The sequence below is a fragment of the Nicotiana tomentosiformis genome, chromosome 5, assembly GCF_000390325.3.
Source record: "Nicotiana tomentosiformis chromosome 5, ASM39032v3, whole genome shotgun sequence".
Taxonomy (NCBI): domain Eukaryota; kingdom Viridiplantae; phylum Streptophyta; class Magnoliopsida; order Solanales; family Solanaceae; genus Nicotiana; species Nicotiana tomentosiformis.
Window position 1 is genome coordinate 77,496,251 of NC_090816.1, and position 72,089 is coordinate 77,568,339.

The 72,089-nt window shown below is 39.2% G+C and overlaps 2 protein-coding genes across 2 annotated transcripts; one reads left to right on the forward strand and one right to left on the reverse strand.

The window, feature by feature from the left end:
* The first annotated feature begins 35,365 nt into the window (after positions 1-35,365).
* LOC104100206 (peptide-N4-(N-acetyl-beta-glucosaminyl)asparagine amidase A-like) lies at positions 35,366-37,126 on the forward strand. Its single transcript, XM_009607383.2, has one exon. The coding sequence runs from the start codon at positions 35,366-35,368 to the stop codon at positions 37,124-37,126; it is 1,761 nt and encodes a 586-aa protein (XP_009605678.2).
* Positions 37,127-40,699: 3,573 nt separating this feature from the next.
* LOC104115257 (eukaryotic translation initiation factor 2 subunit alpha homolog) lies at positions 40,700-51,364 on the reverse strand. Its single transcript, XM_070175015.1, has 7 exons — positions 50,838-51,364; positions 47,172-47,228; positions 46,998-47,084; positions 46,772-46,918; positions 46,456-46,560; positions 44,959-45,057; positions 40,700-41,141 (listed from the first exon to the last, which is right to left on the reverse strand). The coding sequence occupies exons 1-7, from the start codon at positions 51,219-51,221 to the stop codon at positions 40,989-40,991; spliced, it is 1,032 nt and encodes a 343-aa protein (XP_070031116.1). The 5' UTR covers positions 51,222-51,364; the 3' UTR covers positions 40,700-40,988.
* Between the last annotated feature and the right edge of the window lie 20,725 nt (positions 51,365-72,089).

Here is a 72,089-nt window from a genome sequence, read left to right on the forward strand (position 1 = left end):
CCGTGGATCCACAATATGAGAGTTGTACCTTCGACCCTACACCAGGTTCTTAAATTCCCAACATCGAAGGGAGTCAAAACAGTGTACGGAGAACAACCGGTCGCGAGAGAAATATTTGCCATCGAAGAAGCAATTCTGATATCCTCACCTTCATCAACAAAGGGGTCGGACTCAAAAGGGGAACGAGATGCCAAATAGCAATCACAGACGTCAGCTTCAACCCAACCAGAAAATCAGAAGATCGACGAAGATGATGATCAAAGGATCCCTCGATCCTTCGTGGTTCCCGATGATTCCGACGCTACCCAATCAACGATTGAAGAATTAGAGCAAGTCATACTAATTGAGCATTTGCCCGAACGAAAGGTATACCTAGGAACGGGATTAACCCCCGAACTCAGGAAAAGGCTTATTCAGTTTTTTATCGATAACATAGATTTTTTTGCTTGGTCTCATTTAGATATAACAGGGATCCCACCGGATATAACGACGCATCGGCTAAGCCTGGACCCTAGGTTCAAACCGGTGAAGCAAAAGAGAAGACCCCAGTCCAAGGTAAAGCACGCATTCATAAAAGATGAGGTAACTAAACTTCTTAAAATAGGGTCCATTCGGGAGGTGAAATATCCCGAATTGTTAGCCAATGTAGTTGTAGTCCCTAAAAAAGGGAACAAACTTAGAATGTATGTAGATTATAAGGATTTAAACAAAACGTGCCCCAAAGATTCTTTTTCGCTGCCCAACATCGATCGCATGATTGATGCCACGGCGGCCACGAGGTCCTTACTTTTCTCGATGCCTATTCCGGGTATAATCAAATCTAAATGAACCCGGAAGACCAGGAAAAGACTTCATTTGTCACCAAGTATGGAACATATTGTTATAATGTGATACCCTTCGGGTGAAACAATACAGGTAGCTACTTACCAACGCCTAGTAAATAAAATGTTCGAGGAACAAATAGGTAAATCAATAGAAGTTTATATTGATGACATGCTAGTTAAGTCATTGTGCGCAGAGGAACATTTGGCTCATTTGCAGGAAACATTCGAGATTTTAAGGAAATACAACATGAAGCTCAACCCCGAGAAATTTGCTTTCGGGGTCGATCCGGACAAGTTCCTCGGCTTCATGGTATCGAATTGGGGGATCGAGATCAACCCCGATAAAATCAAGGCTATCGAAGACATCGCCATCGTGGACAGCGTAAAAGCTGTGCAGAGGCTAACGGGACAGATTGCTGCTTTAGGCCGATTCATTTCAAGGTCGTCAGATTGAAGTCACAGATTTTTCTCTCCACTCAAAAAGAAGAACGATTTCGCCTGGAGCCCGGAATGCCAACAGGCATTAGAGGAGTTAAAGTGATATCTATCAAGCCCACCACTGCTTCATACACTAAAAGCAGATGAGAAACTTTGCTTGTACTTAGCAGTATCGGAAATCGCTGTAAATAGTGTCCTAGTTCGAGAAGAGCAAGGTACGCAATTTCCCATTTATTATGTGAGTCGAACCTTAGGGGAAGCAGAAACTAGATATCCACACTTAGAAAATTGGCACTTTTACTGATAAGCGCCTCTAGAAAGTTAAGACCATACTTTCAATGTCACCCCATATGCGTATTAACCATTTACCCACTTCATAATATTTTGCACAAGCCCGAACTATCAGGCCGATTGGCCAAATGGGTCGTTGAACTCAGTGGGTACGATATCAAATATCAACCCCGGACGGCCATCAAGTCTCAAATTTTAGCGGACTTCGTGGCCGATTTCATGCCAACCCTCGTACCCGAAGTCGAAAAGGAACTCTTGTTGAAATTGGGTACATCATCGGGGGTATGGACCCTTTTCACAGACGGGGCTTCGAATGTGAAAGGATCCGGGCTAGGAATCATCTTAAAGCGGCCTACGGGTAGCACTATTAGGCAATCTATCAAAACTACTAGGTTGACTAACAATGAGGTCGAGTATGAGGCCATGATTGTAGGTCTCGAGCTAGCTAAAAGCTTGGGAGTAGAAGTCGTTGAAGCCAAGTGTGACTCTTTACTGGTGGTAAATCAAGTAAATAAAACCTTCGAAGTTCGAGAGGATAGAATGCAAAGGTATTTGGACAAACTACAGGTAACTTTGCACCGTTTCAAAGAGTGGACTTTACAGCATGTACCTCGAGAACAAAAAAGTGAGGCCGATCCACTTGCAAATTTGGGATCATCGGTCGAGGAAGATGAGATAAGCTCGGGGACTGTCGTTCAACTCTCGAGATCTGTGATCGAGGAAGGTCATGCCGAGATAAATTCTACAAGCTTAACCTGGTATTGGAGGAATAAGTATATTGAATACTTGGAGAACGGAAAGCTCCCATCGGACCCTAAATATTCGAGGGCCCTACAAACCAAAGCTGCTCGACTCACATTGACTGCAGATGGAACATTATACCAAAGGACATTCGATGGACCATTGGCAGTATGCTTAGGTCCAGGAGACACCGACTACATCCTACGTGAGATTCACGAGGGTAGTTGTGGAAATAATTCTGGTGCAGATTCATTAGTCCAAAAAATAATCAGAGCAGGATATTATTGTATCGATATGGACAAAGATGCAAAGGAGTTTGTTCGAAAATGTGACAAATGTCAAAGGTTTGCACCGATGATCTATCAGCCCGGAGAGCAACTTCACTCAGTCCTATCCCTATGACCATTCATGAAATGGGGAATGGATATTATCGGCCCTCTGCCATCGGCCCCAGGTAAAGCTAAGTTTATTTTATTTATGACTGACTATTTCTCTAAATGGGTTGAAGCATAGGCGTTCGAAAAAATAAGGGAGAAAGAGGTTATAGACTTCATCTGGGAACATATCGTGTGTCGATTTGGGATACCCACCGAAATAGTGTGTGACAATGGTAAATAATTTATCGGCAGCAAAGTGACGAAATTCCTCGAAGACCACAAAATAAAAAGGATATTATCAACACCATATCACCCTAGTAGGAATGGACAGGCCGAATCAACAAACAAGACTATCATTCAAAACCTAAATCTAGTACGGGGGCAACCCCGTTCTCCTTAGTATATGGCTCTGAAACCTTGATCCCAGTCGAAGTCGGGGAACCCAGTGCCAAGTTTCGGTATACAACAGAAGAGTCAAATCAAGAGGCTATGAATACTAGCCTTGAATTATTGGATGAAAAATGAGAATCTGCTCTCGTCCAATTGGCCGCCCAAAAGCAGCGGATCGAAAGATACTATAATCGAAGAACCAATCTTTGCCATTTTAAAATTGGGGACTTAGTGCTAAGGAAAGTGTAACGACCCGGCCGGTCATTTTGAGAATTTAAGTCTCGTTCGACGGCATAAGGCCCTGAGCAGCTTCATATTATGTGTATTGACTTGCGTGCGTGGTTGAATTCAGTTACCGGATAATTCGGAGTGATTTGGGACACTTAGTCCCTAAAACGGAATCTTAAGTCCTAAGATTTTGACCATAGTCGAAACTATATAAAGACGACTCTGGAATGGAGTTACGTCGGTTCTATTAGCTCCATTGAGTGATTTTGGACTTAGGAGCGTGTCCAGACTGTAAATCCGAGGTCTGTAGCTGATTTAGGCTTGAAATAGCGAAAGTCTAATTTTTGGAGATTTGGACCGGAAATGGACTTTTTGATATTAGGTTCGGAATGCAATTCCGAGAGTTGGAACAGCATATTTATGTTATTTGGGACTTTCCTGCAAAATTTAACGTCATTCCGGGTTGGTTAGATTGGTTTCGGCATGAGTTTTAAAAGTTGGAAGTTTTGGAAGTTCATAAGTTCGATTCGTGGTGCGATTTGTATTTTCGGCATTGTCTGATGTGATTTAAGACCTCGAGCGAGTCCTTGTTAGGTTATGGGACTTGTTGGTATGTTTAGACGGGGTCCTGGGGGCCTCGGGTGAGTTTCGGATGGGCTACGGGTCTTTTCCCCATATTTTTTAATTGCTGTTATCTATCATCTGGTTTCCTTCATCGTATTTGCGTCCTTGCATTCGCGTTCGCGTAGTGTTATTTTGGAGGGTGAAATATTTCCTCTTCTCGTTCGTAGTCACCTTCTCGCATTCGCGAAGTTCTGCCACCCCCTTCTTCGCGTTCACATTCCCTATCTCGCGTTCGCGAAGTGCAAACCAAGCCCTGGGCACTGGTGATCATTTTCCTCTTCGCGTTCGCGTGTCCCTTATGAGTTCACGTAGCTATTCCATTACACTCTTTGCGTTCGCGTACTACTTCAAGCGTTCGTGAAGAGCAGTCGTTGGGTCATCATATTTTTCCTCTCTGCGTTCGCGAAGAACAACTGGGCAGCTTTTGTTTCTCTTCTTCGCGAACGCGTCCCTTTCTCCGTGTTCGCGATGCACTAAACCCCTGGGTAGAATATAAAGTCCTCTATTCCGAGGGTTTCCTATTTTCACCATTTTTGGAGTTCTAGAGCTAGGTTTTGAGCGATTCTTTGTGGGTTTTTCAAGCAAATCGATTGGGTAAGTGTTCTTCACCTAGAATTTATTTATTTCCATGATTCTATCTTTATTTTTATCATTTAATTTGTATTTTGAGTTGAGGAAAATGGTGGTTTTTGAAGAGACGAAATGGTATCGGAATTTGATGATTTTTGTATAGTTAGACTCGTGAGTGAATGAGTGTTTGTATTTTGTGATTTTTACCCGATTTCGAGATGAGGGCCCGGGTCGACCTTTTAGGGTGGATTTCGGGATTTTTGTTAAAGTATTGATTTTATTACTTAGATGAGTCTATTATAGTTGTATTCATGATATGCAATTGTGTTTGGCCAGATTTGGGCCATTCGGAGTTGGATAATTGAAAAACAAATGCATTCTTACGGACTGGTTGAGCTTGGTTTGAGGTAAGTATCTTGCCTAACCTTGTGTGGGGGATTTTTCCCTTAGGATTGAGTCTTCTATGTTGATTGTAGTCCATGCACGCAAGGTGATGAGTGCGTGCTCGGACTTATTTGTGAAAAATTGGCCTTTTAGGATTCTTAGGTCATTATATTCACTGAGTAGGAAGTTGTTCTTGATATGATTAAGTTCTTATTTACTAGTTTCACCTTTACATACTTTAATTAGAATTAATTACTTTCAGGATTCACTCTTATTGCCTATTTGACTCTTATTTGACTTAACTGAAGATTTTACCTCCTCTATTGTCATGCTATCTTTTTATAACTGCTTATCTTTATTTGAAATTATTATTATATCATCTTATAATTTGTTCAGTCTTAATTGAGGTTATGATTATCTTTCCGCTACTTATCCTTAATTAAATTGTTAAAAATCCTTGGTAATTCCTCAACCTTAAAAGAAGTTTTAGATATCCTATATCTTAGTCGACTTGTTTTATTTGGAATTATTTGACTCGTGTTAGTTTCCCTGATGTTGAAATGTATATTGTGGGAACGTTGATACACATTAGTTTCCCTTTGTTGAGTTGTTCCCTTTACGCCTAGCATTCTTTATTGTGGTTATTCCTTGTGAATTGGTTCTACCGTTTCTTTGTGAATTAAAGTTCTTGAGTTGATTTACTTGCCGTACATTGTATCATTTGATCAATACAATGTAAATTAAGAACAAAAAGGGATATAGGCTGGTAATGTGGTTGTGAAGTGAATGTCTATAGGCTCAAAAAAGGTTGACTAGGGGTAATTTTTATTTTTGATAAGATTTAAGCTCAAAAATATCAAACAAAGCCTAAAATTATTTTTCAAATCGAGCATCAACTAAAATTTTGCTTCAACTCACATGTTGGGCAAGTTCTAGAATTAGTTACAATGGCATGGACTTACAAAATCTCTAATTTCTATCCAAAACCCCTATTTCTACTTTATGAAATCTTAGTTTGATAGTGGAAATTCATGAAAAGGTAATAGAAATTATATTAAAAAAAAGTTAGAGTTGCTAACTTGGTGTAAAATGAGCTATGTACTGAAATCTCAATCAATGATAGCCTTGCCTTTTGAACAGTTCGGGTCGTTACATTCTCCCCCACTTAAACATATGTTCGTCCTCAAACGTACCAAGAGTTAGAGTTTGTACCTCAGTCCCTTTGAGATGCATGGCGCGCGGAGTTTGAGCAGCTGCGCCAGGGCACTATGTTAGTGTCAGAGTATGCCGTGAGATTTAGTGATTTGGCCAGGCATGCACTTGCTTTGGTCGCCACAGTTAGAAAGCGTGTCCATAGATTCATTGAGGGACTTAGGCATGATATTCGGTTCAGCATGGCTCGGGAGTTAGAGTCAGATATTTTGTTTCAGCAGGTGGTAGGGATCGCTCGCCGAGTAGAGGGCATGTGGGACCAGGAGAGGGAAGACAGCGAGGCTATGAGAGAGAGTACAGGCGAGATCAGGAGAGAGAGGACAGGGAGGTAAGGAGGCCTCGTAGACCGGAGAGATCTACTGGTCCTTATTTTGGAGGTAGGGTACGACGTGGCAGAGGTTTTGTGGGGTAGCCAGTTCAGTTTGCACTTCAGGCTTTGCACAGTATTTCAGGTGCTCATGGGTCTCAGAGTATGCGTACCGCACAGTTCCCACAACCACATCAACAGAGAGGTTGCATCGAGTATGGAGATACCAGTCATAGGGTGAGAGATTGTCCTAGACTCCGGGCAGGTATGTCACAGCGGAGTATTCAGGAGAGTAGAGGGCACCCAAGAGGGGAAGGCCCAGCCCGTTGATGTGTTTCATATAGTCGGCTTGAGGCCACTGCGCCAGATGATGTCATACAGGTATGCTTTTGATTTGTTACAAAGGGGCACTATTCGTATTTTGATTCGATTCTGCTTATCGGGGCAAGTTCCCCTATTTGTTATTCCACCTATGGGTGCATTCATGACTCAGTATTTTGTATATGTGTTTGCCCTGTTGGGAGATTCTATGAGTGATAGCCGTGTCTATCATTGTTTTAATTCATTTTTGAAAGCTACGAGACTAGAAGTGAATACATGTTATCTATTATGGCAGGTTTGAGGTGATTCCTGAGTAATTTGGTTACGATTTGTGATTTGATACTCTACCGGGGTGAGAGTTTAGTAAGTGTTGTGATTTTATTGGCAGAATTGAGTTAGTGGAAGATTTATATTGGTATGATGTGTATTCGACTTGTGATTCAGAGTTGAGGGTAAGACCCTCGCGATTCCATGTTATTTGATATGTTTGAGCCGGGCTGCGTGCCGCGGTGGAGGTTATACCAGGAGGAGATCCTTATGATTTGTTCATGTACTTTGAGTTTTTATTTTTAAATTGATTCGTAGTATGGTACTGTTATAGAATTGTGCCTGTCGAACTTGTTTGATATTTCTCTTATGTGTTTCTCTTTACATATTCAGTCATTTTCGTTATGTGCTTCTTAAGTTTTGGCTTGCGGGGTGTGTGCCTGATGGTGTTAGTTGTGACTTGTTAATTTGGGTGTATAGTTATGAGGTCTTCGTGTTTCTTGCATCATTATCAGTGTTGTAGAGGTTTGAAACGGGTTGCTAACGGATATGGGTCTAATTGCCGGAACTGGTTTTGATTTCGGGCAGCTATTGTGATCAGAAATATTATTATGGGCCTAGGTATGGTGTTTTGTTGTGTGGTCGTACCTTGTGGGTGTAGGAATGAGTTGTTACAGTTGGTTGAGACTGTTATCGGTTATGGATTTAGAATCGGGTCTTTTCAAGATAAATGGAAGGTGAGAATTTTGACTCTAAGGCTTATCTGTGTTGGTAGAAAGGATGAATTATAGTTGGGATGGTGTCGTCAGGCTTATGTAGATTGGGGTGACGTGGAGTCGCCCGCGGGTGTGTGTTGGATATGTACTTTCAGTGATTTGAAGACTTTGAGGCGATTCTTAGCACGTTCAAGGACGAACGTTTGTTTAAGAGGGGAAGGATGTAACGACTCGGCTGGTCGTTTTGAGAATTTAAGTCTCGTTCGGCAGTATAAGGCCCTAAGCAGCTTCATATTATGTGTATTGACTTGCGTGCGTGGTTGAATTCAGTTACCGGATGATTCAGAGTGATTTGGGACACTTAGTCCCTAAAACGGAAGCTTAAGTCTTAGGATTTTGACCGTAGTTGGAACTATGTGAAGACGACTCCAGAATGGAGTTCCGTCGGTTCCATTAGCTCCGTTGGGTGATTTTGGACTTAGGAGCGTGTCTGAACTGTAAATTTGAGGTTTGTAGCTGATTTAGGCTTGAAATGGCGAAAGTCAAATTTTTGGAGATTTGGACCGGAAGTGGACTTTTTGATATCGGGGTCGGAATGCGATTCCTAGAGTTGGAACAACTCCGTTATGTTATTTGAGACTTGCCTGCAAAATTTAACGTCATTCCGGGTTAGTTAGATTGGTTTCGGCATGGGTTTTCAAAGTTGGAAGTGTTGGAAGTTCATAAGTTCGATTCGTGGTGCGATTTGTATTTTCGGAATGTCTTATGAGATTTGAGACCTCGAGCGAGTCTGTGTTAGGTTATGGGACTTGTTGGTATGTTTAGACGGGGTCCTGGGGGCCTCGGGTGAGTTTCGGATGGGCTACGAGTCTTTTTCCCCTATTTTTGAACTGTTGTTATCTGTCATCTGGTTTCCTTCATCGCGTTCGCGTCCTTGCCTTCGCGTTCGCGTAGTGTTATTTTAGAGGGTGAAATATTTCCTCTTCGTGTTCGCAGTCACCCTCTCGCATTCACGAAGTTCTGCCACCCCCTTCTTCGCGTTCGCATTCCCTATCTCGCGTTCGCGAAGTGCAAACCAGGCCCTGGGCACTGGTGATCATTTTCCTCTTCGCATTCGCGTGTCGCTTACGCATTCGTGTAGCTATTCCATTACACTCTTCGCGTTCGCATACTACTTCACGCGTTCGTGAAGAGCAGTCGTTGGGCCATCATATTTTTCCTCTTCGCGGTCGCGAACATGTTGTCGCGTTTGCAAAGAACAACTGGGCAACTTTTGTTTCTCTTCTTCGCGAACGCGTCCCTTTCTCTGCGTTCGCGATGCAGAAAACCCCTGGGCAGAATATAAAGTCCTCTATTCTGAAGGTTTGCCATTTTCACTATTTTTGGAGTTCTAGAGCTCGGTTTTGAGCGATTCCTTGTGGGTTTTTCAAGCAAATCGATTGGGTAAGTGTTCTTCACCTAGAATTTATTTATTTCCATGCTTCTATCTTTATTTTTATAATTTAATTTTTGTTTTGAGTTGAGGAAAATGGTAGTTTTTGAAAAAGAAAATTCAAAATGAAAAATCACGATTTGAGGGACGAAATGGTATCGGAATTTGATGATTTTTGTATGGTTAGACTCATGAGTAAATGAGTGTTCATATTTTGTGACTTTTATCCGATTCCGAGACGTGGTCCCGGGTTGACTTTTTAGGGCTGATTTCGGGATTTTTGTTAAAGTATTGATTTTATTAATTAGATGAGTCTATTATGGTTGTATTCATGATATGCAATTGTGTTTGGCTAGATTTGGGCCATTCGAAGTCGGATTATTAAAAAACAAGGACATTCTTATGGACTGGTTGAGCTTGGTTTGAGGTAAGTATCTTGCCTAACCTTGTGTGGGGGATTTTTCCCTTAGGATTGAGTCTTCTATGTTGATTGTAGTCCATGCACGCGAGGTAACGAGTGCGTGCTCGGACTTATTTGTGAAAAGTTGGCCTTTTAGGATTCTTAGGTCCTTATATTCACTGAGTATGGAGTTGTTCTTGATATGATTAAGTTCCTATTTACTAGTTTCACCTCTACATGCTTTAATTTGAATTAATTGCTTTCAGGATTCACTCTTATTGCCTATTTGACTCTTATTTAACTTAACTGAAGATTTTACCTCCTCTATTGTCATGCTATCTTTTCATAACTGCTTATCTTTATTTAAAATTATTATTATATCATCTTATAATTTGTTCATTCTTAATTGAGGTTATGATTATCTTTCCGCTGCTTATCCTTAATTAAATTATTGAAAATCCTTAGTAATTCCTCAACCTTAAAAGAAGTTTTAGATATCCTATATCTTAGTCGACTTGTTTTATTTGGAATTATTTGACTCGTGTTAGTTTTCCTGTTGTTGAAATGTATATTGTGGGATCGTTGATACACATTAGTTTCCCTTTGTTGAGTTATTCCCTTTACGCCTAGTATTCTTTACTGTTGTTATTCCTTGTGAATTGGTTCTACTGTTTCTTTGTGAATTAAAGTTCTTTGAGTTGATTTACTTGTCGTACTTTGTATCATTATCATTGTTGTTGTTGTACTTGTTGTGGTGATGCACGTGGTTTCTACTGTGCAATTGTTATTATTGTGATGCACGAGGTTTCTGCCGTGCGGTTGTTATTATGGGGTTGCACGAGGTTTCTGCCGTTCTATTGATACCGTTGATATTTGCACATGTGGCGAGACAAGGTGGGAACATTATTATGTACGTGTGGCGAGACAAGGCGGGCATTTATGTTACTATTGCACACGTGGCGAGACAAGGTGGGTTGTATCAGGCATTGATTTGTGATGATTTATGGCCTAGGAGCATTCTTGTTGTTGATATTTGTATAGTGGTATACATACCTGTGTGAGCTTTAACTTGTGAAAGTTGTGAGAAAATATTCTACGTGATGTGCGTTCTTTTTCCTTATGCTTAATTGCTGATATGGACTATGGTAGTACACTTGCACAAGCATACATGTAGTTAAGCACTCTTATCGGATAAGAGGTGTTCTTGATATTGTTGAGCATAGATGCTCACCCTTGTTTACTTGCCTTCTATGTGAGAATGACTCTATTGGCACGTGAGTCGTCAGTGCGGTTATGAGATGTTATGAGGGCACAAGATGCCAAGTGTTAGAGTTCCGGTATTGAGACCCGTAAGTTGTGATTTGTCCGAGGTTCGGTACCTCGTGGAGTTGCTGACTAAAACCTGATGTAAAAGCGGTTGTAGTTGCTGAGCTATTATTTGTCCTTGCTATATTTGTGATTCCGGATTTAGGTTGTGTTCCATTCACCTTTCTGTGTCATTTTCATGATATTCCGCTGATACTTGTTGTTTTCTTCCTTATTGCCATTACTGTACTCTAAACCATATTGCATAGTCCTTATGTAGACATCATACTTCTATTGTTCAGGTACTTATATCTAAACAGTTTATTTGACCAGTGGGTGTCTTGACTGTTCCTCGTCACTACTCCACAGAGGTTAGTCTTGATACTTACTGGACACCGTTGTGGTGTGCTCATGCTACTCTTCTGCACATTGTTTTGTGCAGATCCAGATATTTTTTTGTTAGCTAGCTGTGTGGACTGTTGCTGCGGAGACTCAAGGTAAACCTGCCGCTGCGTTCGCAGGCTTCAGAGTCACCTTCAAGTTTTCATTTTGCACTGTTTATTCTTATTTCTGGACAGCTGTAATTGGAAGTTTTCTAGCAAACACTCTGTAGATCTTATGACTTGTACTACTAGTTTTGGAAATTTTAAGAGATTCTATTTAAATAATGTTGTTGTTTTAATTATTGTTAGGCTTACCTAGTCCCTAAGACTAGGTGCCATCACGATACCCAAACGGAGGGAAAATTGGGTCGTGACAGAAAGTCACCCTCAGCACCTGAAATCCAAATGAAGGTAAACTGGGTCCAAACTGGGAAGGACCGTATCAGGTTCTCGAAAACGTCGGTAAAGGATCCTACATGCTTAGTATTATAAACGGCAAACAACTACCAAGTAATTGGAATGTGTCGCACCTAAAACGATACTACTGCTAAGGTACGACCCTCCCATGTTCATTGATATTTCGAAACTAACCCTTGCAGGAGTTCGATCAGGAACAAGGATGGATTATTCAACAGGAAGCCCTAGGTCTGAAAGCACGCGTTGCACTCTTTTTCCCTTAGACCGATTTTATCCCAAATGGGTTTTTTCGGCAAGGTTTTTAATGAGGCAACCTTTGATCGTGCTAACTTAGAACAATTTAATAGTATCTGAGGCCCCTTTACAATCGACCTCGAATACTGGGGGGCATTACCCCTCAAATATATCAAGTTCGATGCAAGAAAGTTACTTCATAACAACAGGGTTCCGATAGGAAACATTGTAAGAGCCAAATGGTCAAAACGAACCATGCTCATGTAGTTGGCCCGAGCCTTGACATAAAACATGAACACATGTATAATGACTTACAAAGAAAAAATTATTCTTTACCGATATCTTATATCCAAGAAACATTCCTCTATTTCAAGATTTATTATGCAAACAGGCTCAAGGGCCGACCATTACTTCGAGTTCGAGCAAGCACTCTCTCGACTACTAAGCCTATTGGCTACTCTTATTTCGAGTTCGAGCAAACACTCACTCGACCATTAAGCCTACGGGATACATTACTTCGAGTTCGAATCATTCACTCGACTACCAAGCCTACGGGCTACTCTTATTTCGAGTTCGAGCAAACACTCACTCGACCATTATGCCTACGGGCTACATTACTTCGAGTTCGAATCACTCACTCGACTACTAAGCCTACGGGCTACTCTTATTTCGAGTTCGAGCAAACATTCACTCGACCATTAAGCCTACGGTCTATATTACTTCGAGTTCGAATCACTCACTCGACCACTAAGCCTACGGGCTACTCTTATTTCGAGTTCAAGCAAACACTCACTCGACCATTAAGCCTACGGGCTATATTACTTCGAGTTCGAATCACTCACTCGACTACTAAGCCTACGGGATACTCTCATTTCGAGTTCGAGCAAACAGTCACTCGACCATTAAGCCTACATGCTACATTACTTCGAGTTCGAATCACTCACTCGACTACAAAGCCTACGGGCTACTCTTATTTTGAGTTAGAGCAAACACTCACTCGACCATTAAGCCTACTTCGAGTTCGAATCACTCACTCGACTACTAAGCCTATGGGATACTCTTATTTCAAGTTCGAGCAAATACTCATTCGATCATTAAGCCTACGGGCTACATTACTTCGAGTTCGAATCACTCACTCAACCATTAAGCCTGCGGGCTACATTACTTCGAGTTCGAATCACTCACTCGACTACTAAGCCTATGGGCTGCTCTTATTTTGAGTTCGAGCAAACACTCACTCGACCATTAAGCCTATGGGCTACATTACTTCGAGTTTGAATCATTCACTCGACTAATAAACCTACGGGCTACATCATCTCGAGTTTGAGCAATCACTCACTCGATCACTAAGCCTACGGGCTACATTACTTCGAGTTCGAATCACTCGCTCGACTAATAAGCCTACGGGATACGTCACTTCGAGTTCGAGCAAGCACTCGCTCGACTAATAAGCCTATGGGCTACATCATCTAGAGTTTGAGCAATCACTCACTCGACCATTAAACCTACGGGCTACATTACTTAGAGTTCGAACCACTTACTCGACTAATAAGCCTACGGGCTAAATTACTTCAAGTTCAAGCAATCACTCAACTCGACTACTAAAGCCTATGGGCTACCTTATTTCGAGTTTGAGCAAGCACTCACTCGGTTATAAAGGCTACAAGATCCAAATTCGATCAAATTGCCTAAAGCCTTGTAAAAACCTTCATAAGGCATGAATGAAACATAATCTTCTCAAGGCAGAGAATAAAACAGAGGCGAGTCAGGAAAAGAAAAGATCTTTATATATACAAGAATATTTACAATGTCCGAACAGGAAGCTACACAAAAAACCAAAATGAAAACTAAGAGATAAGTTTCTTGGTTATCTACAGGGGCAGTCTCTTCTCCATCGGGCTCCTCCCCGCTCTCGGACCCACTCTTGCTCCCATCATCGCCATTATCATCATCATCACCATCATCATCATCGGAAGCCAAGGCTTCAGGATCGGCTTCAAGCTCTTTAGCTCTTTTTATCTCTTCGGTGAGATCGAAACCTCGAGCATGGATCTCTTCGAGGGTCTCCTTCCGAGATCGGCATTTAGCAAGTTCAGCAACCCAATGTGCTCGAGTATTGGCGGTCTCGGCTGCCTCTCTTGCTTGTACCTGAGCAGCTTCAGCATCTGCCCGATAGATGGCCACTAATGCATCCTCATAGGACTTTGCTTTTTCGGTATCAGATTTGGCCTTGGCAAGTTCGGAGGCCAACCGAGCCTCGATTTCCTCTATTCTTCTCGCTTGAACCAAGCTCTTCTCCTTCATGCCTTGTTGGCTTGCAGTTGATGATAATTGGGCCCGAACAGTTTCCTTTTCTGTAGCAAGACGGTCCATGCCATCTTTCCATCCCATGGTCTCCGCCCTTATTATATCAACTTCCTCACGAAGCTGCCCGATCGTCTCGAGTTTCTGTTGCAGCTCTGGGATCGAAATATTAGCCTCCAATCCTGAATAAAGCCCATGAGTTCTTAATATTATCATTACCTGCTCGGTCAGGTCGATCAGGTCTTGATGAGCCTTGGCCAACTCAGCTCGAAAGCCTTTGATTTCTTCTTCCCTTTGCCCGGAAAGGAGTTTAAGGGCGTTCCTCTACTCCGTAACCCGTCAGAGGTCGGCCTCGAACTGATGCAGCTCAGCTCGAGACCGAGAACATGCTTCTCGATGAACCGCCATGGTCTGCGAAGAAAGAAGAAAAAAAGTTAGAAAAGAATAGCAAACATAAAAGTAATATCAACGAAGAGAGTTAAAGCTTACCCGATTCAGAGCTTGTTGCACTTCGCAGAAAAGGCCCGACATATCACTAAGGCCAGCAGTGTCCTCGACCCCAGTAAACATATCACAGAAGGGGTCCTCCCCTTCATGAGACTGGCTCATCTCGAGGGCCTCAAAGCTTGGGCTTCCCGAATCGCCCCTTCAGAAAAGGCAGGGAGAGTGGGCGAGTCTCCGATTACTATTTCCCCAAGCGACTCGCTTAAGGCGTTCTCCTCAATTCGGAGAGCTTCAGGACCGACCCCTTCCGATATACCCACTGTTTGTTGACTTCGGTGGGAAGCATCCTCAATCTCTAATGATTCGGGGACTCTGCCCAAACCTTCCTCCGATATCTCCTCAGTCCGAGGTGGAGCCTTATAAATCACCATCGATTCAGCTGCCTTTGGGGCATCGGTGGTTTTCTTCATTCAGGCCACCAGCATGGACCCGTCGTTTTATTATTCTTCTTCGTCTTCATCCCTTAGACGCAGAACTGATTCTACGATCAAAGGAATGGTATTCTTCCTCGGCTTACGAGCCATCCTCGTCTTCGGTTTTGGATCTTCGGAAGCGGGGGCCCTTTTTCTCTTATTATCTTTCACCGGCTTTGGAACAAAGGCCGAAGCCTCTTCCTCGACGGACGAGGGCCTCAAAACTGCATCTTTTCCCACACCTACATACACGAAAATTGATTTAAGTATATGGAAAGCATCTCGTTCAAACTACCAAAGATACGAGAAAGGGGCTTACGATAATTTTTGGCCTCTCATCGGCCCTTTGACAAATCACGCCATGAGCGCTCGGCGTAGGTGGAGGCGGAAGCTAGATCTCGTACCCAGTTCTTGAGGTCGGGAACTGCACCGGGCATCCAAGGAACCGCTGCATCACAAAAAGGGGATATCGGTGAGAAAAGAAATGAAGGGGAAAAATAGTAGGAGATAACAGCAGAATTACACTTACGCTTCATGTTCCACTCCTCGAAAAAAGGCAACTTTTCAGTCGGAATCAGGTCTTAAGTCTTTACTCGAACGAACCTGCCCATCCAGCCTCGATCCCTGTCCTCGCCTATGCTCGAGAACAGAACCTTGGTAGCCCGACGCTGAAGTTATATTAACCCGTCTCGAATGAGACGAGGGCAGTACAATCGGATGAGATGGTCGAGGGTGAAAGGCATCCCCTTGATTTTGTTCGCGAAGTAACGGATCCAAATAACGATCCGCCAAAAAAAAAAGGCTGGATCTGGCCTAGGGTTATTTAGTATTGACGGTAGAAATCAATAATAACAGGGTCGAGGGGACCTAACGTGAAGAGGTAAGTATACACACTTAAAAACCCTTTCACGTAAGTGGTGATATCTTCTTCAGAAGACGGGATTACTATTTCTTTGTTCTCCCTATTGCAATCTTTCTTTAGTTGTTCGAGGTGCCTCTCGGTTATCGAACACATATACCTCGATACTGGCTCACATCGGCCGGGAATCGACTAGCCTTTATCGACCTTAAAATCAGAGGTAAGAACACACGCCTCAGGAACGCACTCCTCAGGCCGTGGCTCCACCGGTGTTTTGTCGGCGGCGGGCTGTGAAGAAGAAGCTTTCTCTTTCTGAGGAATGGTTTTTTGTTGTTTTCGTCATTTTTTTATTTAAAGATCAAAAAACGAAGGGGGTAACAAAGATTTGGTGTTTTTGAAGAGAGATTTAGCAGTAGAAAATGCAGAAGGAAAATTTTACAGACTTACAGATAAATTCAGAAGGTGCGAGAAAGAAGTTAGAAAATTTAGAGTTTGGAGATGTAAAAGTGACTAAAAGTGAAAAAAGAGGTTATTTATAGGTAGAGCAATGGCGGTTCAATTTCGATAATGGCCGACCATCGTCTGACACACATTAAATGCCTAGGTAAACTGAACCGACAGGACATCTATCACACACGTCATGATCGGATTCGATGCAAACGTCAGTATATATCTAATCGTACCGTTGAAAAATCATGTCGTTTCTCGCTACATCCTTCCCAAGAAACGATGAAACTATCTGTATACGGTCAAACCCAGTTAGTCCTTCGGACGAACTGGTCGAAATGGTAATGCATTGGATCGAAGATCAGGTTGAGGTCCGAAGTCAGGTCATCAAGCTTCGAGCCCTAGGGACCGATCAATAACGAGCTCGATATCATTATCGAGCTCGAATCCAAATCGAACTATGATGAAGTTATCGAGCTTACGAGGCAGAGACCGACCAACACTGTCCCCGAATCAATACAAGGCTCCGAATCAGAATCGAGCTCGAGTATTGATAGAGAGCTCGAGTCGATATCGAGCTCGAGTCAATATCGAGCTCATAGACAAGAGTCGTTGCAACCGCACTAGAGGAGAGAATCCTGGCAGGAATTATGAAAAAGGTGATTTATCATGGGTCTCTCACTATGTATTTTTAATTATATCTAAAGTAGGATCCCTCCACTATAAAGGGGATGGTTATTATTTCTGTAAAGACCGAGTTTTCTACATACATTGTAACTGAGAAATCATACACTCCTATATTGAAGAGTCATCCTTTTTTAGCTATATAGATTAATTCAAAGTTGAGTGTGGTATATGCTTGAACACAAGCACTCAAAGCAGCCTCTACTTCTGGATCTGTTGCACTTTGCAAGAATGATAAGGCCTTACTAGTTACTGTTTTGGCATACGCTGATCCCCAGTCAATTGTTATTCCCTCAAGATCATGAGCACTTGTTGCTGTTTTAGAACGAGGATCTGATCCCAGAAACCTTAAGCAAAAGTTTGGCTCTTGGATTCCGACACTAAGGGGGATTGGCTTGTGGCAAGCTTTGTAACACATAAGAAAATGAGAAAAATCAGTGTAGATGATGAAACAAACAATAGTTTGGCCATTTTCTTTAGATGTATATATGATCAAGGTGAAGGAGAAAATGTGCTATATATTTTTGCAATAAACCTTTCATGTCTTATTATATTGAAATTCTGAACGAAAATAAAGACTGTCAAAATCTGTCATATTGGTAAAAATCTGAACGAAAAAACTTTCATTGTTTGAGATGCATTTTTGGCAAAGTTGTCCAGATTAATTAAGTTACTACTATAATTATCTATTGGCAAAATCTACACTAGTGATCCAGATTATTTAGGCTACTAATAATTATGTATCGGTAAAATCAATAAAGTATTGTAATCATATTGTAAAATCTACATATATTTGACTGTTGCATCTTCCAATTTTTTTTTCTAAAGATTTTACAATTGCTAAAATGTTTTCTATTGTCAATGATAATGCATCTAAAAAGCAGAAACGGAAAGTTTTGTCGGTGCACCATTTTTCAAAGGGATAATTTCACAGACTTTCTCACGAGGGCTTATTTCTTGTGGATTACGATATTATATTTATCTCCCTTAATTTTATTTTTCTGTATAATAATTCTTTTAACCTAATATTTTTAGTTTTAATAAATCATAATATGATTAATTTGTCCTTTTTAATACAATTTATTTAATTAATTATGCAAACATCTTTTGTCAAAGGATGGTGATGGCCTTTGTAAAGCCATATTTAGCTTGACATCATATCGCATAAGTTGAATCTAATAGTAATGAATTCTCTTTCTTCTTCTGTTTAACTTCTTCATTTAATTCTTTCTCCTTTTCCGCAAAGTAAGCTCCCGTTGGCCGTTTGGCCATAGGTTTTTTTCTAATACATCTTGTTCGACCCAAGATTCATGAAAGGCTCGGCATACCATGAAAAGCCTATTCTCCATAGTTCCACATGTCTTTTCTTAGCCGGAGCTTTGCCCATTTAGTCTGAACTTTGAAAGGCGGACATTCTATCTCTTATATCGCGCATCTGTCTGAATGATGAAGCGGTGGCATCTGACGACCGACCACAAACAATTCTTGATGGGCCAACAATAGCTACCAACCTAACATCTCTTTCTCCCCAAGCAAAGGATCCACTATAAAAAACATACTCAGGTCTAGAAGACCAAGATTTGCACCTTTCAATGCTGCCACTCAATTTTTTGAATTACCGTTTGTGGGGATCATTGATTATTCATGATGAAGCTAACAAACCCTTGAAGTGATTGATATTTCAGAAGAGATTAAACAAATAGTACTACCTTTAAACTTGAGATAAATCTTACAATAATTTCACACTTCATTTTCTCTGCAATTTAAATGTAGCGTGACTCTTTTCTAATTTTCATCCGTGGATCAAACTAATCACAACTATAGCATCTGAAAGACAAATTTAGCATTACAATGTCACTCATGTTTTAGACTAAAGGCAGATAATCAATTAACAGCTTGTTTGGATGGTTGTTACGTGTTGCATTGTATTGTATTGTTACTTTAAATACAATGTTTGTTTTGGTTGTTACTTAAATTTTATTGTATCGTATCGTTAAATCCATCATTATGTAACAATGAAAAATACCACTTTATGAAACGACCGATTTGATGTGGTCGCATCGTTACCTTATTTTTTATCTCTCATCTTGGCCTTCCTTATTATTAAATATTCTTATTTTATCCTTTACCCTATCTTCACATGTTGATGCATGACATCATAATACGATAAAAATAATATAATTTATCCAAACATTGCATACATCAGAACGATACAGTACAATACAACACAATACGATACATTATGAAACGATACATAACAACCATTCAAACAAGCTGTAATTACCTCTCTCATTTCAATTTTTATCTAGGTTATTATTTTGAAAACATAACTAAAAGTATAGGAAGTACAATAGAAATGAAAATGCCTTAAACTCTAATAGTTTGAAAAAAGAAATTGCAAAATTATTTTGAACAATTTGAGAATTTTTATGAGAACAAAAGAACAGTGGATAAGATTTTTGAAATAGTAATGTTTACCCGTAAAATGGTACAGTTAAATTTATAGCGTGGTTTATAAACAAGCGAATCAATTTGATCCCAAAATGATAAATAAATTAAATAAAATGAAAGACTTAGTGTTGAAATCGAGATAAAATAGTAGACAGCTTGGTTCTGGGAGCAAGTGTCACGCCCCGAACCTGGGGGGCAAGACCAGCACCCGGTGCCTCATCTAACTTTGCGTACCAACTTGCGACTAAGGAACTCTGAACATGTGATGTCATACTTTGGCCATGGGCCACATTGCAAGACAACTGCGAATGCTGACTAAATATCAATATAAAGTTGGGCTGACAAGGCCGTCATAACTACTACAGCTGGCAAATCAATCAAAATATACATACAAGGCCTACAAGCCCAATATACTGCACTAACTGACAGGATATGTCTACAAGCCTCTACTGATGGATATAATGTGATCGGAACAGGGCCTCGACCTACTCATAACATATATGCATATATACATATGATGTACATAAAGCTCTAGACCCAGAAACTCCGAAGGGCATGGAGCTTACCGATCAAGATGAACTCGGGTAACACCTAATGAGGAGGTCTACCCGTCTGTCTGTCTGAACCTGCATGCATGAAATGCAGCGCCCCAGAAAAGGGACATCAGTACGAAATAATGTAGCGAGTATGTAAGGCACTATACTAAAAGCTGAAACTGAACTGATAATATAATAACTGAAAGCAACTGGAAGTCAATGATAATCTCAAGATATGCTTACCTGCTGATACTGACTCAACTCTCTCAATATAGTAAGTAAAATATTTGTCCGGCCTTATAAGGCTCGGTATATATATAACTGCTCTGCCGTAGTAGGCTCGCTCATAGGCGCTCGGCCATACTAGGCTCTGTATCTCATCCAACTGGGCTCGCTCATAGGCGCTCGGCCACAGTAGGCTCGGTATATAACTTACCATCTGATCAGAGGTTGCCCAATAGGGGCCTGCCCATCGATTATAGCTCGATGGTAATGAAAATACTGTAATACTGTATATATAGATTCTCTACATTCATGACTGAAAAAAAGAAAATACTCAATTGAATATGAAGTCCCAATAAGGAGAATATTGTAACTTACAAGACTAGAAAAATATACGTAAATTTCGAGATATGAATTTTTCTTTATGCCTCATTATTAAACTCGTGTAATTACGAGATCATGCCAAAATGAAGAAATGGCTTAACCTTAACATACCTGAGTCGATTCTCTTGACAATCCTTTCAACACATGTCAATTTCGAAAACACGTAACGGCGGATCGAAGTAGGAAAAAATTCATATAATATTCTTGAGAAAGATTGTATCGTTCCCTCTTAGAATTGCAAATCTCGTTGCTATTACGCAGTGTAACTTTGTATAAAATATTTTGCCCAAAATCGGTCACTTTGCTTAATTAATTCACGTTTCTTTGTGATCAATTTGAAGTCTTAGAGAGTCTTGGAATGCCAAGCTTCATCCGTAAGCTTTTTGGCAAATTTATGTACTTTACTCTTAGTTATACATAACAATCCTTGTAGGCCATCACTTCCTCTACACATGCCACATGGTATGTAAATGAATAGTCATCATTTGGGCTTTATATGGCTACCACATCATGCTTAGGAATTATCCAAATCATTATTAATTACCAATTTCTTAATTAACTTAATAATTTTCTACTAATCCAATAATTAATCAATTATTCACATAATTAAGAATTATCTCAAATTACATAAAATACAAGTCACTTTTAATACACTTTATACACCTTACTACCATGGCCATGTGGTACATTGTATGGTACTAGTCCATAAATACAGGATATTTTAGCTCGGGCCGTATTTTATCCCAAAATGTCAAATTTCGACGAAATTCATTTGCTTCGATTCGCTTACCCTCTCGCCTTCACGAATTTACTTATCCCTTGTTTGAAATAACATAATACTTATAATCTCAAAATAATCTCATTCCCGAGCTTACGTCGTTTAACTTACGACAAAACTTTAACGTACAAACAAATGCGGAATGTAACATCTCATTTCCGAGCTTATATCAATTTACTTATGGCATACTTCCACGTACAAAAACATGGGATGTAACAGCAAAGCTTTCGAAGGCAGCAATAAAAATATCGTTAGAAGTAAAATAAAGTGTTATTTAGCTTGGAATAATGTGTAGCATAAGTTTGTCAGAATTTTCATCTCTTACAATGGTTATTGAAGCCAATATTTATAGTTATACCTAGGGAACAAGGTCCTAGGATCAAGCCCCTCTTCAATGACAATTATGGGGAGCATTGATGAATATGTAACGGCAGGCTATGAATGTTAAAATTCTCTGTAACGGATTGTGTATTTAATACTGAGGAATATTCTTCATTGAATGTCATCTGGTGGAAAATATTTGTTTGCCCTCGTTAACAATGTTCCCTTCGGGGTCTATTCGATACCAACCGAAGTTGTTGTCCTCGATCTTGGTTTCCACTCGCTTCGTCTTCCGTCTGTCCCCGGTTCTACATGTCACTCTATCATTCGATTATTTAATGTGAACCGATTTTACCCCATATAGATTGTTCCCCTGTTTTTCGGTGGCACATCTTTGTGTCACCGGAAGTTGGTGAAGATTCCTTTCTTGGGAGGGGAGGGGGAATTTTTTGAACCCTTCTCAAAAATTTCTGACGCTTGATTAGACACACGTCTCTTCACATTTAATACCCCAAACACGTGTTACTCCACGATTTAATAATATTTTTATCGGTTCTCGAGGTAATCATGGCCACTATTTTAGCCGCATATTCATTTACTTATACACCTCATTCTTCTTCTTTTACACTTAATAGTTTTACAAACTCACTCAACTTCTTTGCATTTAACTCTTCGCTACTTTCATCTTTCTTTAATCTTCTTCAAAGAACTCTCATCATCTTCTGCCGATCATGGCTTCTATTACTAACCTTTCCAAGAACTCTGGTCTTCTCTTCGGTGGGGCCCCGAAGAAGAGCAAAGACAAAGAAATTGATATTGATGCTGACCCTCCTACGGTGAGCACCATCATCCCTAAACAACTCAACACAGCCAAGGACTTCGAAACGAAGTTCCCTTCTTCAAGTTCTCGTACTTGGGCTGTTGGCATATACTCCTCTTCTATCCGCCCTTCCAGCATTCCTGCTGTGAAGGAAGACTGTGATTGCCATGACCTGAACATCATTGCTCCTGAACTGGTGGAGCGAGTAACCTTCACTAACAAAGGTTTCACGTATATTTACATGTACCCATTCACTTTGGGTGCATTTTATTTGAGCGGGGGACTTGACCCCGTAATTTTTGAGTTGTGCCACAAATACCAGGTTTGTTTGGGAGAGGTGGGCCCTTCGGTGTGGCGAACGGTGGCCTGTCTACGGCGGCTATGCCAGGAGATGAAGGAGGAGCTTACCTTGGCTCGCATGATGAATCTCTACTCCCCCAAGATATTTCTTGGGGGAGTAATAAATTTTAGCAAACGTGGCCACCATGCTTTGCTCACCAGCATGGATTAGGACAAAGACCATGGATAGATGGAGCGGTTTGTCGTTGTTGCCACCGGGGATAACATCCCGACCACAACTCCATCTTCCCTAATTCATGGACTCATACACGTAAGTTCAAAGTCTGTCTTTTTTTTGAAAAATTGTTGTTTCATGTCGTTGTTGATCCTTCTCTTTTCATTATTTCAGCAACTCAGTGGACACCACCAAGGTTTGAAGGCTTGGATCGGTAGGTTCAGAAGATTTAGGATATCACCACGTCTGAGACCCGCTGGTGGAAAGAGCTGGGCCCCAAATATAGATGGAAGGCCGAGAATCATGGTAAGTTGACTCGTGAAACTTATTCTTCTCTCATTTCATTTTTGTGCATAAGAAAATTGGTTAAGCTCTCTTTTTGTTGGATTCAGGTCTCCCGTAGGGCTCTGTTACCATCCCTAAGGAGGATGTTTTGGTTGATCCGACGGAGGCTACGAGGTTGCTGAAGGAGGCTCTCACCCGAATAGGCGCCATCGAATCTGCATCCGGTGCAAGTGCCTCCTCTCGGAGTCCCCGGCCGGAGAACAAGCAACCAAAAATGCGGCGTTCTTCTTCGACCGAGGACAAGAATAAGAAAGTGAAGAAAGCCGCACCCGAGCCAGTCACAACCACTTTGGTTATCGATGATGATAGGAAGACAGTGATGAAGGGGCTTCGGTACAAAGGAGACAACGGCCTTCATCAGCTCAATAGAATGCTCAATCTGAAGAGCTTATAACCCCGATCGAGGATGATGCCCAAGTGCTCTAGGGAGAGTTTGACTTGGTGGAGAATGTCAATTCTCCCTTTCCGGTCCCAGTTGCTGCTCCCGGTACTATGAAGCTGAGTATTGGGCCTCTTCCGTCTTCGGTTGGTGAGAAACAAAAAATCAGCACAGCCTTCGTCGTAGCTGCTTCTCAACTCACAACACCATCAGCTTCATCTCCTTCCGCGCTGCCATATCTTCATCACCAGCAACTGCTATATCACCCCAACCGGCCGCAGACACTCCAGAGGAGGATGTCCCTCCTCCCCAGTCCCCAGACCATGGGAATTTAGGGCACAACTATTTGACCCCTTCTACAGATCCCCAGAGGAGGAGGAGTTTCTCCCTCTCAATATGTACCGAGTGTCATCTGCTATCCCGACCGGTAAAACTTGCTAATTATCTGAAGTCGCTGGCTTCGAAAAAGGATAAGAAGAAGATACACCCTCTCGAGAGAGAGAGTGTGTGTGTTTGTTAAACAATGACATGCACAATACAGCAGCGGTAACATACTTATTCTCTTTACTGCTTGTTTCTTCTCGACTTGCTATGACAGATTTTCTAATTTGGGTTTTTGCTTCGCATGCCAACTTCTTTGCTTTCGAGGACCTTTAGAAGTTGATCCTAGATAAAGAAAATCTTAAGTCCGAACGGGATCAACTGTTAGCCGAGAGGGATCAACTCGTTGCACGCCTCCTGGTGTTAAAAGTGAAGGCCGCCAAAGTCAATGATCTCGAGGATCGGCTGCAACTTAGCAAGCAGGAGGTGGTAACCCTTAGCCAAGAAGATTCTCAATTAAAAGTTCAATTCCAAGAAGCTAAGGCTAAGTGGTCTGAAGTCCAAGATGTCGTGCTTGTTGCTGCAAAGCGCGAGGCTGCCTCCATTGAGCGAGTAAATAACTTGGAGGAAGCCTTAAATTCTAAGACTGCAGAGGTCGCTATTGTCGAGGAGAAGCGTTCCAGATGGAGGATAGGTATAAGAGGATCATGGATCATAATAAGGTTCACATAGCCACTATCCGTGATCTTGATCTTAGCCTTAGTGCCACGAGATCTGAGGGAGATGGACTTCTGACCGAGGTCGATAGGCTCAAATCAGAACTTCAGCGTCGAGCGGATTCCCTCATCATCGAAAAAACACATTCTATGTATAGCATGAGAAGAAAAACCTTGGAAGAGGCCAAAGCAGGCGTCATTGATATTGACGATGAAATCACTAAGGCCTGAGAGCTGGAGTTAACCGCTCGAAGATGCCTCTCGGTTTAGCCCGATGCAACTGATTCTTCTAGTTTCAGTTTCGAGTTCTCGGGAACCGAGAAGGAACTGGAAGAGAATAATGATGAAGGCAAAGATCTCGAGCCGACAGCAAATCCGCCTACTTCTTCTGGGGGCATTGATGCTTCTCTTCCCCCGAGTTATGAGGGCGATATAGTTTAGTTTTTTTCTTTTTTCCTTTGTTGTTTTCTTTTCATATTTTTGTACTTGTGCTTCTTGGCACGTTTGATAAATAAAAGTGCTTTTTGTTTAAGCATTGCATAAAGTTTACTTTTTTGCGTCGAATTATGCAAGGCTTCGGGTGCATTTTTCCCCGATAGTATTTGGGTTCCGGGCATAAACTCTTTCGGGACCAACCCTTTACTGTGAGGGTTTCATAAAAGAGGGTCATCTTATGTTTACAGTGCTCTTGAAGAGGACGTCTCCTATTTATGTTTACAGTGCTCTTGAAGAGGACGTCTCCTATTTATTCCGGTACTAGCATTTGAAATACTTGATTAACTTTCAAATGACAAAATCAATTCATCGTTTGGACAAGAAACATGATAAAAATAAAAGGACTTTATTTTATTCCTTCTATATTCAAAAGTACATAAGCATTCGTTTTGCAGAAAAAGAAATTGCCATTACTTGTGGCTAAATTGTACAACTTGTTTCTACAGCCAGTCCCCGGTCCCGATGAGACATTTTTGTGCCCGGATTTTGTAGTCCCAGTTTCTGTGGAAATCAGATTGTTGTAATCTCATATCATTCCTCCTCCCCTCCCCCCAGTATTCGAATGCGAAGAATGCGAATTAGAACACTAGAAGCCTTGCTCCTTTGAGGATTCCACTAGTGAATAGTTGGATAATCTTTGGTCCGATAGCAAGCTTCGTTTCCCTTTAGGAATTTTTCTACCGAGCCAAATATTAGCTAACCACCCCCAGTGGCTTGTAGGGAAGGAGCACTTGTGAACGGTTGAATAGCCTTCGGTCCGATAGCAAGCTTCGTTTCCCGTTAGGAACTTTGCTATCGAGCCAAAGACTATCTAACCATCTCGTAGTGGCTTATCATTTTCATGCCTTGTCATTTAAAGGTCTTATTTCTGCCGATGACATTTCCTTCGTAGTATATTTTTCGTTGATGCTTCATTAAAAACCTTTCCAGAAAAACCCAATTGGGACAAAAACTAGACGAATGGAAAAAGAGTGCAGCACATACTTTCAGTATAAGCGGTGCTCATCAGCAATAATACCTTTTGAGGTGAGTCACATTCCAGTTGCTCGGCAATTTGACTCCATCTTGGTTTTCTAGTTTGTATGATCATTTCCCGGTGGCAGCTGAAACTCGGTAGGGGTCTTTCTATGTCAAACCCAGCTTTCTTACGTTGAGCTCTCGGGTGTTTTGAGTCACCTTTCTTAAAACCAAGTCTCCCACTTTGAAATAGCAAAGATTGGCCCTTCGATTATAGTACCTTTCCATTCTTTATTTTTGGTCCACCATCCTTATGTGCGCTAAGTCCCTGCGTTCGTCAAGCAACTCTAGTTTGACTAGCAATGCTTCGTTGTTTATTTCTTCGTCCGCCCAGAAGTACCTCAAGCTCGATTCTCCTACTTCCACCGGGATCAGAGCTTCTGCTCTGTATACAAGAGAGAAAAGTGTCTCTCTCGTGCTTGACTTGGCTATCGTCTGGTATGCCCATCACACTCCCGGTAAATATTTGGGTCACTTGCCTTTGGTTGCTTCCAATCTCTTTTTGAGATTTTGAATAATCACCTTATTTATTGATTCCTCTTGGCCATTTGCACTCGGATGGTATGGCGAAGACGTGATTCTTTTGATTTTCAAGTCTTCAAGGAATTTTGTGACCTTTGCGCTTATGAACTGTGGCCCGTTGTCACAGGCAATTTCCTTCGGTATTCCGAATCGGCAAATTATGTTTTTCCACAGAAAATCGACCACTTCGCTCTCGCCACTCTTTTTGGTAAGGACCTGCTTCAACCCACTTTGTGAAATAATCAGTTAAAATCAAAAGAAATCTTATCTTCCCGGGAGCTGGTGGCAGCGGCCTGACTATATCCATCCCCCATTTCATGAATGGCCATGGGAATAATACTGAGTGCAGTAGCTCTGCCGATTGGTGTACTAACGGCGCATGGCGTTGACACTTGTCGCATTTCTGAATGAATGCCTTAGTGTCTTGTTCCATCCGGGGCCAGTAGTATCCTGCCCTAACTAATTTTAACACCAGCGAGTCTGCACCTGAATGATTTCCACAAATTCCTTTGTGAAACTCTCTTATCACATAATTAGCTTTGGAGGCGCCTAAGAATCGGGCCAACGGGCCTTGGAACGGCCTTCTGTATAACTGTCCTCCCTAGAAGTTGTAACGAGCTGTTTTGGTACGGAGTGTACGGGATTCCTTCGGGTCTTCAGGTAGCTTGCCATGCTCAAGGTAGTCGATGATTTCATTTCTCCAGTGCCAGACCAAGTTAGTTGTATTTACTTCATAATAATCATCCACGTCCAGTACCGAGTGCATAAGTTGTACGACTGTACCAGAATCTGATCCCTTCATTTCTGTGGACAAGCCCAGATTGGCCAATGCATATGCTTCTGCGTTTTCTTCTCTTGGGATATGAGTAATTGACCATTCCCTATATTGTGCGAGTAGAGTTTGAACTTTCACTACATATTGCTGCATGCGTTCTTCCTTGGTATCGAAGATTCCATATACTTAATTTACCACCAATTGGAATCGCATTTGATTTCGATGACCTCGTAGTCTAGTCCCCGAACCAGTTCAAATCTTGCAATCAAAGCCTCATACTCGGCTTCATTGTTAGTCGACCGGGAAGAAAAAATGGGGAAAAGTAAAGTCTAAGCGCATATGGCACGAAAAGGAAATTCTATTTCAGTAAGACTTGATCTGAATCGTAGTTCAGATTCAAGTTGGTTTAGTGAGGGCAACCGCGAAAGTCACCAAATAGGTCAGTCTTTTAGTTCTACCATATTAGAATATCAAATTTTTATGGACTGCGTCATGACTTCGCCCGAGGGCGTGATTAAGACTACCCCGAGCCCAGACCATTTCACGTTGGAAGTTCCATCCGTGAACAAGGCCCAAACTCCTGATGTCATTTACGACACCATCACCGCTTCCTTTATGGCTATAGACAGCAGCCCGGGACTGAAATCGGCCATGAAGTCAGCCAAAAGTTATGATTTGATCGCAGTCTTGGGTTTATATTCGATATCGAATTCACTAATTTTAACTGCCCATTTGGCCAGTTGACCTGACAATTTAGGTTTGTGAAGGACATTTCTCATGGGAAAAGTTGTCACCACGACTATCGGTTGGCATTGAAAAAAGGATTTAAGCTTTCGAGCGGCGACTACGAGAGCTAATGCCAATTTTTTGAGGTGCGGACAACGAGTTTCCTCTCCCGATAAAATTTTACTAACGTAATAAATAGGAGATTGCGTACCTTCATCTTCCCAAACTAAAACAGCACTTACCGCTACCTCCGAGACCGCTAAGTATATTAGCAATTGTTCACCCTCCTCCGGTTTGGATAGTAATTGAGGGATTGATAGATACCGTTTCAGGTCTTTTAGAGCCTGTTGGAATTCTGGAGTCCACTCGAAGTTGTTCTTCTTCTTCAAAAGTGAGAAGAAGTGATGGCATTTTTTCGAAGATCGAAAAATAAACCTACTTAGAGCGGCCAGTTTTTCAGTTAGTCTTTGGACTTCTTTCACGTTTGTCAGCTGGTCTGGAATATCCTCGATGGCTTTAATCTTGTCAGGATTGACTTCGATCCCCCTTTTTGACACCAGGAAACCCAAAAGGTTACCGGAGCTGACTCCGAACGCAAACTTTTCAGGGTTAAGCTTCATGTTGTTCTTCCTTAGGATGTCAAAGGTTTCTTGGAGGTGTTTCAAATGGTCACCTGCATTCAAAGACTTAACCAGCATATCGTCTATGTAAACTTCCATTAATTTCCCTATTTTCTTTTCAAACATTTTGTTCACGAGCCTCTGAAGTGGCTTTGGCATTTTTAAGCCCGAAGAGCATCACAATGTAGCAATATGTGCCAAAGTTTATTATGAACGAAGTTTTCTTCTAATCCTCCGGGTTCATCTTGATTTGGTTGTACCCGGAACAGGCATCGAGGAAACTCATCAACTCGTGTTTGGTTGTTGCATCAATCATTTGATCAATGTTTGGCAATGGGAAAGAGTCTTTTGGGAATGCCTTATTCAGATCCTTATAATCTACGCACATACGGAATTTATTATTCTTTTTTGGAACTACTACTACGTTAGCTAGCCAGTTGGAATACTTTACCTCCCGGATCAAACCGATATCGAGCAATCGAGTTACCTCTTCTTTGAAAAACCTATTTCTGACCTCGGCAACTTGGCGCTTCTTTTGCCTTACCGGCGGGATGCTGGGGTCCAGGTTTAGCTTATGCACCGCCACCTCTAGAGGGATACTTGTTATATCCGTGTGCGACCATGCAAAACAATCAATGTTAGTTTTAAGAAATTTTATAAATCCTGACCTGAGCTCGAGGTTTAGTCCTGTCCCCGAGTGGAACTTCCTCTCTAGAAACTTTTCGAACAATGCCACTTGTTCGAGTTCTTCTGCCATGGATTTGGTCGCGTATGTTTCTTCCGGTACCTAGAAATACCTTGGTACCTGGTGGGATTCCGACGACTCCTCCCCTTTGTCATCTTCATTTGATTCGGGAGCAGGCGTCGGTTTCTGTAATTGCTATGCCGCGTGTTCCTTCCCTTTACTAGTGGAAATAGAGACCGCGTTCATTTCCCTCACCGCCGGTTGATCTCCTCTTATTTGTTTGATTCCCTCTAGAGTTGTGAATTTCAAAAGTTGGTGATATGTTAATGGCACGGCGTTCATCTCGTGTAACCATGGTCTGCCAAGAATTATTTTATAGCTCATGTCGCCATCTACTACTTCAAACAAGGTAGTCTTCATGACTCATTCGGTGTTCGTGGGCAACAAGATCACCCCTCGGGTTATCACACTTGTTAAGTTGAACCCGGGGAGGAGCTTTGTTACCGGAATGATGCTTCCGGTTAGCTTGGCTTGCTCCAGCACTCTCCATTGAATGATATTGGTTGAACATCCTGGGTCCACCAAAATACGTTTAATTTTAAAATCCATAATATTAAGAGAGATTACCATGGCATCGTTGTGCGGTAGTAGAAGTCCATCGACATCCTCCTTTATGAAGTTGATGTCGTCCTCGGTGACTTCTTGGAGTCTCTTTCTATGAGTTACCGATACCTTTGCTTTTTTTTTGCTGAAAAGCTTACACCGTTAATCTCTTTCCCCCAAAAAATCATGTTGATAGTTAGTCGAGGAGGGTCTTCTCCTATCTTCGAGGGATCTGCATTATCTCGGTTGTGGTCATAATTGTTCATCGCCAGGTCGCTTAAAAACTCCCTAAGATGGCCATTTTTCAACAACATTGCCACCTCCTCGCGCAGATGTCGGCAGTCCCCAGTCCGGAGGTCGTTAGTCCTGTGATACTCACACCATAGATTAGGATCCCTCTGGCTGGGATCGGATCTCATCAGTCTCAGGAACCGTGCTTCCTTGATGTTCCTCATCGTCGATACTAGTTCCACTATGCTGACATTGAAGTTGTACTCGGACAGCCTGGGATAGGTGGAATCACGGAAACTCGATACCTTTTTATCTTGCTATGTCTTATTATTTCGGCTGCGGTCAGTTCTTCTATCGGGAGCGAACCTATCCGCCGACCGGAACCCTCTGTCGCATCTTTCGGCCCTTTTGTAGGGCAAAAACCGGCCCTTAGAAGATCGTCGATCTGCATCAAAATCATCCTTCGATTTATCTATGTTCTTTTCTCGATCCCGACCCTTATTCGATGCTGGAAACCCGAGCTGATCATCTTCTATTCTTATCTTTGACTCATAACGGTTATGGACATCCGCCCATGTAGTTGCCTGGAACTCGAGCAGGCTTTATTTCAGTTTTCGGGAGGCGTCGGAGCTCCTCGGGTTCATCCCCTTAGTAAATACCTCAGCTGACCATTCATCTGGCACGGCCGGTAGCATCATCTTTTATTTCTAAAACCTGGTCACGAACTCACGCAGCAATTCGGACTCTCCTTGAGCAATTCTGAATATGTCTGCCTTTCCGGCTTGTACCTTCCTAGCCGTGGCATAGGCCTTGATGAAAGAGTCTGTGATCATCTCAAAGGAATATATTGAGTATTCGGGTAAGAGTGAGTACCATGTCAGGGTCCCCTTCGTGAGGGTTTCTCCGAACTTCTTCAGCAGGACCGATAATCTCATGTGGAGCCAAGTCGTTTCCTTTCACCTCTGTTGTATATGTGGTGATGTGCTCCTGAGTGTCCGAAGTCCCGTCATATTTTGGTACATCTGGCATTTTGAACCGTTTCGGAATAAAATCTGGTGATGCGCTTGGTTTGAACGACAACTGGGTGTATTTCGTTGAGTCCGGGCCCTTCAGCATTGCTGATGCGCCCGGAATTTGGTCCATTCGAGCATTTATTTCCCTCATAATCTGCATGAGCTCGTCTTTGAAGGGATCATTATTGTTGTTGTTACCAGATCTGCTGCCAGTTCCCCCGGCCTCGTCGAAGCCGACCTCATCCCTTGGGGTGTTGTTGTCAACCCTTTGCGCTGTTTGATTTGCAGGAGCACCGGGAGGAACTTGGCCTCTTCTATTAGCGTTGTTGGAAGCACCCATCAACGCTCGCCTTAATTCTGTTATGGCCTGATCTTGCCATGAGAGATGGCCCATGATGGCCTTTTGTTGTTCTCTCAAGATCCTTATTGTCTCCGCAACATTCTCGTTTTCGGCATCATCAGGAGTCGCCTCACGTATGTGTCGTGGATATCGCCCGCCATAAACTGGCGTGGCTAAGTTCTCCTCATTGTGGGTGTCGCTGATCGAGTCCTCGTGTTGAGGCAGATTTTCTTGTGCCCCAATGTTGTGTACGATGTTGTCATCATTAGCTGCCATCTTTTACGATTTTTGCTAAGAAACAAAGAATTAAACAGACTAGTATCAGATGCAAGGATCAATCCAATTACGAAACTATCTAAGCCCCACGGTGGACGCTAAACTATTTATCCGTAAAACGGTACAGTTAAATTTATAGCGTGGTTTATAGACAAGCGAATCAATTTGATCCCAAAATGATAAATAAATTAAATAAAATGCAAGACTTAGCGTTGAAATCGAGATAAAATATTAGACAGCTTAGTTCCGGGAGAAAAGCTTCTGAAGGCAGCAATAAGAATATCGTTAGAAATAAAATAAAGTGTTATTTAGCTTGGAATAATGTGTAGCATAAGTTTGTGAGAATTTTTGTCTCTTACAATGGCTGTTAAAGCCACTATTTATAGCTATACCTAGGGAACAAGGTCCTAGGATCAAACCCCTCTTTAATGATAATAATGGGGGCCATTAATGTATATTTAACGGCAGGCTATGAATGCCAAAATTCTCTGTAACGGATTGTGTATTTAATACTGAGGAATATTCTTCATTGAATGTCATCTGGTGGCAATTATTCGTTTGCCTTCGTTAACAATGTTTGCTTCGAGGTCTACCCGATGCCAACCGAAGCTATTATCTTCGGTCTTGGTTTTCACTCGCTTCGTCTTCCGTCTGTCCTCGGATCCACGTGTCACTCTATCATTCGAGTATCTAATGTGAACCGATTTTACCCTATACAAGTAATATACATAATACTTAACAAACAGTCTCCAATAAATCTTTTACTGTATTACATAAAATAAATACTACTCCCTTTATTTCAATTTATGTGTTTTGGTTTGATTGGATACGAAATTGAAAAAAAAGTAACTAAAACTTTTAAATCTTGTGATCTTAAACTAAAAATGCGTATAATGTATCAAAATATATTTGAATCTTGGGGTCTTAAAATATGTCATGTGAAAAGTTGAAACTAAAGAGTTATACTAAATATAGAAAAAGACACTCTTTTTTAAATAGACCAAAGAAAAAAGTAAAACACATAAATTGAAATGGACCTTTCTTTAGATGGATTAATGTTTAGGACATACAAGTCTAAAAAGATTTGATATTCCTAAAACGATCAGCAATTTCGTATCTCCTCTTTGTGGAAATTTGACCCCCTACATTTTTTTGGTTGAGAAAATTGCTCAAATTAGGAGAAAAGACAGTATAGACATGGCTGATTCCAATATTGGGATATGATCTTTGTCTAAACAGAATAGTTCAATGACGTATCAATAACTACGAATTTATTGGGACTTAGGCCATGTACTTGGTCGTTAACTAAGTACACGTGTGGCACTTGACAATTTGCTCACGATCTTACACAACTTGCTCACGTTCTTTCTACGCCAAGTCAGCCTTACTACACTCAAAATTGCTAAGTGAATGTTAGAAAGAATGTAAGAGAATTGTTAAAAGAAACTTTGTATCAGAGAGAACTTGAATTGTTTGCTTGATAAATTACAAATAAATAGTCCCCTTTATATACTAGTCTCCTAAGGGCTAGTGAGTAAATAATAATTATTACACAAGGCCCTTTTTATTTATAAGTAAGCCCCCTCTCTAGAATTCTCTACATAGTTAGAATCTTCTAAGTACTTTCCTAGCAATTCCATAGGGTTCTAAGGTCTTCCATGAGAAATCTCTGTATTTCTCTAAAACCTTCCCACATGTGCTAGTTTATTTCATATGTAAGCTTTCCATAATCCATATGGCAAAAATATATGCCAAGTGGCACCTACGTGGCATGATGATGTGGCGGGCCATGACATTCTACCCCACCCAATTTTGTGCCCCCCTCGGCACAAAGTATCGACACGTACACGCGCACCTCGCCTTGGCGTCGCCGGAGATCGTTGTCCATTAGCCACGATGCCCTATGGGGTAGTTCGCCTTCCCATGTCACAAGGTACTGGTCACCTTTCTTCTTGTCCTGTTTGTACTTTGGACGACTAGCAATGATGGTCTCGATCCTCCGCCCATCGGATACCTCTCCTTGCTCTTGGTCTGAATCTCCCTATGACTCTACTAAGTCTAGCAGCTTCTCAAGTATCGGGTCTGTGCTTCCACTACCTATTTGGCTGCCCTCCGTGGTCCCAGCCTTGCTAGCAAACTTGACCCATTTGCTTGGTGCATCGTCTAAGTCCGATAGCGTGCCATCACTTTGTAACTCGTCATCCTCTTCAACTATGTCCGCCCAACTTTTCTTATTGCCATCATGCTCCATTTGCATGCCGCCAAGATAGGCTTTGGAATCAGAGGCGGATCCAGTGTGAGAGTTACGGGTTCAATTGAACCCATAACTTTCGACGCGGAGTAAAAATTTATGTGTAAAAATTTATTTAAATTACAAAATTAATAGATTTGAACCCATAACTTTAAATATATAATGGGTTCAATGTTAAAAATCTTAAAAATTGAACCCATAAAATTTAAATTCTGGATCCGCCTCTGTTTGGAATCTCTTACTTTCGGCTTAGATTCCAAGCGCATTCCCCCAATGCAAGTGGTCCCTCCTGTGTCACCCTTGTATGCCTGAACAAAAGTTCTCGATCATTATTGCAAGCTTCCCCAACTCTGGATATCACTTGCCCGATGTGATTCTTTACAGAAGTAGCACCCTCCCTTAGGCACGACTCGCTACCATTTTCCGGCTCCTTATCGTTTCTCTTGGGCCCCTGTCCGTTATGGGATGCCCCTTGCCATTGCACTTGTATACCTCGGCTATGCCTTTCCCCTTATCCTTGTCATGATCTCATCCACCCCACTCGGAGTTGTCTCCTATAGACTTGGCAGGCTCAATCTTGAAGTCAACGAACGACTCAGCTATCACTATGACTTCGTCCATGTTGACTACGTGGTATTAGAGCAAAAATTACAACTAAGAGAATGACGAACGACGGAGAAATTAACTGTAAACACCCAAACCAAAGTCATCCAGGATACTAGTAGCAAGAAGGGCCATGACACTTAAACTCGTAGTTATTAAACCCAAATTGTGCAAAACCATTCACCTTAGGAACTATAGTTGAACTTGGACATCTTAGCTACTGCCTACTGGACCAACTAAAACAAGCTGATTATTCTCAAATCTGAGCAGTCAAAACCCCAATTCAGATTCAGCTCCTGCCTTCCAAATTAGAAAATTCAACAGATTTTCATTTCCATCAGCGGTCAAAATGCTCCCCTCCATTATTACTATTCTCTTCTTCTTGATTTTTCCACTTTCTTGTTCACTACCACAACACCATTCCCATTTCATCAAACACACACTTTCCCCCAAAACTCCACATCCATACATCGAAATCAGTCACCCATTACTCTTCACTAACAACAGTACTCCATCTTGCACACTGCCCTTATTCACCCACAACTTCAGCAACACATACGGCCTTCCGCCAGTCTCTATCCCTTACTCCTCGCCCTTCAAATGCTCTTGGACTCATGCCGTTCTCCAGTTCAAAGTATCCTGCAAAGGCGAACAGTACGACCGTATCGCCGCCGTTTGGCTTGACGGTGCTGAACTTCTCCGTACCAGCACTGCTGAGCCCACCGATGACGGAATTTTCTGGACCGTTAATAAAGACGTCACCAAGTACACTTCTATTCTTTTAAAGGACAATATTACCCTTTCTGTCATGCTCGAAAATTTAGTTAATGAAATTTTTACTGGGGTTTATCATGTTAATCTTACTTTTTTATACTATGATATTAAGAATGTTACCGGGGTTGAATTGGGTAATTATGTTGATAATAATCATATTTCAATGGAAGTTAACAAACTGAGAAATTCGTTGGATTTATATGAAAAACCGGCTGATTTGATAATCCCCATATCGGGGAATGGAGATAATGGATTTTGGTTTAGAATTGAGAGTGAATCAGAATTACATGGGCAGAGAGTTGTGATTCCAAAGAATACTTACAAAGCTGTGATGGAAATTTATGTATCGTTTCACGGGGATGATGAGTTTTGGTACTCAAATCCGCCGGATTCATATCTCAAGATGAATAATTTGACCACAAAAAGAGGCCATGGAGCTTATAGGGAAGTTTTGTTAAAGATAGATGAGAATTTGGTAGGATATTTGGTTCCATTCCCAGTGATTTTCACGGGAGGAATTAATCCTTTGTTCTGGGAACCGGTGGTTTCAATTGGTGCCTTTGATCTTCCTTCTTATGATATTGATTTAACGCCGTTTTTGGAGCTGCTGCTTGATGGTAAAGATCATTTTTTGGATCTTGGGGTGGCGGATAGTATCCCATTTTGGCTTGTGGATGGGAATTTGCATTTATGGTTAGATGATTGTAAATCTCCATGTGAAGTTCAGGCTGAGGTTCTTGATTATGGTGCTCCTAAGTTTAACATCGAGCGATCTTCGAGTTTTCATGGACTTGATGGGTCGTTTGAGATTGAGATGGGAAGGAAGAGCAAGTTTTCGGGGTGGGTGAATACAACTTCAGGAAATTTAACTACAACAGTTTCCAGAGAAGTGAAGTTCAAGAATGAGATAAAGTTTTATCACAATGGTACTGAAAAAAGGGTAAGGCAGAATGTGAGAGAAGAGAGCATAGTAAGAGTAGTGTCTGATACGGGTATCACGATTTCTAGGACCACCGTAAAGAAGATATATCCACTTAGTATGACCACTAAGAATTTGCCTTCAACAGAGAATGATACAAGCTTGATGCTTACTGATTTAGATCATGAATGGAGGGAGAGGAAGTCCATTGGAGATTTATCAACCTCTTTGACAAATCGGCAGATATGCAGTGGGTGGATGGTTGTTCAAGATCATGATGTTCTATCTGGTGGAGCCACCACTCAACAAACTTATTCTTACAGGGATGATGTTGGTTGCTATTCTAGGACCGTTTCAGTTGCTAATGGCACACTTACGAGTGACACTGCAAGCAGTGTTTGTGCAGCCTTCTTGTAGTTTCAGTTGCATGGTTCATTTTATCCTTTGTGAATTGTGACTCCGTTTGAGGAATCGTTTTTATGAGTTAAATGCTCCATTCCCACTGCCCTTTCTTTCCCTGCGACCATGTAGTGTATAGCATCAGTTGAATTGATCCCCGAATTCTTGTCTTAGTAGTAATCATAGTGTAAAGTTGTAGGTTTCAACTTTCAACAAGAATGTGAAATGCCATAAAATGAACTTAACTCTGCTTACAGTCTTCCTGTCTTTTGGATGAAAGATTAGCTTAATTGACTACATATATGTAAATATTAACTATAAGAAGATGCAGCCAAAATAGCAGTAATACACCTTCATGATTTGTTGTCCTCAATCCTTACAGATGGAGTGGCTGCAGCCTACACAGTTCCATCATTTCTCATTTGGGAAGTAGCTGGTGGTTTTATTACTATCCAGAGATATATGTTGCACAGAGACTTGATGACTTTAAACTGGAGACACCATTCTTACTAACGCTACCATATGTGACTACCTCTCATTTCAGTTAGATTTGCAACCATTAGTCCACAAGGGGAGAAACAGTGTAAGAGTAAGAGGAGTATCATAGAAGTCACCAAAGACAAATGTACAAAAGAACAAAGTAGCTCTGATAGAAGGACTGGGAGTTTGAACATAGCCTCATGTTCAATATTTTGCAACAATAAGGATCCCCTGTTCTTCGGTCCTGGAAAAATGAAAAACATTGATCAAAGACAAAAGTAACAATGGAGTGGCTTTGAAGCTAGTGTCTTTACTTTTATCATAAGCAAAGTGTAATTACTATGCTGCTCGTAAAGTCTGCTTGTTCCTTTTCTTTAGTAAATTGCTGCTTTTCTGCTTCTTATGCATAATTTCTATCAGTTGGTGAGCTAGCCGCTACTGCAGTGGTGATGCTATTATCCAGCAAATAACACCTAAAGCGAGCAGTTGAATTGTTAACATGGTCTGAATGAGAAGCAAGAAATAACTCAGCTTAAACAGATCATGAGAACAGTTCTGTAGAATGAACTGGTCAACCATTTAAAAGGTTATCAAATAACATCGCCATCTCTCTCCTTGAACAAAGAAAGTAAGCACAAAAAGAAAGGAGAAGGATGAAAACAAATATAGAATAAGTAGAACGAAAACGATAACAAACTGCTAATTATTCCACGTTCTGACCAAAATCGTCGCCCACACAATTCTAACAATAAAACGAAAATATGTTCCTTGAAAAGGAAATATAAAAGAGCCAGTATAAGCTTGATACTAACCAAATCACAAACAATTCCAAAATTTTAATATGTTAATAGGCCTGGGTTTCAAGCTTACTACAACATCTACAATCGAGCCCCAGTCCGGAACACACTCAATCGAGCTTGCTACGGTATCGAGCACTCCAGGTCCAGACATAATTTGCAAGAGAGCGCGGGTTGCAGCATTTCCTTTGGAGAGTTCATCAACCCCAGCCAGCTATTAGATCGTTGGCGTGAATACCTATCTTTGCTATGGCTGCCAATTCATGGTCGGTCAGGAATCCTTGGTGCAGGAAGATTCAATTTCGACCTCTTCCTCACGTTATGTTTGTTGGCATGATGCAATATAGCTGTAAGCGCGTCCTCCTTCCTTTGTGCAATCTTAGACGAGCTTATTTATCGACTCTTCTTTCACCTTCAAATTCTTCAATGGTATAAGGCCGTTGTTCTACAGGACTAGAGTCTTCTTCATCAGTAACATCATAAAAATCTTCTCAAGGGGATTGTAATCAATTCCTGAACTACCTTTTCTCTTCCTTTGATATACATGATCTATTCCAGCAGCCCTTAGTTCTCTAGTTTTTTTAGCCTCTTGAAGCTGCTTTTCTCTGGCTTTCCTTGTAGCCTTTTTGCCATTTGTGTTGGCTAATCGAGCCCGTGCTTCAGAAACCATTTCTTTCTCATCCTCATCCATATCAACAGGATCAGGATGAGGGGGCTTTCATTCTGGATATGGATCAATCCCTCGAGGAATTTTCTCGGATCATCACTCATAGTTTTCATCCATGGCATCGAGAAGCTTCTCATAATGTTTAATGTACTGGGATGGTGTACGGCCAACAATTGGTACAATTGTCCTCCATTGTGCCGGCATGATCCATCCACCTTCTTCTTCTCGTGTCCGTTCAGCCTTTTTAATTGAAGGCACAATCCACGGAAGAAATACGAGCCCATTCATTTGCCCCGTACTTCATTATATATGGCCGCCTTTAAAATCTCGTCCTTCCATAATCCAAACCCAATAACTTTGGTTCAAACCAATTATTTATTAATATGTACAAATTCTTTATTTAGAACCCCCACAATCTTAAAAGCATCCCGAACCATCATATTCCTCATTTAGATTTTGTTTCCTTGTTTGTTTGTTTTTTTGGAAAGACAGAACTTTTAATCAAAGCAAGCATACCCGCCTTACAGGAAAACCTAATGCTAACAAAACTAGGGACAAGAATTTAGTCTGATAACAAGCTATTAACAGATCCAAATCCTAGTAGGATTGTTAGTATTAGTTTTTCTTTGTTCGTGCATTACAGGAGGAGCCCATTTGACAATTAATGAATTGTTATAAGAAAAATAATGAATTTCTTAAAGTAGAAATAAGTAAATTTGCTAAATAAGAGTACAAAATTATCTTATGTTCATAACGTGAACAGAGTTGAAACTCTGATTAGGGTCCGACCCTAATCCCAAGCAAATTAGGACCGGCTCTATGAATTCTTACTGACCATGTCACTCCATTTAATCTCATGAAAAGAGTTTACAACTGGTAATTAAAAAATAGACACAATTTTAAAAGTAATCGAAATTTAACCACTTTTTCATATAAAGATAAAATCTGAATAAAAACACCCTTAAAAATTGGAAAAAATTCCAGCATAATGTGCTGGAATTTCATAACGTGGTAGAATTCCAACATAATATGCTTGAAGTTTATGCACAAGAGCTCCATAATCCAACATATTATGCTGGGACTTTACATGTGCTAGAGTTCCAACATAATATGCTGTAAGTTTAGCTCCATAATCCAACATATTATGCTGGAACTTCCCGTGTTTCAACAAAATAATAGATAATTTTTAATGATATTACAAATGCTGCATATTTTTCAATTACCAATTCGAAACTTGCTAGCCCGTGCTATTTTAACTTTAATCTCATCTGAAACCAAGCTCAGTAAGCTTTAAGCGGGCTTTAATCAAGCCGATCTGAGTCGAGCCAAACTTTAACCAAGATCCAGCTGAACTAAGCTTCAACCGAATCAAAATTAAACCTAGCTGAACTAAGCTAATAAAAACCAGCTTAGCCAAGCCAACCAGCACAGTGCCCAAGCTTACGTGTCAGTACACCAGACCAATGTACTTCCCTAACTTCTTCAAAGAAATCTTAAACGTAAGCTTCGCATTCATCAGCTAGATTATAATACATTACATGACTCACCAAGCTTCCCAAAAAAATGATAAACCTAAAGCTTCACATTCACCAGCTCAATCATAACCATTGCTTAACAGTAATCCCACCTATCTAGAAGAAAAAGGGATGCCAAAAACTAACTATTCTGAAAATATATTCATGAGTAAAAGAATTGAGATAACATTGTATTGGGCTATTCAATCACATTGCAAAATATATCAAAAAAGTTTGGAATTGCCAAATAGCCGCACAAACTTCAATATGATTTTACGTAAAAACTAAAATGCTCATCAAGGAAAATGGCCAAAAGTAAGCACAAGGCTACAAAGGGACAAGAAAAAGGATGAGGGGTAGGTTCCGTAGGAGCTGTATCCGTGAACAATGTGTTTTCCAAGTCCATACAAGCTGTGGCATTTTTACTCTCTAATTCCAGCTCCTGAATCCACGTCAATTTCTCCCATCCCTGTATCTTCCTCCTCTTCACTATCTTCATCACCACTGATCTCCTCATTTTCACGACCGAGTTTAGCCATCTGCTCAGCAAGTAATTTGTCTTCCCGTTCACTCACCTGAAGAGATTAATCACATCAGAATCGCCACAGAAGAAATAAGATAACATAGCCAAAAATAGAAAGCAAGAAAAGAAGAAAACGAGAGCCAGAGATGCATATCTTTTCCTGGTTAAAGTTTTCAATTCCAGTCAGTTCAATGTTCCAAAAGTCTCCTAGGAATATTGTACGGAGTCTAACTGTCACAAGTTTCCGTTCAAATTGATATGCTGAATGGATTCACTTGTAATGTAGTTCTACCAATTATTTAACAGTATTTTATTCATAAACCTAAAAAAGGTCAGTTGTAATACAAAAGACCAGGATTGGAAGTCCCTTTTATCAACTGTAAAACTTCTGCCCATGAACATCTACACTGTTGCAACCAAAACCAAATTAGAGATTCAGAAGCCAACTTTATGACAACAGTTGATGGAAATATGTATATTTCGATTGAATAAAGCTCTCCTATTTTTCTCTAGGCACTGCTATATATATATATATATATATATATATATATATATATATATATATATATATATATATATATATATATGAACGTGCGTTGCACGTTAATAATAACACGTGATGATTTAAAAATTTATTTATATGAAGGAACAAAAAAATTAATTAATGAGAGAAATTTTATGTATAATAATACAACAATCATATAAATGCCGAAAAATATTATTACATTAGCATAATACATGAATTAAAAATAAAAGGACATCTTCAAAACTTATACAAATGATCGATTTTGGCATGTTAATTAGATAATTATGTATTATAGTTTAAAAGTATTTAATGTGATAGTATCTTAACGAACACTTTTTTGTGGACAATATTTTTTTGTGTATGTTTCCTCCTAATGCTTTGGTTGCTCTGCCTTAACCAAAACTCTTGTTGTCGATCTTGATATCCCTCTTGAAAGTGCAACATACAGTTGTTCGTGCAAGAAAATATATTGCGGTAAATATAGTTCAATATTTAGGATGTTTGTCCTTGTGCTTTATTTGTTATATTTGCAAAACATTACTAAATATTATTTTCACACAAATTTAAAAGGATATTCCTTAGTTTCGGAAGACGAAAGTTGAATTAAGGGATAAGAATACACTTAGAAGCACATTGACCAGTATCATAATTTTTGCTTGTATGACGTTATTGTCAGAACTTCTATATACCATCTGTGTGCTATTACATAAGCTATTCGGCGTATCTAATTTTTTTATCAGTAGTATGACAGGCGTATTTTTTTTCAAAATTAACCTATATACAATGGAAGATCAATTTTAACTTAGTCTATTATATATAACGGTGACACTAACATACGTAAGAAATAATAAACTTGACACCAAACATATATGGTAGAAGGTCATCTGGTATTAAAGTATTTAAGTATTCTTCTTAGTAGTAATTATTGGTATCATTTTCTGCCGAGTCAAAAATTGAAAAATATTTTATTTTTATTATAAAATTTTGCAATCAACATTTTATTTAGTTGATCAACATATTCATTTCTGCTAGCTAAGATATCTTTTTAATTCTATCATGCGATTTGCACAAATTGCGTTTTACTTTAATGATAGAAATATTTCTCTTATTAAATGCACTACTATTACCATTAGGATTGATAACCAAGTAACCAAATCATCTTTTATTGGATGCTCTTCTTCGTTTCCGACACGAAGCAAGAAGACACTGAATACTGGATCTGTTCTTAATTTATATTTCTTGTCAGTTGAATTTTTTTCATTTGAGGCCAGAAGTATAACTTTGGCAGGCTAGCTTTTACAGTCTCTGCTTTTGTCGATTTTGGAACTACTGGTAGTACTTGACAGAAATCACCTCCCAAACCATTAATTTTTCACCAAACGGTTCATTAATAAGAAATCCGGACAATTATTTCGATCGTTTGACACTTTGCCATAAGTGCTTCATCCCATATTATCAATTTTGCTTTCCTTATAAATTTAGCACCATTGCTCTGCTTTGATATATTTGTGATAGTTATTTAAGTTGTTTGAAGAGGTATATCAAATCTAAAGTGGGTGGCCTCATAATAAAATCGTTGTTGGTACACCACTTGCTATTATTGCTAACAGTGACATGCCTCTTGATATGATATTTGCAAGTAATGCATGACATAGAAATATTATTCCGATTCCGTCGGAGGCATCTACAAAGAATAATCTCATTATACCAGAGTCGACTCTTTATAATATAGTCTTGAAAGCTTGTTTTTGATTAAGATTTAGCTTTGATTGTGCTTCTTCAGTCACTTGTATAGCATTTTGATTCTTAATAATATACTAACCTTTTTACTTTGTGTTCTAACACTCTTTTTATGGAATAAATTTATGTATCCTAAGATTATTTTTTAACTTAAGTAAGAATTTTACTCATATAATGAATTTAAAAAATAATTGAATTGGATTCTCTTGCTAAACAATTAATTAAAAGATTTAATTATTTGATTTTAACATAAAAAATAATCTATTCTATGTTAATTCAGATCTTAATATTAGTTCATCTCTTGTTTTAAATATTTAATCTTCATTATAATTTTATCCACTATAAATTTTATTTTCAAAGAGTAAAAGATTGATATGACATTTCACTTTTAGATCTTTATGTTTGTAGAATCATTAGTGATATTGACTCTTACCAACCATTTTTTTTCTCTTTCTCACACATTTATATTCTTAAATATTTTCTTAGTTGTTGTTTAATAATTGGGTATTTTTCAATATTACACAAAAAATTGATTAAAAAATATTGAGTAGGAAAATAGTTCAAATATAATATAAAAATATATTATCGTGGGGGTATTTTTTTCTCAATTTCAACTCTTTATGCAGTCCATTTAATATATATATATATATATATATATATATATATATATATATATATATATATATATATATATGGTATTGAACATTATGGAGTAGTAATGTATTGCCAATACGGAGGATTCTTATGAAATTGATTTTATTAAACCTTCCTACATATTTTTAATAAGAATTTAATACATAAAATTTTATTAATTTTAAAATATTAAATATTAAAAATTAGCAAAGAAGATATTGTAGTCCAAAAAATAGGTTATTGTAGTTATGTCCTTTCCCTATGAGTTCTTCCGCTAATATTTTAGGGCTATTTTGGTATATTAATATTGTATTTATGCTTTTATAATAAAATAGGCTCTCCTTTTTCTAAATGGATTTGGACAATATAATACATTCATAAATTAAATTAGTAATAGAACGTTATAATACGTTTTCGAATTAAATTAGTAATAGGAAGTTTTAACAAGTATATCCTAAAAGTAAAAGGATTACATAACTAAAGATATTTACTTGTTCAATTTTATATGAATTAGACCGCCCGAAAGTAATTATACTAATAGGATTCCTAAAGGTAATCATGTAGGATTCCTAACGTGTAGTATTATGTCCTAAAACTAATAGGATTATACGGCTAATATCTAGAATTCCGGTTATGTCCTTTTATTATGAGTTATTATGCTTAATATTATAAAGTTATTTTTGTAAACCGACATTGTATTCATGCTATATATATATATATATATATATATCAAGGACCATGTTATACTAGTTCACAAGTAATTCCAAAGTAAAAATACAAAACAAGTATGGCATCTGTGATATAGAACCTCCTGAATCTTACCCCTGCCATCAAATGATTATTAAGAGATTTACCAACTATATCTATTATGGTTAATCTGGATTCTGGTCTCCAAATATAGGTCATCCAAACATAGGAAGAAGCACATTCCACAAATAAAGAAGTACTCATAATGAATATAGTCGCTCACCGCTCTAGGAGCCTCCTTGACAGCAAGTTTTCCTTTGTGACGCTCTATTTCCTCGGTGCAAGCTGCAATTGCTTTAGTAAGGATTGCTATGCCTTGCTCCTGCCAAAAGCAATAAAATAGAAACCGTAACCTAACAAGTTGAATTCTCTTAAAAATTATAAATTTTAGAGAAGAACTACATGTACAAAACTACATATCAACGGTTCCACAATCAGATATAAACAAAGAGGGAAATGTTGCAACCGAGAAGCTGCATAGACAAGTTTGTATTTGCACTCCACAACATTGGATCAGCTTTTAAAGCAGTGTATCTTTTACACTACCTTTTAAACACATCTAAACCAAGACAACTACCTGCATACCTTTAGTTTTATACATTATAGAAAGTAATCTTTACTTCAGTAGTTAGCCACTAGCAGTGGTACTTTCTACAGTTCAATGCAAATAGTGATATCTGGTACAAGTGATTTAGCATACATCACCTTAAGGTAACATTTGATGATTATCATATAACACCCTCTAGGTAGTTGTTATAAGGCATAATACGGTAGGTGATAACAGCTAAGAAGGCATAATGCGGTAGGTGACCAATTAAGAAACTAGTATAAATGCTTGCACTACTTGATTTTTTGAAGGAACTATGCTCAGCAATTGCCCACTAAAGTATTTTATTCTTTTTTTCACTTTCCAGCAGCAGTACAACATAAGAGATTAATTCTAGAAGTAGCTTTAACATTGATAATAGTTAATGAGCATACTTGAGAGTATGAAACGAAAATGGCAGTTAAAAGAATAATCCTATGAAGTTGACATTCATTCTTAACCACCTAACTCGAAAATAAGCACAATAAAACCAAGGAGAAAGCCAAAAGATTTTTGGGAAGCATCCCATGATGGATAGGAGAAAAATGACATCGAACAGGTGGTCCCCGAAGGTCATAGTAAGCAAAAGGGGTCCAGCTAGAGCATCCTAAAAAGTGTATTATCCAAACAGGCATCCTTCTTTGACTATAAAACTATGATAGATAAGTGGAAGTATTACTGATAAAATAAGAACTCACTCTGCAACAACTGAGATGATGGAGAGAGAAAAGAGAAAAAAGAGTCTTTCAAGCTAAATCAAGGTGAAGGAGGTAATAGCACATAACGGGCAGTCTATATGCGTTTGGCCTGACACTTGCCAAGAGATGGACGACGAATGTTTCCATAAACTTTTCTGCCTGCTGATCGAGTTCCGATATTAAACCTGGGTAAGGAACTCTGATCCCGCCCTTGAAGCAGTTAGCTTTCCCAACTTTCTTCATTTTTTCAAAAATAAATAATATGCTTTCAAGGCGGAACTAACATGTACTACAATGTTCTTGACCAAAATGACCTCAGAACAATAAAAATGCTCCACCACAAACCAATCTGATACTTTTGAAAGGTGAAGACTAAAAACATTTCACTCAGGTAAAACAGGCTACCCATAAATATATGCAATAAACAATTACTTACCTTGTCAAGAGTCTGAGTATTGAGCACGTATGCTGGAGGAGCAACAAGTTTAATTTTAACTGGGCAATCATCATTACCCGCAGCTTCTGCTTTACGCATAGCTTCCTGCACCAGACGTGAAATAAATCATCAAAAAAAGGGGGCTAACATTACAAACAATATGTGACCTGTACAAGTTGTTTCCCCTTTCTGATAGGTAATGTTATCATTTTATTGAACAACGACAGCAATAAGAAAAATGCAACCTCTACAAGTGACAACAACTGGTTGAAGAAATAGACAATTGCATGAAAATGATGATGGCAGTTATACAAACCTTGATGTGAAGGACGCCGTCAAACTGAAAACATTTCATCTCAATATCTGCTCGAATCTTCAAAGGTTGTGGAGTCATTCTCCTCCGAATATTCTTGACTAAGGCATCTTTAACTTCCTCGGATAGAGCAGGAGCAACCTTAGTTACCTACGGAGGATAAGATATTAAATATCATTAGACATCATTGGACGAAATTAACCAAGAAAATGATATGACAAAAGAGTACCTCCTTCCCATCAGAGCCAATTTCTTTAACTTCACGGGTGAGGGAATTAAGAATTGAATCTGGATCACTAACAACTAATTTGAATGCCTGGAATCAAAACCAAGAAATCCATAATGAATCTTGCCAATCAGAAGAGGGAAAAAGAAATCTTTGGAAATTGATACAAATTCCCACCTCAAAAGCATGACCATATTTTCTGTATAAAGGCCAACCAACATGAATGTACAAGTCCTGCAATAAACAAGGGAAATGACTAAGAGCAATTGAAGAGAAGAAATTCAAAGATCTATTTGACAGGGACTAGAAGAGGAAAAAGTTTAACAGAATCGTATGGATCTGAAAGTACATTATGCACCAAAACGCGTTCATCTCAAATAAATAATGATGAATATTCTTCTTATTTCTCAAACAGCAAGTAATTGCAGCAGGTCCTGGTAACTTTCCCGCAGAAAGAAAAGAAAATGACACGGGGGTAAATGGACATCCACTTTAAAGCAGCAGAAGTTCTAATTAACATGCGAAAAACTATGTGCTTGCAAGGAAGGCCAAGGGCACATAGATAAAGCAGCTATACGTGTTCAGTAAACTATTAGGCACAGTCCCGATAAGGCAGAAATGCTCAGAGGCACCGGGATGGAATAATCACCCTTAAGCCAAAATATTACACGGCAAAGGATAGAGAGAAAGAGCAAATGAAGGTAACAAATGCCTTCATGTTAAGGCATATCATAGAATATATTTTATTTACGCACTCCCAGTTATGTAACAGTAAAACATAGAAAAGAAAATGGTAAAATTCCCACGTGTAAACAGTTAAAAAGGTGATACAATTCACAATTGACTAACTCAATTAATTAAGATTCATAACTATGTACTACCACCAATCCAGCAGGCCCAGATCATACACCAGCAGAACAGGCATCTTCCCCCTTCAATTCAATTCACAAATTATGTGTTGAAACCCTACATTGACCACCGGACAACATCCAACTGCAGTAACATCAGCAGTTTTTCTCTGCTCACAAACTCCCTAAAAAGCAAAGATTACATTCCAGTTCCTGCTTGGCCATGAAGCAAATCAACTGTTATCTTAGAAGAGCCTTCATATACCCCTGTGGCCCTATCCTTAATCTTTAAGACATGGCACAAAGGACCGAGCTCACAGCTAAATTTCCCAAATCACAGTTAGGAGTTTTTCTAAAAGAAATCGGTTTCATCATACTGCTTAAGACAAAGCGGAGCAATTTGACCTTATCCGGGGAAAACCCCAAATTTAAGAATCATTTGGCATAAACACTTCTTTTGCTTTGGTTTTCATCTTTAGGCCAGTACACCAGTCAAAGCTCAAAATAGGTGCGCACCAAAATGCCAAGTCAACAACACTAACTCAGTCCCATTCACTTCACACGTCAATAATTTCTAATATCCAAAGACCTCATATTCAACTGAAAATCCAAAGATGATAGCGTTCAAGATAACGAAAGCAATATTCAACTATGAATTCTAGGTTTTGCAACGGAAACTAATTGACATTCAAATAATAATGTGGATTAAAGCAAATAAAGATATGTGTCGCTTGAAACTAACAATATAATCGGTATAGAAACCGAAGATCTTGCTAATATTCAATCTCACAATCCCACGTACAGGAAAGGAAGAATGTTGGAATTAGAACAGAAAACAAATCAAATTTATCATAAAAGGAATGAAAATTTTAACAAGGAATTAGATTACCTTGAGAAGATCAAGAGTTGTTCAGAAAACAAAAGAGAGGATTTTTCCTCTCTCAATACGTTACCTTGAGAAGATTTTTCCTCTCTCAATACGTTACCTTCAGAAAACAAAAGAGAGGATTTTTCCTCTCTCAATACGTTAATTATCATCCAAAAACTAAATTCCTAACTAATGAAACACTTTAGGTTTAACTAGGACTTAAAAATATAAGAAAAGCCCCAAAAATATTCTTAAAATAAAAGCTCCAGGTCGGGTTGGCGAAGTCTCCCGCTGCAATTTTGCGCTACCGCCCAGATGTGCAATACAATTTGCACTTTGAACGCAAATTTGCGCAGAATTTGGCAGTAGCTTTTTATGTGGGCTACTCCTTTGGCTCCTCCGATGATTCCATGTCACTCCCAATGACATCACAAGCACATGAAAGTATTTGTAAGGTACTTCCAAGCCTTTTAGCTCCTCCTCAAGAAGAAAACACTTCTTGATCTTCATTTGCAGCCCAACCAATTTCACTTGGAGATCCTTCGCAAGCGATCGAGGACGTTAGAAAGACTCCTTGATAATTGTGTCACGTGGTGGTGAGCTATCCTTGATGCTATCAAAAGACATAACCAAATATTCTCCCTTGGTTTGAATATATATATATATATGCCATGTTTCTTCATTTAGAGACATTGCAAGAATTATGACACCATTCCATTCAATACAACTTTCAAAACTTCAAAATTTTAAACTTAGATATCATGTATTCTAAATCAAGCTAACTTCTCATCCATTACTTTAATATTCTCCATCCGTTATCACTACTCCCCCTATCCCATTTTGGCACACTTCTCTTTTTATTCTGTCCAACGAATGGTACTCCCTCTGTTTCAATTTGTTTGAACCTATTTTACTAGGCACGAATATTAAGAAAAAAGAGAAGACTTTTGAAACTTGTGATCTAAAACAATCCATAAATATTTGTTTGGCTATAAACCATCTCATGAAGGGTAACGGAAAAATTTTAAAGTTAAATTGTTTTCAAATTTAGAAAGAATTCATTTTTTTTAAACTGACTAAAAAGAAAATAGACTCAATTTTATAACGGAAGGAGTACTTTTCTATATAGAAATAATTTAACTTTAAACTTCTTAATTTACCGTTAAGTAGATGATATATAGTCACACACCGTGTTTTAAAAAGCGTTTTTGGGGTGAGCCCCGGGACGAGCCCTAGGGCGAGGCGCACCAAAAATGTCCCGAGGCGTTGGTGGGGGCGAAAGTCTCAAGAGGCGTACGCCCAGCAATTCGGCGCGTTTTTGTAGTGAGGCGTAAGCCCAAGAGACTTTTTCAAATTAAAACAAAATTTGCTGAATAAGTCCTTAATATAATACCCAAACTCTCAAAAATCAGCCTATAATTACTCAAAAAAAATTTAAAAAGAACTGAAACATTAAATTAAAAGTCAAGACCTTTTTTTATTGCTAGAAACCCTAATTTATGGTCTTTCCCAATTCTTTATCTTGTCCGCTAGTCTGTTATTATCTTCCAAAAGCAACGATCAGTCAATTCTTTTTTGCAAATACAAAGAAAACTTCATTCTCCTCCAGAGCAGCAAGTTCAAAATTCAAATTGCAGGTTAGTCATCCTTTTTGTTCCTCAATGTAGAAAACTTTATTCTTAAGTTATTGTGCTTGTGAGTAGCGTATAATAAATTGTTTTGACTAGTTTTATGTGGTGATGGAGCACATCTATATATATATTTTTCCACTTATTTATAGTTTTCTTCAATTTTTGTATAATTTTACCTATTTAAAATTATTTATTATAATTATATTATTTTATGAAATATTAAAAATTAAATACCCATTTGGCTTAAGCCTCACTGAGTCATATGTAAAATACCGCGCCTTACACTCCCACCTTTTAAAACACTGGTCACACCAATATATATGGCTTGCTTTAGAACCTAAGTTTCAAAAATCTTTCTTTTTTTTCTTAAACTTGGTGCACAGTCAAACATTGCCGCAATAATTAGGACATAGGGAGTACAAAAAGTCAAAATAACATCTTAAACTCCAAATTCAGCTAAATACTGTAATATAAAATGATACAGAGGGAGTAGTACCTCCAGATCAATTCCCATGGTTTCAGCAACGTGACGCATGATTGAATGAACAAGCTTACTCTTATTATACCTCTCCTCACAAGCCGATATGTCTTCTTCAGAAACCCTTCGTTTACTCAGATCAATATATCCTTTCTCTTTATCAACCCTAAGAACCATAACCGGTTCGATACGGCCGACTTTGATAAGACTGCTAATACTCCGAATTCGACGGCGAGAGAGTTCAGAAAAAAGGATCATTCCTTCTATGTTGTTGTACTCGAGAAGTGAAACGTATGCGCCGCTGTCCGCCATGCTTTTCACCTGTATCATTACTGCCATGTCCACTTCTGGGTACTTGGCTTCGTACATTCGGCATTCGAGGTTTGGGGAGTTGGTCGCCATGATTGGGGCGATTTTTGGAGTGGGAGTTATTAGGGTTTCGGAGAAAGTCTGAGGGGGTTTTGGAGAAAGGGGATGATAAAAAATGGGTTTTTGTCTGTGGAGGGGCTGAAAGAAGAGATACCACCCAGAATTGTATTGATATTTTACCTACTTTGTTATATTAACTAATAACTAATATTTATACCCGTTACGCGGATAATATTAAATATAATTTTTTATTAAAAAATATTATTTGAAAAATATAACATATCTATCTATCTATGCTATATTAAAAGCACGAAAACCTCAGCGAAATATCGTTCACTTTTTTTACTCTTTAAAAATAGATTTCACACTAGATAAAATAGTTATTTAAATTATTTTCTTAATATTTAGAATTAATTATTTTATTATCTCCCTAATATTTAGGAATTCGAAATTAATTCAACTTAATTTTGAAACGATATGAAATCCCAAAAATAAGGTTAAGAGTTTTAATTAGAACTAGTATTTTTAAATGTGCGTTGCATATTAATAATGGCACATAATGATTTAAATATTTATTTATATGAAAGAATAATAAATTTAATTAATGAGAGAAATTTTATATATAATACTATAACATTTATCTAAATGCCGGAAAATATTGTTAGATTAGCATAATACGTGAATTCAAAATGAAAGGATATCATCATAACTTACATAAATGATCAATTTTAGTCATGTTAAGTAGATAATTATGTATGGTAGTTTAAAGGTATCTAATATGATAGTATCTTATAGAATACTTCTTTATATACGGTGTTTTTTTGTATATGTTTTCTTCTAATGCTTTGGTTACTCTGCGATAACCAGAATTCTTGTTGTCGATATTGATATTTCTCTTAAAAATTCAAAATATATTTATTCATATAAGAAAATATATTATGGTAAATATAATTCAATATTTATGATGTTTGTCCTTGTGCTTTATTTATTGTAACTATAAAAACATAAACATACTGAAAATTATTTTCACACAAATTTGAAAGGATATTCTTTAGTTTCGGAAGACAAAAGTTGAATTCGGGGATAAACACATACTTGGAAGCACATTGATCAGTATCTTAAGTTCTGCATGTATGACATTATTGTCAAAACTTCTATATACCATATGTGTACTATTACATAAGCTATTTAGCGGATCTAAGTTTTCAGTAGCATGACAAGCATATTTTTCTTCAAAATCAACCTATATGCAATGGAAGATCAATTTTAACTTGGTCTATTATATATATGGTGACACTAACATACATAAGAAATAATGAACTTGACAACAAACATGTATAGTAGAAGGCCATTTGATATTAAAGTATTTAAGTATTCTTCTTGGTAGTTGTTGTTGGTATCATCTTCTGCTGAGTCAAAACTGAAAAATATTTTATTTTTACCATAAAACTTAGCAATCAACCTTTTAGTTGATCAACGTATTCATTTCTGCTAGCTAAGATATCTCTTTAATTTCTATCATGTTATTTGCACAAATTGCGTTTTAATCTAATAATAAAAATATTTTCCTTATTAAATGCACTACTATTACCATTGGGGTTGATAACCAAGTGTTCTAGAAGAACCAAATCATCTTTTATTGGATGCTCTTCTTCGTTTCTGACAGAAAGCAAGAAGTCACTGAATGTTAGATCTGTTCTTACTTTTATATTTCTTATCATTTGAATATTTTTCATTTGAGGTCATAAGTATAATTTTGACAAGCTAGCTTTTACAGTTTCTGCTTTGGTCAATTTTGGAACTGCTGATCGTACTTGACAGAAATCACCTCCCAAACTCTTGCTTTTCCACCAAACAGTTCATCGATATCTAATATATCTCTAAAACTCTGGGCAATTGTTTCGATCGTTTGACGCTTAGCCAAAAGCGCTTCATCCCATATTATCACTTTTGATTTCCTTATAAATTTAGCATTATTGCTCTGATTTGATATATTTGTGATGGTTATTTCAGTTATTTGAAAAGGTATATCAAATCTAAAGTGAGTTGGACGACCTCATAGTAAAATCGTCAGTGGTACACCATTTGTTCTTGTTGTTAACAATGTCATGCCTCTTGATATGACATTTACAAGTAATGCATGACATATGAATATTATTTCGATTCCGTCGAAGGCATCTACAAAAGATAATCCCGCTATATCACAGTCGATATTTTATAATATAGTCATGAAAACTTATTCTTGTTCAGGATTTAGCTTTGATTGTGCTTCCTCAAATACTTGTATGGCCTTCTTAATATCATACTAATTTTTTTTACTTTATGATCTATTTTTAAAAATCTCTAACATTCTTTTTATGGAATAAATTTATGCACCCGATGATTTTTTTTTAAACTTGAAAAATAATTTTACTCATACGATGAATTTTAAAAATAATTTAATTGGATTCTCTTGCTAAATAATTAATTAAAAGATTTGATTATTTGGTTTTAACATAAAATATAATTTATTTTCTGTTGATTTAGATTCTTAATATTACTTCATCTCATGTTTGAATATTTAACCATAATTATAATTTTATCCACCATAAATTTTATTTTTAAAGAGTAAAAAGATCGATGACATTCTACTTTTAGATCTTTATGTTTGCAAAATCATTAGTGGTATTGGCTCTTACCAACCTTTTTATTTCTTTTCTCACACATTTATATTCTTAAAAATTTTCTTAGTTGTTCTTTAATAATTGGGTATATTTTTATATATTACACGAAAAATTAATAATAATAAAACATTATTTGAGTAGGAAAATAATTCAAATATAATATAATAATATATTATCTTGGGAATGTTTTCTCAATTTCAAAGCTTTATGCAGTCCGTTTAGCATTACTTATATTTTTTTTGGTATTGAATATTATAGAGTGGTAATGTATTACCAATATGGAGGATTCTTATGAAATTGATTTCATTAAACATTCCTACATATTTTTAATAAGAATTCAATAGACAAGATTGTATTAATTTTAAAATTTTAAATATTAAAAAATTAACATATAAGTTATTATAGTCCAAAAAAATAAGTTATTACAGTTATGTCCTTTCCCTATGAGTTCTTCTGTTTAATATTGTCACGCCCCAAAACCGGGGAGCGCGACCGGCGCTCAACCGAGTGAACTCGACCGAGCAAGCCTGTTAGATTCTTTCTATCCAAACTCATTCATGAATAAAGAGAACATATGTTTTCCTTAAATAAACAATAAAGTGGTCATGTCTGCAATTATCAGTTTCTTACCAATAGTGTTATCATTTTTAAAGTCTCAAACGGACAAGTAATACAACCCCAACATAATATAGTTTGTCTTTCCCCAACACCAATACACAATCCACACTATGTCTACAGAGCCTCTATGGATAAAGAAGAGTGCAATGATAATGCCGGCAACAAGGCCCCGGCTATACCTCAACCATAATACATAAAGATCAAAAGATATATGACCCCGGGATGAAGTGGGGCTCACCAAGTCATCTGGGAAGAAGGCATACTGCTATCACTGATCAATGTCTCCTGCTGTGGAACCACCTGCATCCATTTAAAGATGCAGCGCCCCCGACAAAAGGGACGTTAGTACCGTCGAATAGTACAAGTATGAAAACTAAACACCAATTTAAGAATTTAGAAATACAAGATAATTATGATGAACCAGTGCGGCAATAGAATAATATAGATAATTGTCTCAACCATAGCAAGCTTATTAAAAACTATTAACAACATTTATAGGATTTAAGATGAGATCCTATGTAACCATCTTCACACAAAGCGGCCCCGCCGCCTCACCCGATATATGCAGGTGGAGGTGTATGTACAATACCACAACTCTAATCAAGCGGCCATGCCGCCTCACCCCAATGTATGCGGGTGGATATATAACCACAGTACTAAGAACTTACACAAAGCGGCTATGTCGCCTCACCCCAATGTATGCGGGTGGTGGTGCCACAACAATACCAAAACCATACACAAAGCGGTCGTACCGCCTCAACCCAATGTAAGCGGGTGGAGGTGCAGTCCCACAATACCATAATTCCTACACAAAGCAGTCATGCCGCCTCACCCCAATATATATGCGGGTGGAGGTGTATCACAATCACAATCTCTATACCACAATTCCCACATAAAGCGGTCATGCCGCCTCACCCCAATATATGCGGGTGGAGGTGTATCACAATCACAATCTCTACACAACTTGGTATAATAACTTTCACATAAATCACGACTAGAAATTATAATATGTGGATACATAATCCATAGTTTGGGACACACCCTCAATTTATAATGCAATATGATAAGAGCATTTGAAACACGGATTGAACATATATCTTCATCACAAAACTTATCGGGATACTCGATTTATAATCAACATCTCTGAACTTACAAGGATAATGGGAATTCCAATTCTCAAAGAAGAGTTTAACCAACATACCTCACTTGAGCTTCCTTACACGCTAAATGTTCCGAAATTTTTAGCAACCTCAATCTATTATAGAAATATACAAATTAAACCAAAATTAGGAAGATGATCATGGTTCTAGCTCATTTGAGATTTTATCAAACACTAGATGTGCATTAAGGTTTCAAGATCCTTTTATGGAGGATTCCATCATCCCACAACCCAACCTTTACCATTTTAACTCAATAATCTTTCTACACCCTTTGATAACACATGCATATAAAATAACCAACTCTCTTGCCCAGAAATTATCTTGCTTATTATCCATTTCTACACAAAATTCGAAATTGAGGGTTAGGGTGTAGAATCTTACCTCTAGGATGAAGACCTAGTGAGTTTCTCTTCTCAATCTTCCAAAACTTGAGCAAGAATTGAAGAACAATTATTGGAGAATACCTTCTCACTCTAGGGCACCCTCTCTCACTCTAAAATGTGAGATAATAGCTCAAAAATTACCCAAAGAGTGTATTTAACGAAATAGGGTCGGGTTTTAAAAATCCAAAAATAAAGCTCCGGAACAGGTTCTGCGGTAGCATATGCGACCGCATAATGGTCATGCGGACCGCATATCGGTCACATAATTGGTTACAAAATAGCCAAAAGAACTGCCTGTGTATGCGGTCACTATGCGGTCGCATAATGCACCGTATAAAAGTTATGCGGTCGCATAGTCAACCGCATAGCTGCTGCCAGAATAGCCCTCTCCTGCTCACTTCTGCGGCCATTATGCGGCCCGCAGAGTGATTATGCGGTCGCATAATGGACCGCATAAACACATTTTTTCGGCAAAAATTTTTCTTTACTTTTCTGTGCATTGTTCAACCCAAAAAGTCCGAGCCGCGAAGAATTTTTATAATCCTCAAACACGTAAGCCTAATCCGGCACAATGTAACATTATTTTCTTTACATATTTTACCGGGCTTTACACTTAAGTACTTTAAAATTTTTCGGGGTTTTACATTCTCCTCCGCTTAGGACCATTCGTCCTCGAATGAGGGTCGAATTCTGTTATTAGCATCTTATGCAACTCAGTCTTTCATACACGCACCAGTAACCCCAAATTTGACTAACTCCCTAAATTTCCAAAAATTTCGCCAGAGTTTCCTTTGTAATTAGGCCTATCCACCTGTCAGAGAGCCCCAGAAACACATCCTAACAACATATACATAATCCAACAACGTAACATAATACAAAACAACATCAACTGTGGCCTCACAAGCAATTATATTACCAGAACGGAATGCCCTTAACACCAAATGTACAAGTCATACATATTTCATAGGAATATCCCTTAGTATTTTCTTAAGGCACAACTCATAATTACATGGTTATTCAAATAAATAAGGATACTTTTTCTTTATTTTTTCTTCGGCCTCCCAAGTAGACTCTTCAACCTGTTGGTTTCGCCATAGCACTTTATTACATGGTGATTCAAATAAATAATTACATGGTTATTCAAATAAATAAGGATACTTTTTCTTTATTTTTTCTTCGGCCTCCCAAGTAGCCTCTTCAACCTGTTGGTTTTGCCATAGCACTTTCACGGATGCAATTTCTTTGTTTCTCAACTTTCAGACTTGCCGATCAATAATAGAAACTGGAATCTCTTCATAAGTCAATTCTTCACTTACCTCAATAGTCTCAACCGAAACAATGGCTATCGGGTCTCCAAGTACTTTCCTTAACATAGACATATGAAACACCGGGTGTACTAATGATATCTCGGGTGGTAGCTCAAGCTTGTATGCTACCTCACCGATCCTCTGAATGATTTTTTATGGTCCGACATACCGCAGACCCAATTTCCTTTTCTTACCAAATTGCATTACACCCTTCATGGGGGAAACTTTTAAGAATACCCAATCATCTTCTTTGAACTCCAAATCCCTACGACGAACATCCGAATAGGATTTCTGACGACTCTGAGCAGTCTTCAACCGCTCCTTAATGATTTTAACTTTTTCCATAGCCTGATGCACAAGGTCTGGCCCTAACAAATCTGCTTCCTCAATTTCAAACCACCCAATGGGAGATCTACATCTCCTACCATATAAAGCCTCGAACGGTTCCATCTGAATGCTAACATTATAGCTATTGTTATATGCAAATTCTATAAGTGATAAATAATCATCCCAGCTACCTTTGAAGTCTAGCACACAAGCACGCAACATATCCTCAAGCGTTTGAATAGTCCGCTCTGCCTGCCTGTCAGTTTGCGGGTGAAAGGCTGTACTGAGATTCACCTGAGTACCCAAACCTTGCTGAAATTTCTTCCAAAAATTAGCAGTGAATTGTGCTCCTCGATCAGAAATGATGGAAACTGGGGTGCCATGCAACCTGACTATTTCTTTGATATACAACTGAGCATACTACTCCGCTGTGTTGGTAGACTTAACCGGCAAAAAGTGTGTTGACTTCATGAGTCGATCCACAATCACCCAAATTGAGTCAAACTTGTGCGGAGTGCGCGATAATCCTACCACAAAGTCTATATTAATCATTTTTCATTTTCACATTGGAATTTCTATGTTCTGTGCCAACCCACCGGGCCTGTGTTCGGCCTTCACTTGCTAACAATTCGGACATCTTGCCACAAAGTCTGCCACATTCCTCTTCATATCATTCAACCAATAGACTTTCTTAAGATCATGATACATTTTTGTAGAACCTGGGTGCACGGAATACCTAGTAGTGTGAGCTTCAGTCAAAATTCTTTCACGGAGACCATCCACATTTGGAACACATAGTCGCCCTTGGTACCTTAGTGTACCATCATCCATGCCAAGAGAAAAGGCCATGGTCTTATGTTTATGAATCCCCTCTTTCAATTGCACCAACAATGGATCGTTGTATTATTTTTCTTTGACTTCCACTACAAGTGATGATTCAACCCTATTTTGCACAATTACCCCTCCTTCACTAGAGTCCGCAAGACGAACTCCCAAACTAGCCAATCGGTGAACTTCTTTGGCCAATGGCCTTTGATATGCCTCCAAGTGTGCTAAGCTACCCATAGATTTTCGGCTAAGAGCATCCGCCACACCATTAGCCTTCCCTGGGTGGTATAAAATATCAATGTCATAATCCTTGAGTAATTCAAGCCATCTTCTTTGCCTCAGATTCAATTCCTTCTGTTTGAAAATATATTGAAGGCTCTTATGGCCAGTGAATATATCCACATGGACACCATATAAATAATGACACCAAATTTTCAATGCAAATACCACCGCCGCAAGTTCTAAATCATGTGTTAGATAGTTCTTTTCATGATTCTTTAGTTGCCTAGAAGCATAAGCTATCACCTTCCCATGTTGCATTAATACACACCCAAGCTCGATTCTTGAAGCATCACAATATACCACAAATCCCTCTATACCTTCTGGTAGAGTCAACACCGGCGCTGTAGTCAATCTTGCTTTCAATTCTTGGAAACTCCTTTCACAAACATCTGACCATTGGAACTTAATTGCCTTCTGCGTCAATTTAGTCAATGGAGAGGCAAGAGTAGAAAACCCCTCCACAAACTTTCTGTGATACCCAGCTAAGCCTAAGAAACTGTGAATCTCTGTTGGAGTTGTAGGCCTCGGCCAATTCTTCACAGCTGAAATTTTCTGAGGATCAACCTTAATTCCCTCACTAGAAACTACATGATCCAAGAATATGACCGATTCAAGCCAAAATTCACACTTTGAAAACTTTGCATATAACTAGTGCTGATGCAGGGTTTGTAGAACTACTCTGAGATGATCGACATAGTCTTCTCGACTTTGTGAATATACAAGAATATCGTCAATAAACACTATCACAAAAGAGTCGAGGAATGGCTTAAAAACTCGATTCATAAGATCCATGAAGATTGCTGGGGCATTTGTTAGCCCAAAAGACATCACCAGAGTGAACCCGACCGAGCAAGCCTGTTAGATTCCTTCTACCCAAACTCATTCATGAATAAAGAGAACATATGTTTTCCTTAATTAAACAATAAAGTGGTCATATCTGTAATTACCAATTTCTTACCAATAGTGTTATCATTTTTAAAGTCTCAAACGGACAAGTAATACAACTCCAACATAACATAGTTTGTCTTTCCCCAACACCAATACATAACCCACACTATGTCTACAGAGCCTCTATGGATAAAGAAGAGTGCAATGATAATGCAGGCAACAAGGCCCCGGCTATACCTCAACCATAATACATAAAGATCAAAAGATACATGACCCCGGGATGAAGTGGGGCTCACCAAGTCATCTGGGAAGAAGGCGTACTGCTATCACTGATCACTGTCTCCTGCTGTGGAACCACCTGCATCCATTTAAAGATGCAGCGCCCCCGGCAAAAGGGACGTTAGTACCGTCGAATAGTACAAGTATGAAAACTAAACACCAATTTAAGAATTTAGAAATACAAGATAATTATGATGAACCAGTGCGGCAATAGAATAATATAGATAACTGTCTCAACCATAGCAAGCTTATTAAAAGCTATCAATAACATTTATAGGATTTAAGATGAGATCCTATGTAACCATCTTCACACAAAGCGGCCCCGCAGCCTCACCCGATGTATGCAGGTGGAGGTGTACGTACAATACCATAACTCTAATCAAGCGGCCCTGCCGCCTCACCCCAATGTATGCGGGTGGATATATAACCACAGTACTAAGAACTTACACAAAGCGACTATGCCGCCTCACCCCAATGTATGCGGGTGATGGTGCCACAACAATACCAAAACCATACATAAAGCGGTCGTACCGCCTCACCCCAATGTAAGCGGGTGGAGGTGCAGTCCCACAATACCATAATTCCTACACAAAGCGGTCATGCCGCCTTACCCCAATATATATGTGGGTGGAGGTGTATCACAATCACAATCTCTATACCACAATCCCCACACAAAGCGGTCATGCCGCCTCACCCCAATATATGCGGGTGGAGGTGTATCACAATCATAATCTCTACACAACTTGGCATAATAATTTTCACATAAATCACGACTAGAAATTATAACATGTGGATACATAATCCATAGTTTGGGACACATCCTCAATTTATAATGCAATATGATAAGAGCATTTGAAATACGGATTGAACATATATCTTCATCACAAAACTTATCGGGATACTCGATTTATAATCAACATCTCTGAACTTACAAGGATAATGGAAATTCCAATTCTCAAAGAAGAGTTTAACCAACATACCTCACTTGAGCTTCCTTACACTCTAAATGTTTTGAAATTTTTAGCAACCTCAATCTATTATAGAAATATACAAATTAAACCAAAATTAGGAAGATGATCATGGTTCTAGCTTATTTGAGCATTTTATCAAACACTAGATGTGCATTAAGGTTTCAAGATCCTTTTATGGAGGATTCCATCATCCCACAACCTAACCTTTATCATTTTTAGCTCAAAAATCTTTCTACACCCTTTGATAACACATGCATATAAAATAACCAACTCTCTTGCCCAGAAATTATCTTGCTTATTATCCATTTCTACACAAAATTCGAAATTGAGGGTTAGGATGTAGAATCTTACCTCTAGGATGAAGACCTAGTGAGTTTCCTTTCTCAATCTTCCAAAACTTGAGCAAGAATTGAAGAATAATTATTGGAGAACATCTTCTCACTCTAGGGCACCATCTCTCACTCTAAATGTCAGATAATAGCTCAAAAATGACCCAAAGAGTGTATTTAACGAAATAGAATCGGGTTTTAAAAATCCAAAAATGAAGCTCCGGAACAGGTTCTGCGGACGCATATGCGACCACATAATGGTTATGTGGACCGCATATCGGTCGCATAATTAATTACAAAATAGCCAAAATAACTGCATGTGTATGCAGTCACTATGCGGTCCGCATAACTGTTATGCGGTCGCATAGTCGACCGCATAGCTGCTGCCAGAATAGCCCTCTCCTGCTCACTTCTGCGGCCATTATGCGGCCCGCAGAGTGATTATGCGGTCGCATAATGGACCACATAAATACACTTTTCCGGCAAAAATTTTCTTTTACTTTCCTGTGCATTGTTCAACCTAAAAAGACAGCCTAGTCCGGCACCATGAAATATTATTTTCTTTACATATTTACCGGGCTTTACACTTAAGTACTTTAAAATTTTTCGGGGTATTACAAATATTTTAGGACTATTTTGGTCTATCAATATTATATTCGTACTTTTATAATAATATATAGGCTCTCCTGTTAAATAGATTTGGACAATAATATAATACCTTTTCAAATTAAATTAGTAATAAGAATTTCTTCAGAAGTATATCCTAAAAGTAATAGGATTACAAGGCTAATATTCATGCCCGAAAATAATTATACTAATAGGATTCCTAACGTGTAGTATTATATCCTAAAACTAATAGGATTACAAGGCTAATGTCTAGAATTCCGATTATGTCCTTTTATTGTGAGTTATTATGCTTAATATTAAAATGTTATTTTTGTAATCCAACATTTTATTCATACTTTTATAATATTATAGATAGAAGTACTACAACACATAATGAGTTAATTGAATACGTAAAGAAAGATTTTAAAAAGATTTGAATTTAAATGCAAGGAAATATTTTAAATATAAAATAGCTAAAAAAATCCATAGCTAGCAATTGTCTGTTTTCTCCACAAATATGGTTCATATTGCCTGCGGCTTTCTCCACAAATTTGTTCGGTCTGGTTTTGTTGGTCTTGAACGAAGCAATTGAAGACCATGGAGCCATTAAGTATTTTGACAATTCTTTTGTAAGTGGTAGCTTCTGAGTTATATCTTTTCTGTAGTTTTTCGTCTGGTTGTGTGCCATAGTTTTTATTACAATAGAAGAACTCTTTTATTTTACAAGTATCATTATGAAACTTATTCGTTCTTCTACCTCTTTTATTTAATTTGATAAATAAAATTCTTGTGGAAGAAAAGACCTATAAAATATGTAAACTTAGCAAATTAATTATGTATGTTCCTAAAACTTATAGGAATTAAGTTGCCTATTACAAGTTCAAAATCATTAATAGATGCGCTACTGCTCCAACAATAGTCTTATATAAGAATAAATTGTTGACGAGCAAGCATTGTAAAAAACTCAACATCAAATTTTAGAAATATTTTTGTAATGACACATAATAATTGAACGTAAAAAATACATAGATTAATATATTATGTGATTTTTTTTAGTTTATACTTATTAAAGTAAGGTACACGCGCAAAGCGCGTACCTTATAACTAGTACAAAGAAGCATGTAAATAATAAGTATCATTTTATGAATATGTAAATATATATTCATACATTCAAGTCTATCCAAATTCTACTATTTTTTCTTGAATTACAATTTTATTATTTAAGTAGTTAAAGAAATTAAAAAAATCTGGATAAATTTTGCATTTAAAATATTTAAAAATAGTTATCATCTTTTTTATTTTCTTCATGAAATAGTAGATAATATTATTATATAAACCCGTCAACTGATAAATATTGGTGTAACAATATAAAAACGGATCACTAATAATATAATTAATAGATTAAAAAGTTGCTTGATTTGATAGATATATATCCCTTGAAGAATATTTTGGCCAATCAAGAAACCTTGCTATGGTGCACAATTCCATTTGAATATTGTTCGTAACAACTATCACCGTTTGTGAGAATGCTTAAATCTGCTTGCAAAGTTGAATCAAATAGAAATTTTGAGAATAATAGGATTTTTAATTAAGAAGATGTTGGTGATGGAGTTAAGGGCAATATTTTTTTTTTAAAGATGTAGGTTTTGGGGTTAGATATTTTCTAGGAATAAAGTTAATTAATTATCTCTTGAAATTTAAATGTTAAGTTAACTTTTTAGGCATTAAAAAAACTTCAACGTCTAATATACGGGTGTTCATCGCGATCGTGTGAGGCTGTCCGTGATCGCGTAGGTTTGGTTGATTGGTCACAATGTTCGCTGCCTTTTGAGCGCGTTCGCGTAGAAGGTTTTTATTACTGATGATGTTTGTTCTTCGCGATCACGTAGGATTTTCTGCGATCGCGATATGTAATCACTGGGCAATGGGCAACAGAATGTTTAAAACCCTAAAACGAGGGTTAGGGTATTATTTTATATTTTGAGTTGTAGAGCTCGGTTTTGGGGGATTTTCACGTCTTGGATCGGGGTAAGTGTTCTTTACTCGGATTTATGCATTTATCATGATTCCATCCTTATTTTTGTCGTTTATTTAGTGAATTAAAGTGAAGAAATAGGAATTTTGGTGGAAACTTTTCAAAAATAAAAAATGGAGGTTTGAAGGTCGATTTGAGGTCGTAATTGAATGGATGTTCGGATTTTGTGAATTTTTTCGGGATCCGAGGTGTGGGCTTGGGATTGACTTTTTGGGTTGACCTTTTTAGTTTAATAAAGATCGAAACTTTATTGTTTGAAGTTGTTTCCTACGGTATTATTTGTTGATATTGAGTCTTTTGTGATTAGATTCAAGTAGTTTGGAGGCCGATACGCACGGGAAGGGCTTGTCAGAGTTGTGATTTGCACGTTTTGAGTTAAGTAACACTTCTAAACTTGGTATTGAGGGTATAAATTCCTGGAAAATATGTTATATGATTTGTGTTGGGTGACATACATACTAGGTGACGGGCGTGTGGGCGTGCACCATGGAAATCATGATTCGGTGTTTCTGTTGGCTGTGTTGTTATCAAGTCTTGTTCTATCCGTGAAATCCTTACTTGTTGGAGTAATTCAACTTTAATTCATGTTAGAAAACATATTTAGGCTATGTACTTATCCTGTTGAGGCCTAGTGAGGTTATTTCTGTTATTTTGAGTTATCTGTTTTAACTCAAATTATGTCCTCAATCATGATCTTTCATTTGTATACCATATCTCAGTCTCTGTTATCATTTACTGTTACATTACATGTTCTTATTGTTTGGGCTGAGTAGTATGAGAATTGTGAGACTGGTGATTGAGTTGGGCTTGAGACCCGGATTGTGAGTGTTAGTGTTGATCAGGTTGCGTGCCGCAGCAGGCTTTATTGACTTATTTATTATTGTGGATCAGGCTACACATCGCAGCTTGTCTTATAGGCTTTATGTTAGCGCTTGGGCAGGATTCGTCCCTCCGGAGTCTAACATACTAGCAGTGAGCGCAGGCACAGTGATTTATATACACGTGCTTTGGTGAGGGGTATTGATACCATGCACCCATACAATACTGAGTGATTGTGTGTGATGAGTGAGAATTTGAGATAGACAGATTGAGCACTCTCAGAGTGTGAGTACCTGGAAATATCACTGTGATACCATACTTTTGACATGCATATTTGACATGTAGGCATAGAGATGTACCATTTATCATGCTAGCTATACTTGGCATGTTCTTATCAGTGTTGGTCTTTAATTGTGAACTTGAAAGCATCTCTAAATTTCTATATTGTGAACGAGCTGAATATGAAAGTTTTCTCTGAGTTATTACTGTTATTCTCACTGTGATATTCGTGTTGTCATTATATTGGTTCTTACTTTATCCTTCTAAACTCGTCATTGCTTTCAGCCCAGGGTTAGTCATGTTATTTATTGAGTACATTGGGTTAGTTTTACTCATACTATACTCTGTACTTCGTGTGCAAATCTAGGTACATCTAGACGCGTTGATTGCAAGATTATTGCCAGTTGATTGCGAGATTATTGCCAGTGCTTGCTTGGAGACTTCAAGGTAGCTGCTATGACGTCCGCAGATCTTGACTCTCCTTTCTTTCATGCTTTTCTGTACTGTTCTATTATTCAGACAGTTATACCCGTGTGGATTTTATGTTGAGATGTTGTAGTGCTCATGTACTCGATGACACAAGGTTTTGGGATGGTTGTGGTAGAGTTACAGTTGTTTTATCAGTTATTATGAGATTTTCTGCTATTGAGCTTATAAAATCATGTTTTAATTCAAATGCTTAGTTTTTATGTGATTGTCGGTTTGCCTAGTAAATGCGTTAGGCGACATCACGACAGGTTGGAATTTTGGATCGTGGTAAATTGGAATTAGACTACTATGTTACTTAGGTCTCATGAGTCATGAGTAGATTTAGTAGTGTCTTGCGAATCGGTACGGAGACGTCTGTACTTATCTTCGAGAGGCTACCGAATCATTAGGAAACTTCACTTTCTTGTACTCTTCTCGTGCAGATTTGTTGATTCCAGAAACTTAACTTCTATTCCTGTAATCTCTCACAGATGGTGAGGACACGTGCGACCGGATCAGGCGGACGGCCACCAGCACCACAAGCTAGGCCCGCGAGAGACCGGGGCCGTAGTAGAGCCCGAGGTGTGGCTCGTACTGTAGCTAAGGCAGCACCCGTGGAGCTACCAGTTGCTCCAGCTGAGGAAAAGATACCAGATGTTGTTGAGCCGGTGAGACCAGCTCAGGCACCAGCTGTGCCCATTGTGATTCTAGGCCTTCAGGAGGCTTTGGCCCAGATATTGACTGTATGCACGAGCCTTGCTCAGACGCTTTTGGTTCTAGCTGCACCAGCCACTCCTCAGGCTGGGGGAGGTGCTCAGACTCCCGCCGCCCATACTCCAGAGCAGGTAGCTTAGGTACTCCAGACACCGGAGGTACTACCAGCCCAGCCGATTGCAGATGCTCAGGCCTAGGTTGGCCCATCTATGAGTGATGGGGAGCAGAAGAGACTAGAGTGGTTTGGGAGGCTTAAGCCTCCAGAGTTCAGTGGGGCCAAGTCAGAGGATGCTCAGAATTTTATAGACAGGTGGCAGCGGATCATTCGCACAATGGGTATTTTGGAGACTAGTGGAGTTGTTTCATTCACTACTTTTCAGCTGACAGGGGCAGCCTACAGATGGTGGGAGTCCTATTAGTTGAGCAGGCCAGTCGATACTGCACCACTTACGTGGCATGAGTTCTCAGTTCTCTTCTTAGAGAAGTTTGTTCCACAGACTCGCAGAGAGGAGTTGTGTAGGCAGTTTGAGCAGCTACGCCATGAGGGTATGTCAGTGACTCAGTATGAGATGAGATTTTCAAAGCTGGCTCATCACGCGATATGTTTGGTTCTCACTGAGAGGGAGAGGATTAGGAGGTTCACTGATGGACTCAACTATGGACTGCGTTTCATCATGACTCGGGAGATTTCGACGAGTGTGAGGTTTGACGAGGTGGTTGATATTTCTAGATGCCTAGAGTTGGTTCGCAATCAGGAGAGAGAGGACAAGAGGCCTCGTGGTTCAGGTGGTTTTAGCAGTACCTCATCTGGAGGACAGCCCCACCACAGTATGGGTCATCCTTATGGGCTCAATCAGATGTCTCGTCCGATTCATCATGGTGCATCAGCTAGCCATGGTTCATATAGTGCTCATCTAGGTCAGTCATATTTCAATATCTCATCCCGTGCTCCATCAGTTCAGGGTTCGTTTGTACCAGGTTCTTTTAGTGGTTATTCTGGTTCTCGTGGTCCGATTCAGTCCCTGCTGCCATTGTCGGATTGAGGTTGCTTCGAGTGTGGAGAGTTGGGGCATTTGAGGAGGCATTGTCCCCGGCTTATAAGAGGTCTAGTTCAACATATGGGTCAGGCTATGATTTTCGCACCAGTTACTTCACCACCTGCTCAAACAGCTCAGGGAGGGACTCAAGCAGCTCGAGGTCGCCCTAGAAAGGGAGGTCGATCAAGTGGTGGTGAGGCTCGATTTTATGCTTTTCCTGCTAGGTCGGAGGCCGTTGCTTCAGACGCAGTGATCACAGGTATTGTTTCAGTGTGCCACAAAGATGCTTCCATATTATTTGACCCTGGTTCTACTTATTCATATGTATCATCGTACTTTGCTCATTATTTGGATATGCCTAGTGATTCATTGGTTACACATGTTCATGAATCTACGCTGGTGGGTGATTCTATTATTGTGGACCATGTGTATCGGTCATGTGTGGTGACTATTGGAGGATTGGAGACGAGAGTTGATCTTTTAATGCTTAGTATGGTTGATTTTGACGTGATTCTAGGCATAGATTGGTTGTCATCATATCATGCTATTCTGGATTGTCATGCCAAGATTGTGGCATTGGCGATGCTGGGGTTGCCTAGGATTGAGTGAAGAGGTTCTTTGTACTATGTTCCCAGTAGAGTGATTTCATATTTGAAGGCCTAACGGATAGTTGGGAAGAGATGTCTGGCATATTTGGCCTTTGTGAGGGATGCTGGTGCTGATACTTCTACTATTGAGTTTGTTCCGGCAGTGCGATACTTTCCGGATATGTTTCCTGCAGACCTGTCGGGCATGCCACCCGACAAAGATATTGATTTTGGTATTGACTTGGTGCCAAGCACTCAGCCCATCTCTATTCCTCAGTATCGTATGACACCAATAAAGTTAAAAGAATTGAAAGAACAACTTCAGGAGCAACTTGATAAGGGATTCATTAGTCCTAGTGTGTCACCTTGGGGTGCACCGGTTCTTTTTGTGAAGAAAGAGGATGGTACCATGCGGATGTGCATTGATTATAGGCAGTTGAACAAAGTTACAATTAAGAACAAGTACCCATTGCCACGCATTGATTACCTATTTGACCAGTTTCAGGGTGCGAGAGTATTCTCTAAGATTGATTTGAGGTCTGGGTATCACCAGTTAAAGATTCGGGATTCTGATATTCTGAAGACAGCATTCAAGACCCGCTATGGCCATTACGAGTTCCTTGTGATGTCTTTTGGGCCGACCAATGCCCCAGCAATATTTATGCATTTGATGAACAGTGTATTCCAGCCATATCTTGATTATTTTGTCATAGTATTCATTGATGACATACTGGTGTACTCACGCAGCCAGGAGAAGCATGCGCAGCATATGAGGGTTGTACTACAGACGTTGAGGGTGAAGAAGCTTATGCTAAATTCTCTATGTGTGAGTTCTGGCTTGATTCTGTGGAGTTCTTGGGGAACATGGTCTCCATCGAGGGGATCAAGGTAGATCAAAAGAAGATTGAGGCAGTTTAGAGTTGGCCCAGAGCGTTTTCAGCTACTAAGATTCAGAGTTTTCTTGGCTTGGCCAGATATTATCGCCATTTCGTGGAGGTCTTCTCGTCCATTGTTGCACTTTTGACTAGATTGACCCAGAAGGGTGCTCCATTCAGGTGGTCTGATGAGTGTGAGGAGAGCTTTTAGAAGCTCAATACGGCCTTGACCACAACTCCAGTTCTAGTTTTGCCTTCAGCATCGGGGTTCATATATGGTTTATTGTGATACTTTTCGGATTGGTATTGGGTGTGTCTTGATGCAGGAGGGTAGGGTGATTGCTTCTGCTTCATGCCAGTTGAAGCCCCATGAGAAAAACTACCCCGTTCATGATTTAGATTTGGTAGTCATTGTTCATGCATTGAAGATTTGGAGGCATTACCTCTACAACGTGTCTTGTGAGGTATTTATAGATCATCGGAGTTTATAACACTTGTTTAAGCAAAAGATCTAAATTTGAGGCAGCGGAGATGGTTAGAGCTGTTAAAAGACTATGATATCACCATTTTGTATCATCCCGGGAATGCCAATGTGGTGGCCGATGCCTTGAGTAGAAAGGCGATGAGTATGGGTATCCTTGCATATATTCCAGTTAGTGAGAGACCACTAGCATCAGTGTTCAGGACTTGACCAATCAGTTCGTGAGGTTAGATATTTTGGAGCCTAGTCGGGTTCTAGCTTACGTGGTTTCTCGATCTTCTTGATATGAGTGCATCAGAGAGCGTCACTATGACGACCCCATTTGCTTGTCCTTAAGGACCCGATACAAAACAGTGATGCTAAGGAGGTTTCTATAGGAGATAATGGGGTGTTACAGATGTAGGGTCGGATTTGTATGCCCAATATGGAAGGGTTACATGAGTTGATTCTTGAGGAGGCCCACAGTTTGCGGTATTCCAATCATCCGGGTGCCGCAAAGATGTATCAGGACGTGAGGCAACACTATTGGTGGAGAAGAATGAAGAAAGACATAGTGGAGTATGTGGCTCGGTGCTTGAACTGTCGGCAGGTGAAGTACGAGCATCAAAGGCTAGGCGATTTGCTTCAGAGACTTGAGATTCTTGAATGGAAATGGGAGCGGATTACCATGGACTTCGTCGTTGGACTCCCATGGATTTTGAAGAAATTCGATGCTATTCCGGTGATTATGGACCGGTTGACTAAGTCCGCATATTTTATTCCGGTTGTGACTACCTATTCTTCAGAGTGGTTAGGTGAGATCTATATGCGCGATATTGTTTGCCTTCACGGTGTGCCGGTGTCCATCATTTCTGATCAGGGCACACAGTTCACATCGCAGTTTTGGAGAGTAGTACAGCGAGAGTTGGGCACACAGGTTGACTTGAGTACAACATTCCACCCCCAGACAGACCGAGAGTCCGAGCGCACCATTCAGATATTGGAGGATATGTTACGCGCTTGTGTTATGGATTTTTGGGATCAGTTTCTACCGCTTGTTGAGTTTGCCTACAACAACAGCTACCAATCGAGTATTCGGATGGCCCCTTACGAGGCCTTATATGGGAGGTAGTGTCGATCTCCAGTTGGGTGGTTTGAGCCGGTGGAAGCTAGGTTGTTGGGCACAGATCTTGTTCAGGATGCATTGGAAAAGGTCAAGTTGATTCAGGATTGGTTTCGCACGGCACAGTCGAGGCAGAAGAGTTTGTGATGTTGCATATATGGTGGGAGAGAAGGTATTGCTCATACTATCACCCATGAAGGGTGTGATGAGGTTCGGAAAGAAGGGCAAGTTGAGCCCTCGGTATATTGGCCCTTTTGAGGTGCTTGAAAGTATTGGAGAGGTAGCCTACAAGCTTGCATTGCCACCTAGTCTATCGAGTGTTCACTCAGTGTTTTATGTTTCCATGCTCCGGAAGTATTATGGTGATCCATCTTATATTCTGGATTTCAGCACGATTCAGTTAGATGAGGACTTGACTTATGATGTGGAGCCGGTAGCCATTTTGGATCGGCAGGTTCGAAAGTTAAGATCAAAGAATATAGCTTTAGTGAAAGTTTAGTGGATAGGCCATCCAGTCGAGGAGGCTACTTAGGAGATCGAGCGGGAGATGCGAAGCAGCTATCCACACCTATTTGAGACTCCAGGTATGATTCCAGACCTGTTCGCGGACGAACATTTATTTAAGAGGGGAGAATGTAACGACTCGGCCGGTCGTTTTGAGTATTGTAGCCTCGTTCCCTCATTTATTGCTTATTCTATGTTCATTTGTGGTTATGTGACTTCCCGGGGTGGTTGGTTTAGTTCCGGGGATGTTTCAGAATGAATTGGGACACTTAGTCCCAAGGTTATAAGCTTAAGTTAAAAGAGTTGATCGGATGTTGACTTATTAGTAAACAACTTCAGAATGGAATTTTGATAGTTTTGATAGCCTCGTATTGTTATTTTGGACTTAGGAGTATATATGAATATTGATTTGGAGGTCCATATGTCGTTTTGGCTTGAATTGGCAAAATTTGGAAACATTAAAGGTTTGGAAGGCTGAGAAGTTTGACCGAGAGTTGACTTTATTGATACCGAGCTCAGATTTTAGTTCCGGGAGTTAGAATAGGTATATTGTATCATTTATGACTTGTGTGCAAAATTTAAGGTCAATTGGAGTTGGTTTGGTATGTTTCGGCATTAGTTTTAGAAGTTGACAGTTCAATAGTTCATTAGGCTTGAATTGGGGTGTGATTTATGAATTCGATGTTGCTTGATATGATTTGAGGCTTCGACTAAGTTCGTATCGTATTTTAGGACTTGTTGGTATGCTTGAATGGGGTACCGGGGGCCTCGGGTGTGTTTCAGATTAAGTTCAGACTCATTTTGGACTTTGTTGGATTGCTGATATCATTGCTTCTGGTTTCCTCTTTTGCGATCCCGAAGAGTCTTTTCTGGAAGCTGGGAAATTGTTCTATGAGTTCGCGAGGTTGTGGATGCGATCGCGAAGGTCTGAGTTTTTGTGAAACGCGAACGCGGTTGTATGGATGCGTTCGAGAAGAAGGAAGGAAAGACCTGGGATTTTCAGACAGGTGTTCATCGCGATCGCGTGATGCTGTTCGCGATCGTGTAGGTTTGGTTGATTGGTCACCGTTTGCGGCCTTGTAAGCGCGTTCGCGTAGAAGTTTTTTTTTTATTACTGATGATGTTTTCTCTTCGTGATCGTGTAGGATTTTCCGCGATCGCGATATGTAATCACCGGGCAACAGAATGTTTAAAATCCTAAAACGAGGGTTGGAGTATTATTTCACATTTTGAGTTGTAGAGCTCGGTTTGGGGGGGTTTTGAGGGGATTTTCACGTCTTGGATCGGGGTAAGTGTTCTTTATTCGGATTTGTGCATTTATCATGATTTCATCCTTGTTTTTGTCGTTTATTTAGTGAA

Excerpts from the sequence above, each read along its gene's own strand:
- LOC104115257 (XM_070175015.1), bottom strand. The coding sequence starts at position 51,221 with ATGGCGACCAACTCCCCAAACCTCGAATGCCGAATGTACGAAGCCAAG. Across the intron at positions 45,058-46,455 it reads ATACTCAGACTCTTGACAAG|GAGCAAGGCATAGCAATCCT; the intron begins GTAAGTAATTGT and ends TGCTTTTGGCAG. Across the intron at positions 41,142-44,958 it reads TCAAGGAGGCTCCTAGAGCG|GTGAGTGAACGGGAAGACAA; the intron begins GTGAGCGACTAT and ends TAATCTCTTCAG.
- LOC104100206 (XM_009607383.2), top strand. The coding sequence starts at position 35,366 with ATGCTCCCCTCCATTATTACTATTCTCTTCTTCTTGATTTTTCCACTT.